The following is a 72,089-nucleotide window of genomic DNA, read 5'->3' on the forward strand; positions in this document are numbered from 1 at the left end:
AAAACTAAAAAGATTATTAAATGCTGACTAGATGATGACGTGGCCAACATGTCAGACTATTTTGCTGAGGTGGCGCTGACATGGCTGGCATAGTGGTGGTTGACTGGGTTACTGACCGAGATGCTGACTAGGCTAGCAACGTAGGCTCGCTCATCCGAGGTGGCGTGACACATACACAAAAACGACAATGTGGCGGTCTGCATGGAACTGCTGACTGGGTCGCATATTCATTAAATCTCACGCATTAAAGTACGATTCAATGGCTTAGATCAAATATACCGGAAGGGTGTGTTTAATCTAATCCTAACCACTCATACCTGATCAGACGAACGTGGCTCACCTTCTCGGCCCCCGACCAGATGGTGAATGGCGGCGACCTCTCGTGCGGCAGCGCATCTCCTTTGTTCGGACAACTCTGATGAGCAGCGGTTCTTGGAGCTCGGACGGCGGCGAATTCGTTTTGATTACACGTTGACATATCGGTGCTTTGGTCTAGCGACGACGGGTTTTCGGCAGCACATAGAGGCTTCCTGGCTGCCTGGCTGGGGTTCTCTCAGCGATGGTGAGGGGAAAAGCTTGGGTTGCTCTGGGGGAACCCCGTTAGGCGCATATATATACCCTCGGTCAAGATAGAGTCCAAATCCACCTCGATTTATGGTTTTGGGTCGCTGGCAATTTTCTCTCTTGGACTCCACATTCAAATCGTGATTTCCAGGGAGATAAGGTGTCCACGCGGTCTTGGTCTCTAATGCGAGCTTCTACTTGGATGGAACCCCATATCCCAGTCAGATATGCGGTGGGACGCCAAGCTCATGTTGGTTTGCGCACACTGCGGGTAGGGAAATCCGGCTGGACGTAGGAGATGACCTCATCGTGTTGACTGTGAGCTCCTGAATCGGATCGATTGGGTGAGCTTGTGTGTTGATTGGTGAGCTTGATTCCACCGGGTACGTGAACACAGCTTCGGCATTTTCATGGAACTTCGAGCTTTCGTTTTTGGTTTGTAGTTTCTTACTTCTGTTATTACTAGGATACCTAGCCCAATGATGAGGAAAGAAGCTGTGTCACAAAAATCATCTGGTAGTCCGTTGATGTGCCAATCCATTATAGATGAGTCTGTTTCCCAAATATGACGATTGGGATGGATAGGAGGGATGTGCAGATTGTCTAGATACAGGTGGCAACCATACTTTGGTGAAAAGGCGAGAGGGAGAGATATATACCTGAAGGGCCACATTTATATCACGAATTTTGTGGGAGCGGGATTATACATAGCTTAGTTACAAGAGAAGAATCTCCTGTTTATAACAGTATGATATAGTAGTTGAGATACTGTTAAGATGTAATATTATCGTTATTTCTCTTAACTCCTGATCTTCTACTTCTTTGACAAATTTGTAACAGATTGTGCCTCTCATTGTTCTGCATTTTCCCTTTGCCATGCTCTATTACTAACGTCATTTTACCATTTCAGGTTAAGCAATGATAGTGGACTTTGTTGACCTGTCCAGTGATGATGATGAGGAGGTGGTTTTCAGAGAACAACATGGTGTTCATGGACAAGGTCATTCAGTTCAGGACCTTCAGGTGAAAGAAAATTTTGTTGACTTGACTACTGAAGAAGAGATTTTTGAAGGAGAGCACGATGCTCATGGACAAGGCGATACTGTTCCTAAACGGGAGTTGGTTGCAGATGATGGACAAGGTGATGCTGCCCAGTGCACAACAACATTTCAGGGGCAAGAACTTATTGCGGATGATGGACAAGGTGATGCTGCCCAGTGCTCAACAACATTACAGAGGCAACAACTTATTGCAGATGATGGACAAGGTGATGCTGCCCATTGCACAACAGCATTACAGAGGCAACAACTTGAAGATGATGGACAAGGTGATGCTGCCCAGTGCACAACAACATTACGGAAGCAGGAATCTATTGTGGATGATGGACAAGGTGATGCTGCTTACTGCACAACAACATTACAGAGGCAGGAATCTAGTGCATTTCATAGGCATGGCAGTGCAGCTCAGTGCAGCACAACAACATTACATAGGCAGGAGTTTCTAGCAAAAGGTGATAGCATGCAAGAGGTTATGCAGTCTGTAAATGCAGCTGAAGCTACCACATCCTTGTCAAGGACACAACGAGGGAGTCACAGGACAGCTGCATTTCTTAATTCCCCTCCTGCACCAACTGCAGCACCGTTTCCCTGGCAATTTTGGAAAGCTGGAGAGTACAGATTAGCTGCTCCAGCTGCTATTGACAGTATGTTTTTAACCTTCCTTTTAAGCCCGTCTGTCTATTTATCATGGCACGAATAAAAATCAAGCAAACATTCCAGTCCTGTTTAGAGTATATTTCTTTCTCCATGCTCTCCTGAGTCTCACCATTGTTGAGAGGGAACCTCACATGCACAACTGTCACATACTCCACCCGAACATTAGTTTCATAAATCTGCGTTCTTAATTATGTATATGTTGATGATAGAATGGGAGTTATATTTCCATACATAAAAAGGTAAATAAAAGAAATCCTTGTTTTACTGTCTATTAGAAAGGAGAATCCTCTAGTTAGAAAAAGTTTTTGTATTTTGTATAAAAGGTATAGTTGCATCCAACCTGCAGTACCGATATAAAGGAAAAAAGAACTACAATAACTGGTTATGTAAGATGACAGTTTACCCAGCAAGGTGGAGTGGTTTTGACAAACCTATTCCCATCTGCATCCACAATTGTTTTCCATTTTCTATGTAGATGGCCAAAACCTCTTACGGATTCATCCCAAGTTTCTTCACTACTTCACATAAATGGGCATTTGGTGGTGAGTCATTCTGACAACACTAAAACTGTCACTTATCTTCTGCTTTCTGCAGTCCTAATTATGAAAATCCGGACAATAGTGTTGAAGTATGAGTGAATTGCACATATTTTCCCATTAGCTTAGGCTTTTGGATGAACTAGTTGATGCATGCAGATCAATAAATAGAATGATGCTAGTAGGCTACTGATTAAATTCCATTCTACAGCTATTGCAGAGCTACTCGATAATGCTGTTCATGAGGTATTGATTTTAAATATATCAACACTAAAACATTGTCATTGGGAGTGTAGTGTTTGGGAATCTCTCTCTTTTTTTTCTTTCATTTTGCCTTTCTTTTCCTTCTATTTTTCACGGGCAAAATGGAGTAGATGCACAATGGGGCAACCTTTGTGAAAATAGATAAAATGAAGCATGCTCCTGATGGCAATTATTCATTGGTGATACAAGGTAATATGCAATTATGGACCATCTACCCTGTTCATAGTGTTTTTGACAGTTTATAATCTTACTGTGCTATATTGAAGACGATGAAGGCGGCATGAGTCCAGAATCTCTTCGACGTTGTATGAGCTTTGGATTCTCCCAAAAATGCACTACTTCATCCATTGGACAATGTAATGATTATTGCATGCTTTTTGCTGGTTATTCCATTGCTAAATATTACATTCACTGACTTGCATAGTCACAAGTACAGATGGAAATGGTTTCAAAACTAGCACGATGAGGCTCGGGGCAGATGTTATTTATTCAGCTGCAGACAAGATGCAGATAATAGGTTTTCCTTATTTATGATTACCTTATTTGCTTATTCATTTTATGACATCATCAGTAGTTTGTTCTGACCTGATAGAAAAAGTAGTATACTCGTCAATAGTCTGCCTTAAAATTATCTGAAGAACTGTGCAGTACAGGTCAAAATTGTTTCATCTGCATATTTTTCCTGTTTATGCCTAAACCCGTGGCCTCTATATATCCACCGAAATATACCCAACCTGGTATGACAGTCCAGGTTGACATTTCTAACCTGTACTGTAGAATCTAGTTAGTTAAGGGAATCTTCACCAACTCTAGTCACTAAATAAATATTATCGTTTTGGCTGTAAGTTTGAGGTTCTTAATTTGGTTGTGCGTCCAAAATTACCAAATTAAAAGTTCTTTTCAAATGACACCTCAGTAGCAAACTAAGGTCAATAGAGATGTTGCTATTATCAAGCCTTCAAACAGATAAGTTGTCTTGTTTTGTTGAACTTCTTTGTCGGTTTGTCCAAACCTATATTCATTTTTTTTCAGTTATTTTTGTTTTATGGAGATAACTCTCTGTATATATTTTAATGTTTTGACTTGATAGGAGACTAACACGAAGTGTTGGATTCCTCTCTTACACATTTCTTATGAGAACCAGGTGCAACGACATATTGGTACCAGCGGTTAGTTCGCTAAACTTTTTATCTTCTATCATTATTGTTTGGGGCAAACATATATTAATGCACATCATTAATAATGTAGTACTACTATCTGTTAGACTTTCTGCTCGTTCACACGAGCATCTCTCTGACTACCCTCTTTTACATCTGCTCATGCATGCACAACGTGTTCACACTCTTTTGTGTGATAGTTTGAGTGCTATATATTTATAAGTTGTAACTCTAAATATTCAATCAACACAGACCGTATGATTCATTCCACTGTCATGGTATCAGATAGGTTCGCTTCTGCGATCTTGCTTCCTCCCCTCTAAACATTCGTTGGCGATATTCGTTCGTCGGTCCTCTTCCCCGTCTCGTTGCTCTCCTGCACGAGACGTCTACTTTCCACTCCGCCATGCTCTCTCTGCACGCTTTCTTGCCTATTCCCTTGTCTTTTTTCCACTCACTGCCATGGTTCTGACCGAGGCTGAGTGCGCTGAAGCTGCACGCCGAGGCCACATGCCACGTTGAGGCTGCGCGCACTGAGGCCGCACGCCTGGAGAAGCAACATCGCCTTGACGCTGAGGCCGCGGCTGCCTGTGCCCTCACGCTCGCCAACTCTATGGCGGCCTTGCACGCATAGGCCGTCGCCGTGCAAAACTTCCGTGTAATGGTCCCCATCGTCCTTGACACCAGCTCCACCAACTATAGCCGCTGGCGCGACCTCTTCCTCAACACCCTTGGCAAGTACGCTCTTGCTGACCACGTCCTCTCCGACGACATTCTGGACGATGAGGAGGCGTCTCATGGACTGTACAGTGAACTCGTGGATCTGCGCACGGTTTCTCCTGAACTTCTAGAGATCATAATGGTCCTCAACGCCATTGCTAGAGAGGTGTGGCTTCATCTTGAGCAGCAGTTTCTTAGCAACTAGGAGACATGCGCTCTCATCCTTGACGCCAATTTCTGAAACTTTGTCCAAGGGGATCTCTCTGTGACGGACTACTTCCGCCCACTAAAAGCAATGACCAACGCTCTCGCTGATTTGGGTGAATCGATCACCGACCAAACACTCATGCTCTCCGTTCTTCGCGGCTTAAATGAGAGGTTCTCTCATCTGGCATCGATCCTCAAGCGCTAGTGGCCCTTTCCCACCTTCATCGATGTGCGCTCGGATCTTCTTCTCGAAGAAATCACCATGCAGAGCAAGCCTGGCACGCCTTTTACAACTTTCATTGCCGGCACCGGTTCCGGCTCCAAGCTCGGCCAACCTGGAGCCAACCGCTAGGGCTCCTCGTTTGGCCACAGCATAGGCGGCGGTCCACCTGGAAACCCCGGCGCCCAGTCCAACTCCAGCGGTAGCAGCCAGTACAGCTCCGGCTGTGGTGATTCAAATTCTCGTCGTAACCGCCGGCGTGATCGACGTCACGACAATGGGGTCGGCAGCTCCAATTTCGCCCCTCAAAACTCCCGTTTGGGAGGCTCTCCTCCTAGAGGCTCAGCCTAGTCCTGACCTTCTGTGTATAATCCATGGACCGGAAGCATCCAGATGTGGCCCGGTCCGGTGCCGCCCTCCGCTGGTCTGCTTGGGCCCCGCCTGCGAGGCCAAGCTGGGCCGTATCCGCCCACCAGATAGCAACAGGCTTTCTTCACCGGCTTCCCCAACAGTCGACGTCATTCCCAGGCCCTCTTCAGCAACAATCGACCAGACCCATGGTGTCTGCCCCCAACACTGGCGCCTATGGCTTCTGGGACCAGCATGAGCTTGCCAACTCGTTCAATACTATGGCCATCACCCCACCTCCAAGCGGTGCATGATACATGGATTCGGGAGCATCCACGCACTTGTCTTCCACCAATGGTAATCTTCAAGTTTCCTCCCTACCCACCCCCTCTACTCCAACCAACATCATCGTTGGCAACGAGTCTTGTCGAAGATTAATTCCTGACAATGTGTCCATAAATAGACTAGGTACCTTTGAGTGCAGGGATTAATCACGAGACAGGACAATCGATGTATACAGGTTCGGACCTCCGATTGGAGCAATACCCTACGTCCTGTGGGGGTGTTGCTATCGTATATTGATGATCTCGAGTACAAGCAATGGGGCTAAATCTATTACAGAGAGTATATCAGGTCTGATCTAACCTAAAGCTAATGTCACCGAGTACCTTCTCTGCTAGGGTCTTGATGCTTGACTCGAGTTCTCTCTTCCTATCTTTTCCTTGTGTGTTCTCGTGTCCTCAGCCTTTTCGCCTTATATAGAGGTGAGATACCAACTCCTATCCAGCCGTGGTCGATAGGGGGTTGTCTTCCTTGATGTCCAAGTAGATAGATCTATTTTGAGTACTAATCGTATCGAGTTTGGTAACTAATCAAAACCTTCTTGATATGTACTTCCGTGATTTCGAGTGTATCAGGTACCGCCGATTCAGTTTCGTGATATCTAAAACTTCTTAATATGTGTTGTACATACCCTGTTCATATATGACATATTTCTTATGCGTATATACCTCATAGTTAGATATTCGATAGTAGCCCCCTAACTCTACTCAAGAGGAGAGGTTTCCATAAGCGCCCACTCGAGTACCGCCAAGTTTAAGCTTGGTCGAGTAAAGAGGATCAGTCTCATGGTCAAAGGAATCGAGCATAGGCAGGTCCTTCCTCGAGTATCGAGTGGAAGCTCAGTTGGGTCGAGCGCCCTACGGCTAATCGCACTCGAGACTTGAAGGAAAAGATTAAAGAACTCAACCGATCGACACCCGACTCTGAGTAGAGTTAAAAAACCTTTCAAAATTTGAAACGACGGGTGTAGGCGCATTTAATGCGGGCAGAAGGGCATGCAGAGATTTGCACGTCATCATCATATCGCTTTTCACACCAGTCGAAGCATGGTAAAAATGGGCGTTGTTGTCGAAGAGACGGTAAATCTTTGACTATTTACCTGTATGACCCAGACTTGTAGTGGCCGTTCCTCGTCATATCCACCAGCCTTCTTGCCCAATCTTTTCCGCCCTAGCACGCACTATCGCTAGAAAGGACTTCTAGATCCATGAATCCCAACTCTTCCTCTGAGATCCCAACTTCCTCCTAACCAGAGAAGTAATCGAACGCAGCAGCTGCTGGCACCTCGCCCGATCAGTACGATGAGGTGAGGTTTATGATCGAGGCCTGGACACCCTCGACAATGCAAGAATCTAAGCTGGCGGAACTTGAAGCGAAAGGAGTGGTGCCGCCGCGCAGCCTGGTTGAATGGAGGACATCATCTGGTGAGAGATTCCCTTCCTGAAAGATTGAGCACAAATTTGTAGTTTTCGAGTCCTTCTTCCGCTGTGGTTTCAACATTCCTCCATCCAAGTTTGTTCTCAATGTACTCGATCGATATCAAATTGAACTTCACCATTTGAACCCCAACTCCATCACCATGTTGAGTGTTTTTGTTTATCTTCGTGAGGCCTTCCTTGGTATCGAGCCAAGTTTGAACCTTTTTTAGTACTTCTATAAACTGAAAAGAATTACTAAGAACAAATGTGTATGGGGTGTGGTTTCCAATTGAGGAGTGGAATGAGGAATTCCTACATCTTGGTCCCCCTAACCTCTTCTTGGTCGAAAGATTGGAAAAAACTTTGGTTTTACGTCTCCAATCCTGACCAGATTGGTTTTCCATAAGTGTATAGAGGTCTTTTTCCCGTCCAAAATCCTTCTTGGACACAAGATTACTAAGAGTCTGACCACACCACCTATTTTGCCAACAAGATTGGCATGTTGAGGCAATTTGGTCTAACCGGGTGGCATGTGGTTAGAGACTTTATTAGTAAGAGATTACGTCCCTTGAAGGCGCGAACACGCCTGGCTTGGGAATACAGTGGGGATGAGGATGCTTCCAGGGATGCCGTTGGATGTAAGGAATTAACATTTTGTTCCTTCTTGTTTCGCTATGAACTTAGAGCTTTATCGAGTAAACCTTTCTTCTCTTTTTCAGCTCTGCCTGCTTAGGATATCACCGCCCGCTTAAACAAGCTTTTCTCCTCCGGCACACCAGAGTGTGATATTTCGCCTTACTCCCTTGAGAATCCTCGACCAGATGTAAGGGTAGTAGTTGAAAGGTAGGACCGGTTATCGTCCATTTGATCTGACTTGTTTGTATGACCGTAGGCTCAAGTCTTCCGCCAAGAACACATCCTTTCGAGTGAGGTCTTTGATCTCGACGGCACCTCTTCCGCTGATGCTGTCGACAAGGGGAAGGGATCAACCAATGAGGAGGCCTAGGGGTCTCTTCGATTGAAGAGATTATCCTCGTCTTCTCAACTACTATCTGATCCGAGCCCTCTCAAGCGCAAGTGAAGGAGTCCTCGGGTATACTGATTGAAGTTCTTATTATCTTCATATTTTCTTTTAAATTATTAAGTAGATACCTGAATGCATTCGGTTTGGATAAGTGGCCTCTTGTTAAGGAACGGCGAGTGTACCAACTCAATCGCCTCCTCGAGCAATCACCGCTCTCGATGACCTGGTCGAAAAGGTAACTCTTATCGAGCCATCGATTTCCTTTTGGTCATTCTATTGATGGCGAGTTGCATGGATAGCTCTCTTTTTTAGGGACGTTTGGCATGTCCTCGCAACTGCCAACTTGAGGGACCATCATGCCTAATGACTCGACTAGAGAGGAAATTTCAGTTGAATTATCGCTCTTTAGTTGGTCATACTTTCACTCAATAATGCTTTCTTATTATTTGGTTCTTTGCAGGCCACTGATGACTTCGCTTTGCCCGGTCCATATGTAACTCCTCCATCGGCTTTGCCTACCGGACCAAGAACAAAGAAGGTGACCTCAAAAAGGCAAAAGCCAAGCATCATTTCACATTTTCTGATTTCAAAGAGGTTTGTCTTGGATTTTGATCTCGACTGGTCAATTAGCAATCCTTTCTTTTCCTCGTCTCTTATTCTATCTATTGCAGACTATTGACTGAGGCGCAGACCAAGGCTGCCAGCGCCTTGACCAATCATCTGGGGCTGCCTTCTCTGGTTGACTTGGCCTAGGCTCCAATCAGAGATCCTGCCTTGAGTGCACCCGAAGAAGACCCGCAACTCAGGGGAAGTGAAACTTCAATACCAATTCCGACTGATGATCCATGGGCAGCGATAAAAGCTCTTCTCCAGGCTACAAGCGCTCAGGTAGCTACCGCCGAGGCCAACCACCATAAAAAGCTCGAAGCCAAGAGGGAGAAAATTGAACGTAAGTCTGTTCTTCATCACAAGTGCATGATTTGATTATTGGGTGACTAGCAAAGAATTATTGTTCGGTTTACCTTTTTTAGGCCTTGAGTCCTCCTGGAACAACAAGGAAAAGCTTCTTGCTGACGCAATGAAGAAGAATAACAACGATGTGAAGTTTCAGGAGAGACTCAAGCATCAAGTGAATAATGCTCGAGCTTAAAAGAAGGCGATGATGGCTGAAAGGGATGATGTTGTTCTGGCCCTTCAAGAGCTGAAAGAGCAGACCCTTGACCTTATGTCACAAGCAGCCTCTGCAAGTGCTGCCACATTGCTAGGTATTCTTAAGAGCTATACCCCACGCTCGATACCTCATTGGCAACAGTCGGGCTCAATTGTACTAGCGAGGAAGCCGCAAAACTAGTCGAAAGCGTCCAGCCAGTAGTTCCAGCATTTGTTGAGTCTTTGAGGCTTAGTTTGCCTATTGATGATAGTGGGGAGAGTCCCTCAAACTGATGGTCCAGCCTGTTCTGGCACTTTGTAAGATATATTTTATGATCTGAGAATGCCCGCAACGATGCTATACATTGCCAGCCTATTATGCTTTTGTTTGCTATTTCCTTGTCGATGAAATAGGATTAGCATAAGTAGATGCAAAAACTGATAGATACATGTTGTCATCATTCTAAAGACCATACAGTTATGCATCTATCAATCTAAAATTTAACTAGATAAGCTATTAGATACACGACCCTCGAGTACTCAAGAAGACTGTAATAGTAAGAAAAAAGACTAATATAGAGCTTAAAGCATATCGGATTTTCTGTGAACTTTTATCAACTTGCGCATTCAATCAGCACATAAACATGAACTTGATAGAGAGCACACGCGAGGTAGACTAGGACTTCAGAACCCTTTTGGCCGTTAGGCATGAGATTTCTGACAATCTCTGTGCCGTTATGCTTCCTGAGGTATAATCGTCCGTCATCGACCCAACATATGTCTCAGTTGGTTCTATTCAATGTGATCGACATAGAGATAAAATTTTGCAAAAAAACATGGTATTATGATGTAGTCCCCGCCTCTATAGTCGAGGAAGAAATTACTCGATCGGAGAGTAAAAAAGGACATACCTGTACCGTTGGTAGATAATGTAGTCGAACAAAGAGTAAAGTTCCAACTTCGAAGGTATGCGATGTAGCCCCCGACTCTCTGTTTGATGTAGCAATCAAGACAGAAAGTAGAGCATGTGCATCGACACACCATCCTCGACTAAATACTCAAGAGTGCAAGCCCCCGAGCACTATTGTTTTAACTGCGATGTGAATATCGAGAGAGCTCGAACCGCCGGGTAGGTGGGCATTGAAAACCCACTCCCGTTTGTGCTCGTTTTCACCACAATCTTGATTTGACGGGTCATAATGACCGTCCATCCCTCTTTGCAGAGAGAAGACAAGCCATAAAGACGTCTTGACTTCGCCGAACGCGCTACGCACTGGAGGCGACGCCACTATTTCAGATCCTAACGACTATGTTTATACAGTATGACCCATTCCCCTGCTATAAATAGAGGGGACTCGAAGCCGTCTATCTTTCATATCGCCCGCCCCCTTTGTTTCTTTGCCCATTGCCTTCTAGGATTTGTAGAGCTTGAAGCCATGGCCTCCACTCCATCTCCTCCTCGTGAACTAATCCCAGAAGTACTTTCCCCTAGGTCTCTCGCCATGGTCCCTCCTGAAATCATCATCGTTTCCTCCGATGACGAGGACTCGAGTGGTAGGCCTAAGAAAAAGAGGGAAGAAGCGCCCACCGCAGATAATCGCCGTCCCCCCATTCAGTGCGTTCGTCATTACAAGGCCTACGCTTCAAGCCACATGGCGCAGTGCTCTACACGGGGGAGGATCGAGGATGGTGGTGATCCTGACCGGATCATCGACCAAGCTGCCATCGAGGTCTTCGGTGGTGGAGCCTTCAGGTCATCACCGGCTAGGGAGGTGCGGTCGTCTTCTCCGTCGACAACCGCCAGATCGCCCTCGCACTAGGCAGAAGACCACTCGGCATCACCGGCATCGATCATCAGCTCCAGTAGGGCCTTCACCTCAGCCACTTTTCCTGGCCCTTATGCTAGTTGGCGGCCGATTCCTGGGGTGATTAGCTGCCACCCGAGGGAGGAGTATAAAAGGTTCCTCAACTCGTTCAAGGGTGAATAAGGTTTTTTTTATAGATCTAAGCTGATCATTTCTGTCAATTTTGCACTAGCCACACGGATTAGCGTGAACGAGAAAAACTATGTAATCGAGTAGCCAACTGAATCGAATGTAATTGACTTACCTGTAACCTATCTTTTCTATGAATAAAACTTTCAAAGTTGGTCGATGTTCCACGAGTGCTCGAGTATCTCGCCGTTTGGAGTAGATAGCCGTACCGACCCAAGTCGAGTGACCTAGACTACTATGTAGGGTCCTTCCCACTTTGGCTATAACTTGTGGCGCTGGGCCTGTTTCTACACCTTTCGTAGGATGAGGTCCCCAACAGCGAGTTGCGTGGGTTGAATTTTCTATCTTTGATATCTATGCAACGCCTACTGATACTTAGCCTCTCGAATAAACGCCCGATCTCGGTACTCCTAGAGTAAATTTATGTCATCCGCTCGCAAGTGCTCCTGCCCTTCTTCAAAGTAACTTTCCACTCGAGGTGATCTGAACTGTAACTCAGTCGGGAGCACCGCTTCTGCTCCATAAACCAAGAAGAAAGGAGTTTCACCGATGGCCCTATTAGTTGACGTCCGAACGGGTCATAGTACCGAGGGAAGCTCTTTTACCCAACGTTTCGAGTAAGCCTTTAGCCTGTCGAAGACACAAGTTTTGATACCCTGCAAAACTATACCATTAGCACGCTCAACTTGACCATTACTCTGCGGGTGAGCTACTGAGGCGAACAAGTCTTAATGCCGAATTCTTCGCAGAACACAATAAATGTTCCGCTTCTGAACTGGCTACCGTTATCCGTAATTATCCGATGCGGAATGCCGATTCGAGTAATTATGCTCCTCATGAATTTCTTGGTCGCTTCTGTGGTTATTTTTCCTACGGGTTCAGCCTCTATCCACTTGGTGAACATGTCGATAGCCATGAATAGGAACTTGTAACCACCTTGGGCCCTTGGGAACGGTCCTTGGATATCCAAGCCCCATACGGAGAAAGGCCAAGAAAGAGGGATTGTTTGCAGAGCTTGGGCTGGTCGAGTGGTCTGCCTTTAAAAAAATTGGCAGCTTTTGCACTTTTTAACCAGCTCGGAAGCATTTTGGAGAGCAGTCAGCCAATAGAATCCCTGGTGGAAAATTTTTCTGACCAAGTGTGAGGACCCGACCAAATAGTATTGAACTAATCATTAGGTGGATCATTAACATAATCACAACCTCGACGATTAATCAAAATACCGCTCTGGCAGTCCCGGCACGTGTTCTGTGCCCAATGATCGGAACACATGCCTTCCAACATATTCATCACAACACAGTTGAATAAAGAGCAGGTAATTATCATTTATATTACAAGTATTTAAACATGCAGTTGTTTCCACAATTTACATCAAAAGGAAACAACAACTACGCAACGGAAGAAAACTATACAACAAAAGGATATGGAGCCACATGCCCTTAGGCTCCATACCAAAACACTGAGTTCAGAGTAGAGTGTGCTACTCCTGACTGCCACCCTGATTGGCAGGTACAAAGTAGCTAAACACCGCCTCTTCCTCACCGACCTATGAACCTGTAACAACTTAAGGGCAGCACCCTGAGTACGAAGGTACTCGCAAGTCTTACACAGTATGGGTATATATATTCCCGACTCCAAGGATCATGCATTAAGCTGGTAGCAAGAATTAAACATGGTTAAGTTAATTAAGTGGTAAGCATCCTAGACATAGGTGTGAGCAACTAACTTAACCAACTTATATGAATCTACCCTGCCATAACCAACAACTGAGCATATGTAAAAATAACAACAAGTATATCAATGTGAACAAGTGCCAACTCGAACCACCAATCACCAACCACCATACCCAGACCAAAATCACATGCCCAACCATCAACCTCATGCCATCATCCACAAACCACAATGAGAACTCTACGACCGGTGCAGATAAGCAATAGACATGCTCATAATCGAGAGCGCGACAGTTCGAACTATTTTTACACCTTGCAGGGGGATACTCCTGGACCCACACGATACGAGGACTATATGGCTTGTGCCACCCGCTAAAGTGCACACAAGGGGGTACTCGTGACAACCTTTCCCAACCAGCCCAAACCGTGTGCAACATGCAACGCTCGGCGTGGCGGTACCAGAACTACTCCCAGAGCACTACCAGTACTGCTTACAAGCCTGCCCGCTCACACCGTCGTTGTTCAGGCCTCACAAAGCCACAGCTGCGAAGGTATTTGGCTCGTCTTACCATTATATTAGCATATGGTGAGTAAGGTAAGTGCTAAAGCCGACTACACCGACGATCGGTGCTTAACGGTGCAAGCAGTCTACGGTGCCCTGTTTTCCTTTACCATCCTACCCAGGGGAACTCCACATCTGGGCAGGCTAAACACCCTCCTAGCACCACTCATACTTCGCCTCATACTCACCACTCATACGACCATCTCAACCTCAACAAGTGTATGTAACCATAAGGAGGTCCTATGCTCGTGAACAACGGGATACGCAGTCGTTCGACTTCTACTGAATGACCTAAGCATGGCTAAGCATGTAAGTCGAACTCGTATCTAGACATTGACAACACCTCAAGGCTACAAGGAATGTAAATACACAAGTATTCAGTGTAGAAGAATGCAATCGGCATAGGTTCATAAATTTTAGACTTGTCCAATTACACAAGAGGGATTAATATGCTTAGTTGTTTGCTTTGATGCACTGGCTCATAAAGGTGGGGTGCGTCGGGATCGCCCTCGGCCTCCAGAATTGACTAATCGGCGGTCACTATAAGACATACACGCGTGCAATGCAATGCAATGAGTATGAATAAAGTGCAAATATATTCCAAAATATGCATATAATGTATGAAAACATTTTTCGTAGATAGAACAAGTCATAAGGAAACTAGAAAAATTGGAATCATCAATTTTGGACTTATGATGAATTAACGGTGAATTAATGAATCTTTAACCTAATTAATTAATCTCAGACATTTACTTCATTATTTCATGGATGTCCATATTTTTAATAGGTAGATTAGGTTATTATGAAACCAACAAAATTTGTTTCATAATTTTTGGAGCTACAGAGAATTTATTATGAATTTTACAAGTTTCAGCAAGCAGTAACTGTGCTGTCTGGGTATACAGCGGTCAGACTGCAGATATACTGGTGGTCAGACCGCTGGAAACATGGTCAGACCGCCCCCATGTAGAGGGTTTTGGCCCCTGGCAGTCTGACCGACCTTGGGGTGGCGGTCAGAGCGCTGAGAGTCACCGAGGGCACTTTGAGAGCTCATCGGCGACGATTTCGACGACATTTGGAGTGGGGACTTGGACCTAGAGCATCACATTGACTTCCTCTACCATGTAGGACAACATGTATACGCCAAAATTGACCAAAACTCAGCTATTGCTTTTAATTCATCAAGAACTCATGAACTTCAACCTTAACTCCAAATTCTTGGATTTCGACCAACCAATTTGTGCATCCATGCCATGGGAGCCTAGGAGACTCACCCAAGATGTTTTGCCGAGCTTGAGGACCGTTGGTTGAAAAAGGAAATGGAGGAAATCGCTCGGGAGACGAAGAAATCTGGTGTTCTTCACGTTTCGACCCTAAACACCAAAAGACATCAAATCTGGCCCAAATCCTTCGGAAAAGAGCAAACAAATTGGAGGGATGAGAAGCTTATGAGCTAAAGATCATAATGGTACCACATGCTCACCTTGATTCAGCTCCTAGAGTGCGGATTTGAGGGAGAAAGGGAGAGAGTGCTTGAGAGAGGAGAGAGGGGGCAGCTCCCTGAGGTGTGGCCGGTTGGGAGAGGAGAGAGGAGCACGTGGGGGAGTGAGGGGGCAGGTGGGGCTACTGCCCAAGTGGAGGGAGAGATGGTGGGGCAGGCCGGTGGGCCCCCGTACAAGAGAGAGAAGTTCGTTTGACTGCGAATTCAATTCTTTTCTCTCCCGAATTTCTTTCTCTCATCCAATTGATTTCAAACAAAGTGCTCTAGTGCGGCAAAATAATTTACCTCAAAATTAATTATGACACTAATGATGCATGCTTAAGCTTAATCACACGATTATGGAATTTGGGACGTGACACCAAGGGGCGAGAAGACGCATGATTACCACAGATGCATCCATAGATATCAAGCAATATTTTATTACCCTCTTCCTGAGTGATGCACTTCATCAAGATTCTGTTATTGTTATTCCCCTTTTGGTAGAGCTTCCCGTCTACCAAAACATAGAGCTTGGATTTACAAGCAATTTTCTCTGCAAACGCATCATCATCAGGGATGTCTCGACCCTCGAGATAGACTTGGTACAGAGTCATCTAAGTCGGGTTGCGTTTGAGTAGTACATCATCCGTGTCTGTGGGTTCTATCTCGCTGACCTGACTAGACTGCTAGTCGGGTTGGGCAGCATCCATTCTCCGAACTGTCGGGACAGATGGTTTAAAGCGTTTCTCAACTAAGACCCATATGGGTCTCGGTGCTTGAGAAGAAGTGAGTATAGCAAGTTCATTCGCACCAGAGTTATCACTCCTTCTGATGTGCGTCACTTCTAGAGCTTCAAACTTTTGCTTGAGCTTTCGCACCTTGAGTAAGTAAGCCGTCATATTGTCGTCCAAGCACTGGTACTCCTTTTGAACTTGGTTTACGACTAGCTGTGAGTCCCCTTTCATAAGAAGTCGTTTAATCCCAAGTGATGCAGCTATGTGGAGCCCATTTACCAGTCCTTCATATTCTACAACATTATTAGAGGCTTTAAATTCTAACTAAACAACATACCTGAGTTCGTCACCCGTTGGAGATTTGAGCACAATGCTAGCCCCGAGCCCTGGAGCGTGAGCGATCCATCGAAAAAGAGCATCCAGTGATCTTTGACCATATTTGTCAATTTTTCCTCAATGCTTGTCCATTCGGTGATGAAATATGCTAACACTCCGGATTTCATGCTTGTGTGCGTAGCTTATGTCGAACTCATTTAGATCTACCTCCCATTACGTGATTCGTCCAGTAGCTTCCCGATTGTGTATTACATCCTTCAGCGGATACGTCGTTAAGGCCGTGATCCTATGCGCTTGGATGTAGTGCCGTAATTTTCGGGAAGACATCAAGACTGCATATATCAGCTTTTGTACTTGCGGGTATTGTAGCTTAGCATCATGTAGAACCTCACTCACATAATAAACAGGTTTTTGGACATTGGTCTTTTTCTCGGGGCATTCCCATTCGACCGCCAGTACCGTGCTTACGACTTGCGGGGTAGCTGCAATATACAAAAGAGCTCCTTCTCGTTAGGTGGTGTAAGAATCAATGGGGAAGATAAGTACATTTTTAAGTCCTGGAAGGAGCGTTCCGCTTCCTCTGTCCACTCGAATCGGTCTTGTTTCTTCAACAACCTGAAGAAAGGCATTCGCTGCTCGCCCATCCTAGAGATGATTCAACTAAGAGCAGCGATGCAACCTGTCAGTTTTTGAATCTCCTTCAGTGTTCGAGGTGACCGCATCTGGTCGAGAGCCTCAATTTTGCGCGGGTTTGCCTCAATGCCTCGACTTAACACCAGGAAGCTGAGAAGCTTGCCGGACAGCACACTGAACGTGCACTTTTCGGGGTTGAGCATCATGGATACTTCCTAAGGTTGTCGAATGTTTCTATGAGATTGTTAACCAATGCGTTTCTTGTTTCCGACTTGACTACAACATCATCGATGTATGCTTCTACATTGCGCCTGATTTGGGGTTGTAGACAGTTTTGAATACACCTTTGATATGTAGCACCAACGTTTTTTAAACCGAAAGGCATCTTTACATAACAAAATACACCAAAGGGAGTAGTAAATGTTGTTTTCTCCGCATCCTGTAATCCCTTGCTAATTTGGTGATACCCTGAATAGACATCTAGAAAACATAGCAATTCGCAGCCTGCAGTAGAGTCGACGATCTGGTCGATGTGCGGGAGAGGAAAAGGATCCTTAGGGCAAGCTTTGTTGAGGTCGGTGAAGTCGACGCACATTCTCCATCTGCCATTGGCCTTCTTGACGAGGATGGGGTTCGCGAGCCACGTAGGATGATGCACATCTCGAATGAAGCCCACCTTTAGGAGTTTATCGACCTCCTCCTGGATGGCCCGCTTCCTATCTTCCACAAATCTTTGCCGCATCTGCACCACAGGTTTCGCGCCGGGTTTAACAGCTAGTCGATGCTCGATCACCTCCCTGGGGACCCTGGGCATATCGGACGGTTGCCATGCGAACACATCTTGGTTTGCCTGGAGGAAGGTGACGAGCTCGAATTCCTGGTTGGGGTCAAGATTGGCCCTGATCTTAACCCTCTTAGATGGTTCAGACAGGTCGAGGGGCACTGCCTTGACGCAACCACCGGTCTTCTTATCGTTGACGCCATCATTGATCATGCCTTTGGCGTCGTCGGACTCAGAGGTGCTAGCAAGACTTAGAGCCTGGAGTTTTTGGCCTAGACGACATCTTGGTGCCTTTGACGCTTAGAATTCACGTCCTTGGGGATGATAGCCACTCGACCGAAGTGTTCGACCATATCTAGGCTTTCCTTGTCGCATTTGACCACTACGTGCTGACCCCCTTTAACTATAATGGCCCCTATAGACCCGGGATCTTGAGCATTTGGTAACCATAGTGAACCACCGCCATGAACTTGCCTAGAATCACATTGTACGTCGTCTCAAAGTCCGCGACATCAAAGGTCAACTTTTCCGTGCGAAAATTGTCGGGCGTGCCAAATGTGACCAGTAGCTCGATCCAGCCGAGAGGCATGGTCGATGAGTTGGGAGTTATGCCGTGGGAAAGGCTCGACTCCTATTTTAAGCTCTGATCTCTGAATTCCCATCTTGTCCAAGGTTTTGGAGAAAATAAGATTGAGTGAACTACCATCATCGACCAGAGTTCTGGAAACTTTGACGTTGAGTTTGGTCGGCTCAACCACAACTGGGTATCGGCCAGGATGTGGTATTGCGACCGGATGATTGGTTGACCAAAGGTGACTGACTGTTTTGACCACCTGGGATACCGAGTGGGCCCAGTTAGGGCCAAGTTGAGTTCTCGCTCAACCGCCTTTTACTGCCTTTTGGACTTGTATGTGGCGGATCCTCTGAAGATGTGCGCCAAGCTATGGTCTGCCTCATGGAATTGGGGCTCACTGCCCTCAACATTTGACTTAGCCTGCTTATTGTCACGCTCAGCGTTCGCCTTGATCTTTTCATCAAGCTTTTTCTTGAACACATAGCACTCATCGAAGTCATGCTAGTTGCTCCGATGGATGGGACACCACTTCCCACCACCTCAACTGAGGCCTTTGTTGTCCCTGGTGTTGCGCAATTTGCTCTTGTCGAATGCATCTATAGTCATATCGGGTCCCTTGCGCTTGTCACCGGGTTTGGTTTTCTTGCCTCCACTCTTCGAGGACTCGGGTTTGCCCTTGCTAGATTGAAGGTTTTTAGCACGCACCTGTGCCTCTGCTCATTTTGCGCACTTGTCGGCTAACTCAAAAAGCTCTTTGACCATACGGATCTTCCGGGTAGCCATCTTTCTACGTAAATTTGTGTCCTGAACACCTCGTTTGAAGGCGATGATTACTGACTCGTCGGAGATGTCTGGAATCATGTTACGCTTGTCGCTGAACCAGCCGATAAAATCTCAAAGAGATTCACTATCACCTTGGTGTAGCTGGTGGAGATCATTCTCTGTTCCTGGTCGCTCGAATGTGCCTTGGAAATTGGCTATGAACTGAGCCTTGAGTTCCGCCCATGAACTAATTGAGTTGGGCGGCAAGTTTAGCAACCAGGACCATGCGGGTCCATCGAGAGCAGTTAATAGGTAATTGGCCATTACTTGATTGTCACCACCGGCTGCTCGAATAACAATGGAGTTGATCTGCAACCAATCGTTGGGATTGATTTTCCCGTCATATTTTTGGATCAGGCCCAGTTTGAACTCCTTGGGCCATCGAATCGACCAAAGTTTGTGTACAAAAGCCTCGCAAACTCCGTCGAACTCATCAGGAGGAGGTGGTGGGGGACTTTCACGCCTGCCTCTTCGAGCAGGGGAGTCATGTCGACCATCCGGTCTCGTAGATCTACGGTCATAGTAACGGCGATCATCTTCATGACATTCTTCAAGGTGGTTTTTGATCACTGTACGTAGATCATACCGATTACAAGGAATACGATTTCTCAAGTTTTCTTGATTTCCGCGCCTATGTATGGGGTAGTTACAGTTTGGCCTATATTGTTGTGTTCGGACTCGACCACCTGAGCTTCCCGTCTGAGATTCCCCTACTCGAGAGCGTTCCCGCCTATGGCTCCTCGAGCCGGGACCGTACCGACTAGGGGGCCTGGAATTGCTGGGATTATTTGCTCAAGCAAACTTGAATCTAAGCTGCATCAAGTAGGGTCTTGACTTGATTGACTATTGGGGTTAGCGGATTCACCGGATCTAACTCTAGAACGGATCGAAGGATCAGATGCACTCCCCGTATGTTAGCATCCGGAGTATTGAACACATCATTACCAAGGCTCGGTGGTGGTCGAGTCGATGAGGCTTCATGATGACTGTTCAGAGGGAGCTTCTCCCTCAATCCGTGAGTCATCACAGGCAGAGGCGTACCCACCAAAAGTCACCGGAAGAGGCTAGGAAGCATCTGTTCTCCCGTGGTCCACCGGTGAAGGGTCGTGTTGGGTGGACGCAAGGCTCCAGCTGCGGATGTTTCTAGTGGTAACTCGGCGCCGGTACCATTGGGAGCTACAGCTATCGCCGGATCTTTGGAAATTTCCGTGCCGTGGTCGACTATGGCCTCTGGATCTATTGCCATTGGTTCAGTTGATGGGGAGGGGGTCATTGCTTCTAGCCATATACACGAATCGATCTGTTCGGCTACTCTGGCTAGTGTTAGAATCACCGTCGCCACCCTCATCGCTGTCGGTGTCTATGCAGTGGAGAACATTAGGCTCTGCAGGATCCCAGTCGAGATGTCCTACCTCACGGTATGCATCCACTAGTCTGGATTCAAGGGTACCGGTAAGGACCAGTCCACCTTGGCTGTCCCAACAGAAAACCATGGTTCCAAAGATGATCTCCGCCGAGAGGGGACTCGAAGCTGTCCACCGTCGACCTGAAGTGGTCATAGAAGCCGTCATCGAAGAATCCGACGTAAACGTGAGCCCAAGACATGATTAATCCTGTAGAGCAGAAGAAGGCCCCTACTTGGCACGCCAACTATCGAAGATTAATTTTTGACAATGTGTCCATAAATAGACTGGGTACCTTCGAGTGCAGGGATTAATCACGAGACGGGACAATCGATGTATACAGGTTCGAGCCTCCGATTGGAGTAATACCCTACGTCCTGTGGGGGTGTTGTTACCGTATATTGATAATCTCGAGTACAAGCAATGGGGCTAAATCTATTACAGAGAGTATATCAGATCTGATCTAACCTAAAGCTAAGGTTGCCGAGTACATTCTCTGCTAGGGTGTTGATTCTTGCCTCGAGTTCTCTCTTCCTATCTTTTCCTTGTGTGTTCTCGTGTCCTCAGCCTGTTCGCTTTATATAGGGGTGATATACCGACTCCTATCCAGCCGTGGTCGATAGGGAGTTGTCTTTCTTGACGTCCAAGTAGATAGATTTGTTTTGAGTACTAACCGTATCGAGTTAGGTAACTAATTGAAACCTTCCTGATATGTACTTTCGTGATTCCGGGTGTATCAGGTACCTCTGGTTCAGTTCCGTGATACCTAAAACTTATTAATACGTGTTGTATATACCCTGTTCATATATAATATATTCCTTATGCGCATATAGCCCATAGTTAGATATTCAACAGGTTTCTCCTTCCCGTCACGTCTATTGGTTCTACTTCTTTTTCTACCTTTCAACATCCTCTTCAGTTACCACACGTTCTTGTCTCTCCGCATATTATTAAAAATCTCATTTTTGTCATCAATTCACTACTGAAAACAATTGTTTTGTTGAATTTGACCCCTATTATCTCTCTGTGAAGGATCTACAAACCAAGAACGTGATCATCAGGTGTAATAGCTCGGGCTAGCTCTACCCCCTATTTGCATCGTTGCCTCCTTCGCACGCACTCCTCGCCAGCACTCCTTCCTCTACTGTCTGGCATCGGCATTTGGGTCATCTTGGTCATGAGGCCCTCTCCAAGCTCGCCCCCGTTGCAGGCATCTCATGTACTAAATCAAAATCCCTTTGTCATGCATATCGACTTGGTCGCCATGTGCGTCTTCCATTTCCTAGCTCCAACTCTAGAGCCGTCCGAAATTTTGATTTAATACATTGTGATCTTTGGACTTCTCCTATTGCTAGTATCTTCGGTTATAAGAATTACTTAGTCATTCTTGACGATTGATCTCATTTTCTTTAGACATTTCCTCTGCGACTAAAATCTGACACTTTCTGTACTTTGTCACACTTTTTCTCCTATGTCTATGCAATTTGGCTGCACCATTAAGAGTTTCCAATGTGACAACGGCCGGGACTTTGATAACTCCTCCACTCGTTCCTTCTTCCTCACTACTGGTGTCCTACTGCGTCTCTCATATGCCCCTACACCTCCCCACAAAATGGTAAGGCTGAGCGTATTATTCGTTCTATCAAAAATATTGTTCGCTCCCTTCTCTTTCAAGCTAGCATGCCTCCCTCCTATTGGGTAGAAGCACTAAACACCACCACCTATCTCATCAATCGCCATCCCACAAAGACACTTCATTTTTCTACACCCTATTTCGCTTTACATGGTGTCCAGCCCACATACTCTCATTTACGTGTCTTCGGGTACAAGTGTTACCCCAACCTCTCCGCCACTACACCCCATAAACTATCACCTCGGTCCACCCTCTGTGTTTTTCTCGGCTATCCCTCGGATCACAAAGGATACAGATGTCTCAACCTTTCTTCCAATCGCATCATCATCTCACATCATGTCGTGTTTGATGACTCATCTTTTCCCTTCTCCAAGGTGTCTTCCCCACCTTCATCCGACTTTGATTTCTTGATCGAGCTCAACACTATTTTGCCTCCCTTCTATACTAATCGTGCAGGTGCACTTGGAGGTCCCTCCCACTGTGCTACTGCCCCTGCTGGTTTCCCACCATAGGCTATCGCCAGCAACACCGACGCTACACCAGGGGGCGCTTCTACTACTGTATCAGGTGAGACGAGCCTTTCTCCTGCTACCCTGTTGGCCTCTGGCCACAGGTTGTTGTCAGCAGGTCACGGTCTGGCCGCCCACCTGGTTCCCCCCTTGGCTGGCCAAACTCACATTCCTCCAGCCCATCTAGTGAACGCTTGCACCAGCCCAGCTCGGGTTGGGCAGATCGCTGCCACACCCTAGGATGTCAGCCCAGCTGGTGGCGCTGATCCACCCCTGGCGCCTATGTCGAACGAGCTATAGGTGTCCGTGCTTAGGCGCCAGGTCCCGCAGCCCCTCTTTCTGGTTCGGCTGCCCCTGTGACTCAGGTTGCTGCCAGTCAAACCTGTAAGGAAGTTGCTATCTCCATTCCACCAGCGGCCAAACAGCACCAGATGGTCACTCGCGGCAAGATCGAGTTTCTTTTCCCAGTTAATCACATGAACCTTCATGCCTCCACCCTCTCACTAATTCCTAAGACGTACCGTGGCACTCTGTCGGATTCTAATTGGTGCACTGCTATGACTGAAGAATTTGAGGCTCTCCAGGCAAACAACACTTGGGATCTCATTCCTCGACCTCCAGACACGAATATTGTCACTGGCAAATGGGTCTTTCGTCACAAGTTTCGGCCGGATGGTTCTCTTGATCGCTACAAGGCTCGTTCTGTTCTCCGTGGTTTCACCCAACATCCCGGCATTGACTTTTATGAAACTTTCAGTCTTGTCGTCAAGCCCGCTACAGTCTGCACAGTTCTCACATTGGCTCTCTCCTGTGCCTGGCCAATTCATCAGCTCGACGTGAAGAATGCCTTCCTACATGGAACACTTTCTGAGACAGTCTACTATGCGCAGCCCTCTGGTTTTGTTGACCCTGCTCGGTCTGATGATGTGTGTCGATTGAACAAGTCACTCTATGGACTCAACCAGACACCTCGAGCATGGTATAGTCGATTTGCCTCCCACCTCCTGTCTCTTGGTTTTGTGGAGGCCAAGTCTGACACATCCTTATTCATTTTCGGCGTGGTTCAGATACTATCTACCTGCTCCTATATGTCCACGATATTATCTTGACAGCTTCATCTCTGAGTCTTCTTCGTCACACTATTGAGGCTCTTCAGCAGGAATTTGCGATGAAGGACCTTGAACCTCTTCATCATTTTTTAGGGATTACGGTTAATCATTGTGATGGTGCTCTTTTTCTCTCACAGCGACAGTATATCCTAGATATCTTGGAGCGGGCAGGGACGCTAGCATGTAAGCCATGCAACACCCCAGTCGACACACATGGCAAGCTCTCTAGTGATGGTGCTCCCGTGGATGACCCGACTCACTACCGCAGTCTGGTAGGTGCTTTGCAATATTTGACCTTTACTCGTCCGGATATTGCTTATGCCATAACAGGTCTGCTTATTCATGCATGACCCTCGTGAACCTCATCTAAATTTGGTGAAACGCATTCTGAGATACCTTCAGGGGACTCTTGATTATGGTCTTGCTCTTCACCGCACCTCCACCACTGTTTTGACTATCTACACCGATGCTGATTAAGCTGGTGCCCTCACACTCGGAAGTCCACCTCTAGCTATGCGGTCTTCCTTGAAGACAATCTTATCTCTTGGTCGTCCAAATGGCAGAATACAGTATCCCGATCCAGTGCTGAGGCTGAGTATGGCGTTGTCGCCAATGGTGTTGCAGACGCTTGTTGGCTGCGCCAGTTGCTCATTGAGGCTTGTTGGCTGCGCCAATTGCTCATGGAACTCCACAGTCTACTTCAGCGTGCCACTGTTGTTTATTGTGACAACGTCAACGCCGTCTATCTCTCCAGCAACTCGGTCCAGCATTAGCGTACCAAGCATGTGGAGATTGGCCTGCACTTTGTTCGCGAACGCGTCGGCCTCGATGATGTCTGTGTTATGCATGTCCCGACGTCTTCTCAGTGTGCCGACATCTTCACCAAAGGGTTGCCCACTTGGGTCTTCCAAGAGTTTTGCTCCAGTCTCAACGTTTGGTAAGCTCCCGTCTCAACTGCAGGGGAGTGTTAGACTTCCTATCCGTTCACACGAGCATCTGTTTGACTTCCCTCTTTTACATCTTTCCATGCATGCATAATGCATGGCGTGTTCATGTGCTTTTGCGTGATAGCTTGAGTGCTATATATTTATAAGTTGTAACCCTGAATATTCAATCAACAAAGATCGTGTGATTCATTCCACTACCACTATCTCCATGTGCAAGTCTGGCCATGTTTTTGTTCCAGAATATGGATAATACTTAACTAGTTTACTTAATTCCAATGTAATATCTTTTCTATTAGGAATACAGCTTTATTATTCAGCGATGCAATTAGCTTGTGTAGGGCTTTAACTGTGCTGCACTATTACCTACTCGACAACTGCCGCTTATTGTTCTTTCCCTTCATAGGTTGATTATGAATTTGATGCCTTGTCTTCTTTCAAGAGGATAATGAACTGCGGCGAAAAACATTTTTTGTCCAATCTGTCCACTCTTTTGAAGTGGTCTCCATTTTCTACGGAAGATGAGTTATTGAATCAAGTAATTTGCATATTCTATATTTATCTGTTTAACTGCTTTACAGTAGTTCTTCCCTGACTTCCCATGTAAATATATGTTGAAGTTTTAAAATAAATCAATTGGCTAGCAGTATATTCGAAAACAACGATATTCTAAAAGATGCAACATTCTCATATACATTGTTATCTTCTCCTTATTTTATCAATTCTTGTCGTCTTGTCGCCAGGAGGTATTAGGATTTAGGGACAAGAAATGGTCGTAGTTGTTTAGTACATCACTGTTGGTCAAAAAAGTAGTTCCAAGTGTTGTACAACTGGTCCTAGTTGTTTAGTGCTATTTTCTGTTTTACCATGAAAAAAGAAAGCAGGTTAGTTTTGAGAGAAGTTTTTTTTTTGTATACTGTGATATTACCAAGTTGTATTATTATCTTTTCCCAAAAATGCTCATAAAAGATATATTGGATGTATTGTATCTCATGTTGGCATACTTAGTAATTGCCGCAGAAGCAGTACTAAAACAGAGCTTTTAATTGCTGTTAATGAAATTAGCGTGCTATTTCAAGGTAATTTAAGATTTAAGGTGAGAGGTTGGGTATTGAATATCCGATAGTTATCTCTGCAGATAATTTGCATAACTTAAAGTTTTGGAATAAATTACATGCCTATAGAGGAATATCTTTCAAAATGTTCATGCTGCTTAACTACTTTATACCCATAAAATTGAATTTTAAATGTGAATATCTAGACTTGTTTTCGACTGCACTGCACTAAAGTTTGCTATTTTGTTTTTAGTGTAGCTAGCTACTTACTCTAATGCACGTCCTCACAGTTCAGCGATATGGAGTGCCATGGCACGAAAATAATTGTATTTAACTTGTGGTTCAACGATTCATGGGAAATGGAGCTTGATTTTATAAGATGAAGAGGTGAAGATTTGATTCTCTCTTTCCTTATCTTTCTCCTAGTTCTAAGTTTCCTGCTTGTTTTTTAATGAAAGTTTTGTGCTTCTGTTTAGCTTGTATTTTGTGCAATACACTGTAAAGCATGCCTTATTTCTGCTTATTGTTCTTACTTCTCACTTCTTGATATTTAAGTTAGTTATGATATGGTTTAGATAACTGGTGGCAGCGTGCTCACCCTCTCAACTCAGCAGGACTTGTTCCAGCCAAGAGGGAGGTTCTGAGTAGCTGTATTAGATGAAATTTAGGGTCCGAGGATCAGGGTGGCAAATCTGGAGGGGCTCTGAACAGCCTGCGAAACGAGGACTCTGTTTGTTTCTTTCTTGCTTGCCCAACGCCCTTATAGCCATAGGCGCCTTCAAAATGAAGTAACAAATCATCACTTAACAGATATATCTAATCAGACCAAATCATATCTTAACTTAATTAACTTACCCAATGACTAAATTCCGAGCGTGCATGCCCACGTCGCTCGGCATGCACGCTCGGATCGCCGTTCGTTCTCCATCTGAGCGTGCATGTGCGACTCATACGGCGACTGAGATATGGGCGTCTGAGATACGCGCGTCTGTCTCGCCCCCGTATACCGGACCCACGCGTCAGCGAAGCTTTAGCCGCGGAACCGTCGAGGTGAGTCCTTTTTCAAACATCGGGAACCGTGCTAGTTCATTTCGTCGCTCTCGTCTTCTATCTCCAAGTTCGTCGCTCTCGCAACAAAAAACACCAAGCTGCATGGCTCTCGCTTTCTGATTCGTGCGTTTTTGTTGATCCAGTGCAAATCGGTAGCGCGGCGGGGGAGGAGGGTTGCACAGGAGGTGAGTTTTCCCCCAAATCCGTTTGAATGTGCTGTGTTTTTTCTTCTCTCGCGCGATTTAGGGTTTTCTGATTCGCGTTTTTTGTTGATCTAGTGCAAATCAGTAGCGTGGCGGGGAGGAGGGTTGCACAGAAGGTGAGTCCCCCCCCCCCCCCCCAATCCGTCTGAATGTGCTGTGTTTTTCGCTTCTCGCACATATTTTAACTGTTCGGGAATACGTATGATCCAGTGCAAATCGCTTGTACCCGCTCGTGGATTCCTCTGAGTGTGCACATATTTGATTCTCTCGCATGTGATTTTTTCTCCCCAATCTTATGACCTAGGGTTTCCTGATTCGTGATTTTGCATAGATCCATTGCAAATTAGTTGTGCAAGGGGGCGGGGGGGGGGGGGGGGGGGTTGAGGATTGCACAGCAAGGTCAGGTTCTCCCCAAAATTCATTCTACATTTTCTCTTCTGTCACATATAATTTTTGCTCGGGGAACCTGTCTGATCCAGTGCAAATCGTTGATAGCCTCGCATGCATGCCTCTGAATGTGCATATTCGATTCTCTGAATGCAATTTTTCTCCCCAAATTAGTCTAACGTAAGGGGTGGGGTTTCCGATTCTAGGTGCTAAACTAAACTGCATAGAAATGCTTGGAAAGTGTGCACAAAATTGCCTAAAACACAACATAGTTATAGCCTGATCCATTCACTCTTCATACAAGGGCTTTATGTTCACTTTTTTTCGTCTTTATGTTCACTTTTTTTTGTGCATACATATATACAAGGTTTTTTAAGGTCAACAAACATTGGATGAGTATTTTTTTTCATCTTTCATTCTTTTTTTTTCAATGCTTGTTTTGTAGTTAGCCATGTCCTAGGGCACAATCTGTTCACAGTTGCTATTGATATGAGTGGATTTACATTCATACATATATACAAGGTTTTTTTTTCTTTATGTCATTTATGTATTATCGTCGAATAGTTAAAAAACTTTGTTATGTATTTACTGGGTCATCACATATATATAATCTGTGTGATTCCTTTTTTATTCGACATCTCCCCTGATGCTATGTTTTATCATTGTTTTTTTAACACTTACTGCGAGGACAATTTGTTTATGTATTATAAGCATTTTAATGCTTTTTAGTGTGTAGACTAAATTGCTTATGGTATGATAAGCAAATTACTTTTTTATTAGCAAATTTGTTTAAGCAGGTAAGTAACATTCCACATGCATACACGCTGATCTTCTTTTTTAATTATTCATCCTTTTTCTTCTTCCATTGTTTTTCACACAGCTTCTCTGATCTCCATGTGTCTATTTTTGTTTGTAATTTTTTCATAGGTAATGACAAGGCAAAAAACAAAAACGGATGTGGCTTCTACATCACGTAGCAACCATCGTTGGCAGTGTGGGGTGCGTATAACAAAAGTCATTTTATTTTTTTGTTTTACTTCAGTAGGCCCATGGTCTCTATAATTTTGCGCTATGTGATCTGATTTTTTTTCATCTAGTTTTTGGTGTGATGGTGTCACACTCCATTTGTAAAGATTCACTTTTAGAGTAGTTCTATGATAAGCGTTGATGCTGATTAAGTACTGGTTCAAATAGGAAAAACCTGAATTTCTATCTGAACAATAACTTGCTTTTCTGCTTTTGGAGGGAATACAACATGGAAATCATACCTATTTCGACTGCTATAAGTAATGATTTTTTAAGGGGAGTATTGTGTTGCAGTGTTTTTTTAGTTTTTTTATAGCGTGGCTTTTTGTATAGCTTTTTTTAAAAAAAATGATGCCATGCCCCATACTCAGGGTGCCAGGAACAGAGCTTCACCATCAAGATTGGTTAAGCTGTACAAATGCATGTCAGATGCACAGCGTGACATGATTACAAAAGTTGGTTTTGGAGGGTTGCTTAGTATAGGGACAAGTACACTACCATCTGACCTTACCAAGTGGGTGATAAGGAATTTCAATGTTGAATCCAGTGAGATTGTGATCCCGGGGAGGGGGAGGATCAGTGTCACAGCTGAATCAGTTCATAGGATTCTTGGCTTGCCAAAGAAGGGAGACAAGGTGTTGTATGACTTCAATGTAAAAGCCATCAACTTTATACATGAGAAATATGATACTGAGAATGCACCGAAGATTGGTTCAATAGTGAAGAGACTGAAAGCTAACAAGAATGCTGATGAAGATTACCTAAGGACATGGCTTATGTTGGCTGTTTCATCATTTCTGTGCCCAACCACCTGCCTTGGCATCAGTCCAAAATGTTATCCTGCACTGGTCAACTTATCCAAGGTTAATATGTTGAATTGGTGTCAGTTTGTTGTAGACTCGTTGAGACAATCTGCATATCAAATGCACAAAAGGAACTCTGTGAAGGGTTGCTTATTTTTCCTTGTGGTAAGCCTGTCCTGCAGTTTCTTTTTCTTTTTCTTTTTTCATCTTTGAACTCCACAAGATAATTTCTTTTCTGTCAGTTTGTGATTTTTTAATTCCTTTTTATATGTACAGCTCCTGTATCTAGACTCTTTGGTCACTGACGGATATGAAATTCCTGATTGCATTCCAAGAATTGGGGTATGGAAGAGGACAATCATCGATAAAGTCATCAAGCTTGACAAAAACAGAAATGGGTCATTTGGAAGCTTCACAGTACGTGAACTTTATTCTCAAATCTTTTTTTTAATTTAGATTAATATGTACAAGTTTTTATCCTACAAGAGGGTTCATAAAATCTCACTTTTCTTTCGTGTTGTTTTGTCTCTTTTTTTTCAACTTAAAAGTTCATGCCACTCAGTTGTCCAGGAGTCACTTCTGGGACATATGGATGATATTGAAAGCTTTGTTTCATCTAAGGTCACTCCAGGCTTATCAACTGAGGTTTGTCCCATATCCTTGTTATGCACCTTATTAATTGAAAGCATTTCACTTTTGTCCTCTCAAGCACTTTAATGTTAAATCTCAAACTACACCTACTCGTTTACAACAGCCATGAATATGGCACTAGAAGTATTGGATCAAAGCTACATATCCGATGATAGGTAAAATCATAATGAAATTTTTTTGTCTCAATACTCCAATATGCATCCAGCAATTTTGTAGTAACTGTAAAAGCAATTTACCAGGTGTATAAAAGCAATTTACCTTGATTGGAGCTCAACCTATACTTTTTTTTTTCTATTTACCAGGTGTAAAAAGCAATTTGTTAGTAACTTTAAGCAATTTTAATGTGTTCGAAAAGCATTTACTAACTTTGGAGAAGCATTTTCTGGTGGTGTTGCTACAAAGTTAAGTTTCAACTTTTGCTATTTGTTGGAATCGACATTTGTTTCAAACCTTATCCTGTATTAGGGTGTAACAATCATGTCGAAGTTTTATGGCATTATGTCATAGTGAATGAATGTCACATGAAAGTATACTCATTCTGTCACTTTTTACTTTTTTGTACCTGATAATCATCAAGTCATTTCTACACATTTTTAGTGCAACATATCTTTCAATTTAGTCAGCCCTTCACTCATGCCTTGTGTTGAACTGATTGTTTAAGCAATTTTGTTAGTAACTTTAAGCAATTTTAATGTGTTTGAAAAATATTTTAATAACTTGGAGAAGCTTTTTTACATGAATTCAATGCAAAAAAAGAGGAAGCTCTCTAAAGCTGTCAACAAAGTATGCATTGGCATCACATAAATGATGGGCATCTTTTTAGGAGTGGTATCTGAAATCATGGGGGAACACCAACCTTCTGTGTACCATGATCAACCAAGTCAAAGGAAATCCAAGTGGAGGAGGATGAGCAAAAAACATGAAGACGATGATGAACATGAAGACGACTACGATGAAGATGAAGACTATGAGGACGAAGACTATGAGGATGAAGATGAAGACTCCAGCGAAGATGAGGATGAGGAGGAAGGTTCAGAGAGTGGAAATGAAGCATGTGCAGGTCATGAGGGGGAGGACTTGGGCAAATATGATGATGAGTTGAGTGAGAAGGAGTGCAACAACGAGTCCAGTGCGCATGCAGAATCAGAAGAGCAGAATCTGAGAGGTCATGACAAGGAAGAACAAGAACAAGATAGGAATGATGGTGAAATACATATCGAGGAAGACATGGAGGAAAAGGAAACACCTCTGGTTAGGCGAACAAGGAAGGACAGAGGCATGGAGCAAGGACAATATGAACTAGATAGGGAGCAGGGAACATCAGGAACAACTGCTGTTCATGAAGAAGAAGGAGTTGAAGAATTGGCTAACAACAAAGTCATAGAGCAACTATTACCAGAGCATCTAAAAGATGTGCAGCATGGATAAGTAGCAACACTAAGAAGAGAGTTGCTCAGCAAGATGACTGTAGTGAGAAGCTTCAGAAGAAATTGAAGAGGGAGAGGTTAAGGCTACCTGTCCCAGCAGATAGTGTGAAGAAGGAAAGCTTCATTTTAAACAAGAGCAAATCAACAGATGATGTCCTAGAGACAAAAGATGTTACACCACCTATTGCTAGGAACAATTCTTGGAATTTCCTGGCACCAGAATGTAACATCATGAAGTTCATTGACATTGAATCTGATGGGATTGAGGATGAACAAAAAAATTTAGAGCAAACAAAGGTTGAAGAAGGCCTAAGGAACCTCACTGTACTTGATACAATAGCCAAGAAAGACACATCACCACAATTTGAATGCAGTAACAAGGAGGACTCGGATGATTCATTTGCAAACATACTTGAGGAATTGCTACAGAAAATGGAACAAGATGTAAGAAGGCACATAAAAGAAAAGAACGCTGCAAATAAACCTGAGGAATTGTTACACAAAATGGAAGAAGATGCAAGAAGGCACATAGAAGAAAAGAAGATGCATGAAGCTGCATCAATTATGCAAAGCATTGCAGTAGTTCAAACTGATGAAATTGGAGAAAAAACCCCAGCAGCAATCAATCTTGAACCTGCTACTGCTCCAAGTACATCTGGTACAACAGCCCCCAGAAGGCTTCTGAAGATCCCAGCTACAATGAGGTCTCCATTTATTGACTACGATAATAAGAACAACTTTAAATGCAACAAGGTTGTTTGCATGGTGTACAACGCGGTGTGCAGAGCCACTGGAAGGACTACAAGGTCAAGCCAAAGTTCCAATGAGACAGAGTATGTATTTCTCTATTGCTTATTCATCACCATTCTTTTTTTCATGTCCTGTTCTTTTTTATCAGCTGCTCAGCATGAATAGTTGCAATTTTGTATAAGCCTTTCTTCTTTTTTTTTTAGCATAAAAAGTAATTTACCAAACACAGAGAAAAAAAAAACATGGTTAAACAAGTTATGATTAAACAAGTAATTAATTATGATTAAGCAAGTTTGTGATTATATTTTAAGCAAATTACTTATCATTGTTATGCAAGTTAGTGATTAATTTTTACTAAGTTACTTATCTATATTAGGTGTATAAAAGCAATTATTTTAGAAACTGTAAGCAATTGTAAGGCTTCGAAAAAGCAATTTTAGTAACTTGGAGAAGCATTTCTGTTGTCTATCTACAAGCTAATGCATGCATTTTGGACAAGCAAGTTTTTCATACTTGTACAGCAAATTCTATACAAGTCGAAGCAACTTTTTGGAAATTTCAATCAATAAGAAAAATGACAGTAAACTGAAAGCAAGTTGTTCCATGCTCATAAGCAAATCCATACAACTGATAAGTATTTTTTTCCATGTTCTTGAGCATCTGACCTTACCAAGTGGGTCTTTTTTTTTGACTAAGTTAAGCCTTTCTTCTTTTGTTCTAATGTTCATGCAGTGATATTATAATCAATGTATGGGACTTTTGGGTCACCTTAAATCATCTCTCAAAGTCAGTCAAACCAGGGGGGAAGTTAATCAACACTGTAGCTGAAATTAGGATTCATCTGTTGAACGAACCTGATAATACAAGCCCTGCTAAACGTGTACTGCCACTAAGGGTTGCTGTGAGTATTCTTTTTTTTTGCCTCTATACATACCCAGGAAAAGACACAACATGGGTTTCTAAATGTTTATAAATTCCCCCCTGTATTCTTTTCTATGTGCATCATCGACTCCTGAGGGGCGAAATGGATCATGGGGATATCAAGAGGGCATTCATGAGAGGCTTGATCCATCTTGACAAATCTAAATTGGTAACATTCTTTCTTACTTTTTTTCATTCTTTTTCTTTTTTCCCTCACATTTTTGGCATTTCTTAGACACAATATGTTTTTCTCCATTTTTTTCCAGGTAATGTTCCCTGTACTTCAAATGTGGGAGGTCTATGGTCTCCATGAAGAAGTTGGGCACTACTTTCTATTGTCCTTGAACTTATGGGAACAACGGTTTGAGGTATTTTCTAAAGTCATTATGTTCATTATCAATAAGGTCTTCTATTCATATTCAACACAAGTAACTTGTATCATTTTTGTGCTTTTGAGGTACTTGACTCAATGAAGTCCCTACATGATAACAAGCTGAAAAGTTGCTACAGTACTTTGCAACCTGCAATCAAGCATCTGTGGATCACATATTATACGCAATTGAAGAAGAAGATAGATAGCTATCGACTAATAGACATCGAGGTTCCGTTGCAGAGCAATATGTAAGTTATCATAATGTTTTTTGCAACTTTGTTTGATGTTTTCATTGGCAATGTGTAAAGATTTTTTTTTCACAGATATGACTGCGGTTTTCATATACTTATGCATTGTGAACACTGGGACAGTCGTAAGCTACCCACATTCAAGGAAAAAGATATGCCAAACATACGCAAACTACTGACATACAAATGGCTAAGTCACCCTGAAAACATGACGCGCTGTAAGACAAAGCTCAACATCATTTAGGTAACATCTATCTTCTTTTTTTCCTACCCGCTGCTGAAATGTAGTTGACTCTGAAAATATATATTACCTGTTCATAAAGCAAAATTGAAAATACATTTTACCTATATGCTATTTACCTATGTATCCAGCGAACTAGATGACTCTTGAGCTTGCTATATGTACTCATTTTAGTGGATTGATCTGAGTGATTGAGTGTTCTGGATTGTTGTGTTAACACAACAGTTCAATAAAAAAGAAGTAATATAATCCTCTAATAAAAGCACTTTAATAGTCTGTAGAAAACACTTTTAGTAGACTGCAGAAAGCAGTTTCACTACTCTGCAAAAAGCTGATTAACACAAACTTTTTTAAGCAAAGTCCACTGCATACATTCCTCCTGCCATAAACCTAAACAAAAGTAGTTTACTAGTCTGAAAAAACAAATAAACACGACCTTTTTAATCAAAAAAAGTAACATAATCCTTTCATAAAAGCACTTTATTAGACTACAGAAAGCAGTTTACTACTCTAACTAAGCAGATTAACACAAACTTTTAAGAAAACTCCACTGCATACATTCCTCCTGCCATAAACCTAAAACGAAGCATACTAATGTCATGTGAATAGCTGCATCTCTTTGCTTGGGATTCTTTTAGTTATTTTTTCCAGGACATTTTGCAGCATTGTGATTCTCAGAGTGACAAATGCTGCATTTGTTCTTTCTCTTTGGTTGCACATTCTTCCCGTTAGACAACCTTTTTGACTTCTTCCTCCCTTTAGTTACTGATCTTGGCGGATTCCTTACTAATCTTGAACTATCAGGATATGAAGCATCTTGAAAATCTGCAGGAGCAGGCACATTTGGGTTAGGAGTAGACATAGTAGCTGTAGTGCCATGACCAGGAGGTGAAGTTGTCGTAGCTGCATTAGAAAGAGGCTGAGATACATTTGCAACAGCAAAGTCATTGCTAGGAACAATAGTTGTCTTCTTCCTCTTACTCTTCCTCTTCTTTAGATTTGCAAGTTCAGATTGCATCATTTTGATGTGCTTAGTAATAATAGAATGAGCATCATCTGAATTTGAACCTTCACGTGCAAATTTTGCAAGTGCAGAAGCAAGGTTGCTGAATCTCAGTGTTTTCTTGTTCTGCAAAGACATACCACTAGCCGCAATATCAACAGAAATGTTTGCATCAGCAGACATATCTGTGTCAACAGGAATTGCTTGTTGTGTCCATCTTTTCAATATGTATCTTTCAGGCAGCGTCTTCACACCAAATCTGATCAAAATCTTCATGATGTGGTAGCAAATTATCCCGTCCCTATCAAACTTGCTGCACTCACAATAGTAACTTGTTTCTTCTTCAATTGCTGTCACAATATATGACCTAGTCCCATAGTCTTCAACAAATTTGTCATTTGGTACTAGCTTGTATTGGTAGGGCACTTCATGCTCTTGCACATCATATTCTGCAGTATTTTCAAATTCCTTTGAGAATTTATAGAAAATACCTTTTGTGTACATAGTTGAAGCATATTTTTCAATAGGGTACTTTGACCATGTGTGTCGTTCATTATCATCAGTCCTAAAGTCCTGACCATCCTGAGCAACAAGGCACTTTCTCTGAATTTTCTCATACTATTTCACAAATAACAGTATTGATAAGTTTGAATTCACATATCTCTTCAGCACTGCATTAAACCCTTCACTTTTCTGAGTTGATTGGAGGAAAGGATAGAAACAATGCATATAGTACGCTTGAACAAAACTCTTTCTGATGCTATACAAATGCTGAAAATGATGTATGTCCCCCAGGCCATGCTTATTAATTATAGCATCCCATTTCGCCACAAATTCTTCATATGTTACACTGTAGTTAATACAGTCTGTAAACTCATCCTTCAATTCTTGATTAGATGAAATGTATGGACCAATTGTTCCAGAAGCTTTATCCATTATGTGCCACCGGCAGTTTCGATGATTTGTATTAGGGAAGACAAGCTCAATTGCCCACCTCATAGCCCCATCCTGATCTGTTATTATATTAAGGGGAGCCTTGCCTTTCATCGCTTCAAGGAATGCTTTGAAAAGCCAAACAAAGCTATATGTCTTCTCATCCCTTAGGAATGCGCATCCTAGCTGGAACGATTGAGCATGTCTATTTATTCCAATGAAGGGGGCAAAGGGCATGTCATACATATTAGTCATGTATGTCGTATCGAATGAAACACAGTCACCATATGCCTCATACGCCTTCCTTGCTGAACCATCCACCCAGAATAGGTTCTGAATCTTATAATCATTGTCCAACTTGAACTTGTAGAAGAAATCAGGGTCATCTTGCACTTTCAACTCTTCAAAGTAGTCTAGTGTTTCTTGCATGTCTTTGTACTTTTCAGTGTTACGAAGTGTGGACCGGAAGTTACTGACATCTTTGCCTACGTATGGTACTAGTTCAATGGAGCCATAGAACTCAGCCATTAGCTGCATAATGCGCCCTGTGGTCATGTTACAGCCATGCAGCATAGTGATGAAAGTCTTTTCTTCCTTAGATATGCCTTTGTGTGATCTAAGCCATTTTGTTAGTGAGGTCTTCGTAATGAGTGGATGATTGTGCTCAGCTATGAAATAAATTACATGCCACCTAGCACCAATTAGCTTCACAGTCATCCTCGCTTTGCATTGCGTATACTTCATTTTCGCCCTTTTCCTTTTCTTGCCACCATGTCCCCCCCCCCACCCTGTTTAATGGCTCGCTCATGCGGTAGATCAACATCATCTTGTTCAGAATCTTCTTCATCTGAATCATCTGTAGGCTCCTCAGTATTTTCATCAGTTTTGCTTTTCTTCCCTTTCCCTTCTTTGTTGCAGACAAACTGGATTCTTTCCAGCACTTTTGTAATTCCTGATCTGCGCGAGGTATTTGTCCTTATTGAGAAACCAATTCTCTTAGTATATGCATTGTAGTATCCCCTTGCTTCTACTACACTGCCAAATGTCATACCAGTATAGGGGACTTGCGGCGTAGACCACACCTCACCCTCTTCATGCAGAACTTGTCCAGTAATATCTGAAACAACAATATCCCCTACAGCAACCAGTGTGTTATCGGCATTTTCTTGCTGAACATCTTGTAAATGTGTTTCTTCCAAAGAGAGTCTAACATCAGAAATGCTTGGGGAGTCTTGCTGGATAGGGGGAGGCTGAGTGCAATTTTTTGGATTGCTCTCAATTGCATCTTCAGTATGTCTTGAGATGAAATCATAGTCAAAGTCAGGTGGCAGCTGGTTTAGATCCATCTCTTTGAAACCTACATAAATACACAAATGTTTCTTCAGTAGTGCATATCTTCATAAGCAAGAAAATCATGCATGGTTTTGCTTTTTTTTTACATAGTACAATCATGCATGCTGAATCAGGTTTTGTGTTTTGCAGCACAAGTAAATTGTATCATTGGAGAATTCATATACATACATCTGGAACCAGATCAGGAAGCAAATCTAGGGTATGTCCTTTTTTTGAAGTACAATTTATGTTCTTTTTTCTACGGTCATTAACCATCTGAGAAGCAAATATGCACAAACTATATTGTGTTCATTCAGTGAAGCAAAACATGCAGAAAAAACCTGACAGGGTTGAACAAATTTTAGAAGATGTAACTTTTTAAGATAGATACAAGCTTCTTTAAGTAGATATAAGCTATTTTGGTGACCTGTAAAGGTAGATCTAATGTCTTCAGTAACATTTAACCAGTTCAGAGAAGCAAAATAGCCAGATTCTATTGAGCATAAACTTTCTTCCTCTGTCTGTTTAATTTGTTTTGTAATTTACATCAAATAGGAACAGGGATAGCTCATTCTCATATGCAGTTTTTCCCCAATTTTGCAGGTCTGTGTAGTCAGTTGCATCAGGTATAATAAGAAGGTACCAACAGGATGACAAAAGCAAGTTTGTGTGCTCTTTTTTTCCTTGTGCAGGCAAGTTATGATACAATTTCAATCACACAGGCTAAATGTTGTTTCCAGGAGGCAAACATGTAGATTTAAGGTAGAGGAAATCCATGCAAACTTTTTAGTGTCACATGAATCCCCTGTCGGTTGAGACAAAAACGATGTAAAGCTGACAGGTCCCAGTTGCCTCCGATCAATTTCGGGGGGCCCAGCAGTTGCCAGGCATCTCCACGCACAAACGCGCTCTCGCGCCGGAGGGAATAAAGGCCTGGGCCATACGCGCGCTCCGCGCGCGGAAAAAGAAAGCTTCTTTTTTGGGTGTGCGAACAGGATACTAATAGCATGCATGGCCGTGCATTAGTTGCGTCCATTAACTTAATACATATCTCTAAGAAGCTAACTTATCACCTAAGCAAACTAGTTTGTCGGCGCTGAACTACTGGGCTGTGGTGCTACAATAGACACGTGCTACGGTACCAGGCCTACACTGTAATACCGAATAATTGAGAGAGAAAAAAAATAAGATTTTACAAAATAGTTGACTTTTTGATCTGTTGCTCGTATGGACGATTGGAGACCGTGGTTGCGTTCATCTCGTCGAGACGAACCTATTTTGCTATTCATATGTCCGTTCCGAGCACTTTGTGACCTGTAGCAAGCCCAATACATTTCGACCGTTGGTTGTTAAAAAAAAGGATAAATACCGGATGGATCGGCCCTCAACCCGATCCATCCAGACGCCTCTCGCGCTCATCTCTCTCTCTCTCTCTCTCTCTCTCTCTCTCTCCGTCACCGTACGTTGCTGCGCCGAGCTCGCCGCACGTCCGTCGCGCGAGCCAGCCTGCGCGTCGCCACCGCAGCGCCGCTGCTGCTCGCCATCGCGCCGTCGTGCGCCTGTGCGCCGCGCCGCGTGCTGTCATGCAGCCGTGCGCCTGCGCGCCGCCGTGCGCCTACGAGCCGTCGCCACCGCGCTGCCGCATAGTCATAGCCGTGCTCTGTGCCGGCCGCTGTGAGAAGCAAGCATGAGCTAGAAGCAAGGAAGAAGAAGCCAGGAAGGAAGAAAGGAAAAGAGAAAGAAGGAAAGAAAAGAAAAGAAAGAGAAAAGAAAAGAAAAGAAAAAGGAGAAAAATGGAAAAAGGAAAAGGAGAAAAAAAAGAAGGAATGGGAAATTTTTCGATTTCGCTGGATTTGTCGTCAATCCTTCGAAGGTGACTCCTACATAATCCCTAGGCAATTGAGATTCAATTGAATCAGCCGATTTCCATCGGATGCGTGATCGATAATCCGAATTGCTTTCGATAGCCGTCGCTAAAGCGAAGATGTGGCATTCAAATTTAGATATCCATTCCTTTTGATCAAATAAGGTTTAACCAGTAAAAGAATTCTAATTCAACTCTGGAGTAGAGATGTCACATGAATTTATGCTTTAGGAGTTTCTGTTCGGCGTGTTTTGAAATAATATCATGTATGCGACGTTTTCAGGCATAGGATTGACGCTTCACATTATATGTGTTTTATATGTGCTTTAGTACTAAAATGTGTTTGTGCAGGTGGTAGTGCTTCCGGGCGTATCTAATCGAATTCCTTCGTCGCCTTCGGTAAAAGGCAAGTAACGTGGGAGTGTAATTCAATGCTATGTTTATATTTATGTCTTACTTCTTTCGCAAATAAAATTGAAATATCTGATATTTTCCAATTTATTCATACGATGAATGATGTCGCATTTGACGAATTAAATCAATGTCATTTCATTGATTTTGATTATATCGTTGATGTCATGAACTAGTAGTGGTGATACTCATGAAAAAGAATCATCAAAAGAAAAATAAGAATTGACGTCAATTCACATACATACATTTGCATTTATGCATTTCGTATGGTGATAAAGGCCAATCATTGCCTTCGTGCGTGATTCGTACCGGTACATGGAGTTGCATGAGAGGTTCGGCATTGTCCAGCGCAAAGCTCTCAAATAGAGTTGCATCATGGCATTCGTACATTTACTATAATATTTGAAGAATACCGAATCCGAAAGGGGTTAGTGACATGATATATGGGAGACCGTATTGGAGATTGTTGTTGTGTTTCCGTTGACAGGTGAATCAAGATTGTTATGGCTTAAAACTCATATGTTTTGGCTTTTCGTGGTGAGAAAAATGATTGTATCTGAAATACTCTTTAATCCAGTGAGATATGTTTATAGTCATAGCCGTTACTTGCTGAGCTTGTTTCACCCCGTTAACTCACTTTTTTTCCAGGTACGCTTAGGTTGTTGACGTCCATTTTTTGGGGATGGACTTGGTAGTTGCACGCACTACCTTATCACAATACCGATAATCTAAACTTATGATTGAAAACCATATTTTTGGCAGTATGTCGTTCATGCTGTAATAAGCTTTGTACTTGAAGAAGTAATCATGTATATGGTGTAGATAGATATATGTTGTGGTTACGTTATTTATATCATATATTGTCTGCCTGTGAATTGTGTGGTCAGTTATACAGCAATTATAGAGGAAATACTGCCAAAATTTTCCATATTCGAATAAAATATGTTTAATTGTAAAGTAGAGTGTTACATACACCATAACATGTAAGTTAATTACTTCATTCCTTACCCTGTTGCACACGTTTTATGCAAGGTTTGGAGATATTTTGCACATTGAAGTTCTAATATTTGGCTCTGTGCAACTTTAGGAACCTATGGTGCACTTTACTTCAATATAAATTATTTATCTTTTTCTGTGGTGGGAAGATAACTAAACTGGGTTTGCGATTTTACATACATAACCATGTATTTTCCAAATGTATCCTGTGGGGAATATCCCATTTTTCTGTTGTATTTCTACCACCTGTTGGCCTACAAAAGGACTTCATTGTTGCTAATAATTAGTTAAGAAAATGGCTTGATGTGTTTAGGACCACCAGGTATTTTGATGAACCCCTTTAGACTGGCGAAATTACAGATCACCGGGTCCTATATCTTGTTCTCATACATGATGTGGATTGACTATAGTTTTCTCATGCATTCTCTTTTACTAAGTCAGATGCACAAATGTTTCGCTGAAGGAAAACTTTGCTGAGTGATGTTGTAGGATATTATGATCTCAGGAGCACCTGCGATAACAGCAGGATGTAATACAGCAAAGAGGTTGAAGCAGACGCATGTAACTTACATATCGTTTCGTTCCGATGTCTTACTAGCTATCACATTGGCAGTTTATGCATCTATATTATACCTACATCTACCAGAAAACATTCGAATCATCTTGTGTGGACGAGCTGTTGAACCTCATCATATTGTCAATGATCTCATATACCGGGAATGTATCAGATATCGACCACAAGTTGAAGAAATCACGGAGGTTTGTTTTAGCCGACTTAATTTAGTTCTGAACTGAGATGTTGATCTATTATTGAGATATTATGCACTGTTTTCCTACTTAAAATGGTAATTTCATTGGAAGACTCATAATAGTTTGCAACAATATCCTTTTTGAGCAAAGATCATTTGCTGTCATTGAAATCGCACTGGAACCATGTTTTCACTTGTCTAAGTATGAAGATTGTTTAGATTATTGGAAAGCGTGCAAGTGCACTAATGGTTATGCGTTCATTTAGTCAGGTTGATGTCATTACTACAGTTGGCTTCTTAAGAGGTGCTCCACGACTCGATATATATGGATTTAATGTCTACAATAAGAACCGTCTTATACTGGTAACTTTCTAATAATACTTCACGGTCTATTGCTTTTAACTTTGTCATGTTTCTCTGTACCAAAATTTGTCTGTGTTCTTTTGTTAGTTGTTTTAGGAACCAAGAACATTTGCATGATGATGTATGACTAATGCCTGTTATGAATTGGTAAAGTTTATACAGTAACACTCCAAAGAACGTGGACTAATCATTAAATCACGGGTGTGCGAGTGTGTTGCGTGTATAGTGGTGTGCGTGCGTGCCACTCCAAAGGTGGGAATGAGTCTTGAAATGCCATTTTCGGGGGTTTGATCCCGTTTTAATGGAAATCTGGACACCGTTTGCCTTGGAGAAAGGCCATATGGTCCCCAGCCACACCAGGCTCAGGTCCGGCTCCGGGCATGGTATTTCAGGACTCAAAACTCACATTTGGAGTGTGATGGTCTGGATCATTCATTGGATTAGTGTTCCAAGAGTCCGCTTTTTTGGGAGTGTCATTGAAGATCGTATGGATTTCCACTTATAGATTTGTAGAGAACTTGTTGGAGTGCCAGATTACAATTAGAAGAAAACCTAGAGGACCATAATTTCAAACTTCTTCCGATGGGGTAAAACATATTTGGGGTTTAGGTTATTCCTCTTTGGTTTAAAGTGCATTAAATTTTGATATATTTTGATGTCACAGTTCACCTTATTATGTTAGTTCTAAGTTCCTCAGCCTATCTGTCCCCTTACCCATGTTGTGGTTTGCCATCATTGGCATTGTCGTGATGCTCAGGTCCAGGGTCATCTAGTCCATGACGATTCACTTCCTATCCCACTTCTATTCTACTATGTATTAAATGCTGATGGGTCAAGTTTTATTAATTAAATTTATTTTTTTCCTCAGCCCTTTTGGCCTGCAGGGTCGTATAGAAATCAGAGAAGAGGCATTGCCGGTAAGAATTCCTAGTATTGTTTTGACTATGTTGCTTTCTCCACATTTTGTCCCGAGGAATTTGGTATTGACTATTGAGTAGAATGATTGAAGTCTTATTGGAATGGAAGAGATGTTTTATATTATGTTAATTTTACCATTTGCTAGGAGTTTTGGAGGCGAACTTCATCAGACCTACACATGATAAGCAAGATTTTGAGAAGACGGGACCTTTCCATAGACTTGAGACACGATTGGAAGACATGGCAATGGAGTATTGGTGGGTGTACTTTGAGTTTGGATCATTCAAATATACAAGCTCACTATAAGTGACTGTTACAGAACTATAAAGTGTGCTTTAGTGAATAAAACACGATCTTGGATATGGATTGAAGCATGATCTATCGTCCCTTTCCCCTTTACCCTTCCCTCATAGCGAGATATAGGCATACCAATCACGTTCAGTGTAGTTAATGCAAAACTCAATGGCCTCTTCTGTACTCCACATTTGGACAATGTAACCTTCTAGGCGACCTCGGTTACGAATATATTTCTTCAAAACCCCCATGAACCTTTCGAAAGGATACATCTGATGCAGAAACACGGGGCTAAGGCTCTTTATGTCACCTACAATGTGAACAATTAGATGGGGCATTATATAAAAAAATGTCAGAGGGAAAATAGTCTCAAACTAACATATAGTATGGACCATATCTTCCTGCAGCTTTGCCAGTTTGTTCGGATCAATGACCTTCTGTGAAATTGCGTTGAAGAACGAACACAACTTTATAATTAGGTCTCAGACCTTATCTGGCAGAATACCTCTAATTGCAACTGAAAGTATCTGCGTTATCATCACGTGATAATCACGAGACTTCATGCCAACTAACTTTTTATCTTTCATGTTTACTAAGCTTCTGATGTTGGAGGAGTAACCAGTCGGAACTTTGACATCACGTAGGCAACCACACAGGCGGATCTTTTCTTCCTTGCTCACAGTGTAGCAAGCTGTGGGAAGTTTCTTTTTACCATTATCTAATTGTATATAATGTAGGTCCTTCTTGAGGTTCATTTCTTCCAAATCCAGCTGTGAATTTAGTGTATCTTTTATTTTGCTGGATATGACTAATAAGGTACAAATCAAGCTATCAAACACAGTCTTCTCCATGTGCATGACGTCGATTGTGTGTCGGACCATAGGATACTTCTAATAAGGCAGCAACCAAAATATTGATAATTTTTTCCACATAGGAGCATGTTACCTAGCCAGATTTTTGTACTGCTTGGACCCTTTCCAAGTACAACTCTAAGTGTCTTTACTATCTTAAATACCTATTCTCCAGTGCGAATCTTCGGAGCTTGACGATGCTCCACTGTCCCATCAAAAGCTCTTTTATTCTTGCGGTATGGGTGATTTGGACAAAGGAACCTATAGTGACCCATGAAGATCATTTTCCGACTGTTGTTAGCCACCGCCCCCCGTTTCCTCCAAGTACTGAACACATCCATTGTACCCTTTTACAGTCTGCCCAGATAGGTTACCAAGAGCGGGCCAATCTGAGATCATTACAAACAGCATTACGCGCAGGGTGAAATTGTCTCGTCTGTACTCATCCCGTACCCGTACGCCATCTTTCCAAATACAAGAAGATCTTCAACCAATGGTTTGAGGTATACATCGATATTGTTGCCTAGTTGATTCAGCCCACTAATCAACAAAGGCATCATAAGGTACTTCCGCTTCATGTACATCCAAGGTGGATGGTTGTAGATACAGAGAGTCACGGGCCAAGTGCTATGAGTACTTCTCGTGTTGCCGAAAGGATTCATCCCATCCGTACTCAACCCGAACCTTATATTCCTCACTTCATCTCTGAATTACTTGTATTTTGAATCGAATCTCCTCGATTGCATGCCATCAGCAGGGTGTCTAAGCATTCCATCTTTCTTGCGCTGTTCGGCGTGCCATCGCGTCAAGTCGGTATTCGCCCTGTTAGCAAACAATCGCTTCAAACGGGGGATTATAGGGAAATACCAAACCACCTTAACGGGGGGTCTTTTCTTCTTTCTCTTCACCCCCACGCCATCGCTCTCGATGTCATCAATGTTGCGCTTGTACCGTGGTGCATTGCAAATGCGACATGCTTCCAAGTATGCATCCTCGCCGTGAAACAACATGCAGTCGTTTCCACATGCATGTGTTTTCTCTACTTTCAATCCCAACGGGCAGACAACCTACTTGGCATGGTACGTATTTTCAGGCAACACATTCCCCCTTGGAAGCAATTCCCTCAAGAATTCTAACAATTCATTGAATCCATTATTGGCCCAACCATTGCTAGCCTTCATTTGCATCAGTGTCAGCACCACATGCAACTTGTTGTGCTCATCTTTACAGTTCGGATAAACTGGTGTTTTAGAGTCCTCTACCATGCGCTAGAACTTTTGATGTTGTCTTTCACTGGTGAAGTCCCCATCCCTATCGCGCAATATTTGCTCTAAGCCATCTTCATTGTTGCCAACAAAAGTGTCCCCTCCATCGTTCTCAATAAAAGTATCTTCAAATACTGACATATCAAAATCTTCGTTAGCTGTCATATCTTTGCTTATATCTTCTTCGATTGTTGGTTGCCCTTCATGCCTAACATCTTCACATTCACCGTGCTCAGTCCAACGGGTATAGCCAGCCTTGAAACCCTTGCGAATCAAGTGTGTACGGATCTGCTCTATATTTGAAAACTACTTCTCATTCTTGCAGTCGACACATAGACAACATATATAGTGATCGGCACACTTCCTTTTTGGCTTCTTGTACACTGCCGTAGCCCTCAGAAAATCCTCAACGCCAGCAAAGAACTCTGGCCCTCGATTCTTGTACATCCATGACCGGTCCATCTACAAATTATTATAATTAAACACATTCAACTTATAATCATTAAACATTTGGAAATCTAGATCAAATTCATTGAATTACCTCGCATCTTGATCGGTCCCTATTTGAGGGCTCATCTCCTTCCGGTACTTGGGCTGGATTGGGGGACCCACCTTCCAAAGGCTGTTGCGTCCGATTGCGACCCGTGAGTGGACGTGACATCCCTACAACACAGTATTCTATCAATTGTGTTAAATTAACTACATCAATTAATGAACAGAGAAAATCCACTGGATTATTATTTAAATTCAAGACTTTAAAAATATACGAAAACCACATATAAAAAATTGGAGCTAGATTTAGGGGCATTTTGCAAAAACCTCCTTGATTTTTTATTCTTTGCAAGGATACCACTCGAATGACAGTTCTAGTGGTTTTTTTATAATTTTTTAATGGCAATAACGGTTCTAGTAGTGAAAAAATTACAATTGTCCATAGATTTTAATGTACGCACCCACATATATTTACATGTGACTATTAATGTATTCCTTAAATCATCTACAATGACAAAATATCGATCTTTCTTTAATTTATATCATAATGGTGCTCTTGCTAATTGAAAAATTCAACACCAAAGAACAACCATCTAAATTCAAATCTAGAGTAATATAGCAACTAAATCCAAATAAGAATTAAATGTAGATCATCTCTATACATCTAACAATGACAAAGTTACAAACTTTTCCTAAATTAGATCTCAATTGCATCTCTAAATCCAAAACCGTAGAACAAGCACCAATCATCAACCCTAGAGCAATCTACAAGTAACTCTTTCTAAAAAATAAATATAGAACATCATATTAACCGTAGAGCACTTGACTCGTCCAAACCTTGATTCCTTCAACAGTAGAGATGGTAAAAATGGCGAACGACGCTGTTCTGGTGGGCTTGCGGCGACTCTAGTCACGCTTGGGGAGAAGGCGGGCTTTATACTGTAGGGCCACATCAGTGTCGGTTAGTATATGGAACTGGCACTGATAGACACTATCAGTGCCGGTTCTTAAGCTCCCACATGTGAACAGCCACTGAGGAGTTGAGAACCGGAACTGATAGACTAGCACATATGTGGTGTTTTGTAGTAGTGGATGCTAAAGGCTGAGTGAGTAAAGCAATCTTAGTTTGTTATTAATTTAAGTTTCTTCCACTTCACATTATGTATTAAATATCTGAATTGACAAAGTAAGCAAACCTTTCTATAGGGATCGGTGACGTTCTAAGAGGTAGGGGTGAATTAGGACACTTAAAATTAATTGGCTTCAAATACTTTACAAGATAAATTTATATCAAATTCTATATAAATGTGCTCTAGTCTTATTTAGTGTGTCTACTCTACCGTTTAAAAGGAATTGTAACATATCTAGGAAGGTAAATTGCAATTATGTAAATACGGAAACGTAAATAAGGTAGAGAGAACAAACTCGGCACAAGAGATTTTTATTCCGTGGTATCGATGGCATAAACGCTACCCCTATTTTACATTGGAGCTCCACCAATGATATGCTCCCGGTCGTCAAGACTCTTCTGGTCACAGCTCTTGAACCACCAAGCCACCAAGGCAAGGTCACAAGTCAGATGAGCCATCAAGCTACCAAGGCGAGGTTTCATCACTAGTCTCTCTTTCGGGCCGCCATCTTCACTTTGGAGCTTGAGTCACCAAGACAAGGCTCTCCGCGTCTCCGTATAAGCTTCTTGTCATCACTCCACACTTAGTCGGAGGGTCAACAAGTTTCAACCACCGAGGCTCAAGGTGCCGGTGAGTTACCAAGACTCCAAGGTGTCAGTGTACCACTTGGTACATGGAAGGATTACTTCTTGATCCACTCTCTAGGCAGCAACACCTAGCAACACTTTTCTCTAGGCCTAATAGCACTAATCACTCACTAATCTATGTGCTAATTGACTTGTATGATCATTTTTAGCACTTTGGTAGCTTGAATGTGTTCAAAAGTGTCTATAACCTTCCCCAGGATAGCAACACACTTGGATGTGTTCACAAGTGTCTATGAGCTTCCCCTGGAGAACTACACCTTCAAATAAACAAATGGAAGGGTATTTATAGCCTCAACCCCGCAGACTAGCTGTTGCTCCAATGGCCCAACTTTTCTATAAATATCGGATGATCCGGTATAAATAAATTGTACTCACCGGACCATTTGGCGTGAAAACCATCCACAAACTAGCCGTTAGAACTCCACTCAAACTCAATCTGAACATCGGATATTCCGATGTGTTCATCAACTCCATCACTGGACCATCGGGCGTGTAGATCTTCCGCTGCCAACCAAGTCATTTCTTCTCTGCACAAAACACTCCGGCATCTAGATCTTCAGGGCACCGGATCATTCAGCATGTAGATCTTCAGTGTTCCAAAGTTGCAACCTCCTTTGGAATAAATGCCCCGGCGTAACCCTCCGGCGTGTAGAACTCAGAGCACCAGACCATCCGGCGTGTACCATCTTTGATCTTCTTCTGGAAATGCTCTGGTGTGCACTATCTTCATGCGTCGGATCTTCCGGTGTGTATAGTTGCCATGAGCTGAAATGCTCCGGCATGTACAAACTACTCTGCGCAACCATCCAGCGTGTGTAATTTCTCTAGGACTTCTCCAATTTAATCATTTTTTGTTCTAGTTTCGGTGACTTCTTCATGTATTGCATCTATGAGACTTACTAAGACATATACTTGACAAGCGTGTTAGTCCCATTGACTATGTTGTCATTAATTACCAAAATCACATACTTGCCTAAAGGTGGTCATGTTCGCTACAATCTCCCTCTTTTTAGTCATTGATAATAACACAACCAAAACAAGTGGCAAGTAGATAATTCCAAATGTAAATGGCGGAAATAATGAATATCAACAATTGCACAATGTCCTACCACTTTGCTTGTATGTATGGTAAGAACAACTAAAGATACCAATTGTTAGGAAACTTGTCCTTGGTCTTACCTACACTTTGTCCTCCTTTTCTCGTGGCTCTCCCGATCTCCATCGTTACTATCTTTCTTGATCGTCCCATACAAGAGCTTCTTCTTCTCCCCCTTTTTTGGCTTTGACATCTCTATTCATCTTGTTTTCTTCCTTGTTCTTCCCTAGACATGCCATCTTCCTTATCATGCTTCTTGCACTTGCTTTGGTCATCAAAATTCTCTCTCTTTGTCAACAATCTCAAAAATATTATAAACACATGTTGAACTCAAGGGAAAACATTAGAGCACTTGAGAGAAAGCTTCTTGAATTTTGATCCAATAAAATGATACTAATTGTAGGAATTCAATTTCCAATATAAGATATCAACTATAGAGATGCAATTTTAAAGGATATGTTGATACCAATTGAAGTTAAACACAATGAATCACAATTCATAAAACTCACATAAGATAGTCTAAACTTTTCCTATAAGGGTGCATACATATGATGAAAAAAAAAACATATGCGCCACTAGACAATATGAAGAGATATGAAGTTTAACCCATATTATACATGAAGGTAGCTTAAATGTACGAATGAATTGACAATGATATCAATTGACGAATAAACATTGTATACCTCCGGGGACCAGTAGATTACTTCATCAGACTATAAAAGATATCACTTACAACATATGTTAGTCTTAAAATCACAATCTATATGATATGTTCCAACTAAATGTGTGCATACAAGTGTCGAATACTTATGAGAGACATGCACTTTTTTTTTACAACAATGAAGATTTATCCTATCGATTGGACTCATAGCACATAAAGGATACCAGTTGTAGAAATATGTCATGTAAAGAACCTATAATTAATAAACCGTGTAGGTTGCTTGTAGGTTAGAGAGAAACACAAGCAATCTACTATATGAAAACCTACACTAGGCATTGCAAAGAAAGGCCTCCAGGTAAAACAAAAAAGGCCTTAACCGAGCACTTAGCTCGGAGCCTAACTCGGAGGCTCTTGATGGTACACCAGAGTCTGGAGTATCCGGATCAACCCGGAGACTCCGGGTTAAAACATATAACCCTTAATCGAGAGCTTGGCATGGAGCCTAACTTGGAGACTTTGGCCTAAACACTAGAATCCGGAGTATCCAAGTCAACCCGAAGATTCCGGGTTCAGACAATACTTGAACCTCCCTAGTGTTCATGGGTGATCGTGTCTCTCAACGTTTTGGTTAACAAAGGTACTTTGAGCACTGAGACACCATCAAGTCCATACACACACATCCCACTTGATAGTACGACATAACTAAACTCAATTTTTTTAAAATAAAATCAATTAAAACCTATTAAGTAACTACATACCGCTTCTCTTTTCTTTTTGAGGGATGCCGATGTCATTTTACTTCTCCAATGGGACTAAATTCTATTCATAAACTCAATAAATTCATTAGTCTCTTAATCGTTTGTCATCAATTATTCAAAACCCACATAGGGGGCCTATATACACTTTCAATCTCTTTCTTTTTAGTGATTGAGGACAACACGATTAAAGCTTACATAAAGCTAGTTGAATTAAAGATTTTGAATTTTAAAGATATATGGTGAGCTCCCTCTACATGTGTGCATTGATTAAAATATGATTTTGAGATCAAATGCACATATTTAAAGGAATTTTGCAAGAGCTCCCACTATATCTTAGCATCCGTGTGGTGTAAAGAGTGTGAGTGTACATAAAATATCGTGATGCATATGGTATGGTATATCACATAATAAAAGAAAGAGAGAAATAAACATTACACCATCGCATAACATAGCATCATACTAACAATTTAAGTTCTTACAAATTTAAAATTCAACAACTAGCACACCACACATAGTTCTTCACATATTAAAATAGGTCTTACACATCCAACAACGAAAGATAAAGAGCTTGAAGTGAACAAAGAGATAGGGTGACTTTGCCAGAACCCGGATACTCCGAGTCAAGCCAGATACTTCGGATTGAGGCAGAAAGAACAGTTTGAAAGGAACCAATACATTTTCTCCCCCTTTGGCATCAAGCACAAGAAAGGAAAGAGGAGCAGAGATAAAGATCTAATCGCTGCCCTCGACATAGTCCTCATCTCCACCACTTCCATCGCTGTTGCCATCATCATCATCATCTTGTGAGATTTTCTCGGCACCTCCCAAGTCCTCTTCATCAGTCTCTTCCTCATCATCATCTTGAGTATGTGATGTTTCCGCACCCTTTGCAGCAACTTGAGCTTGATCATACCATACCCATGGATTTTCAAAAGCTTCAGGCTCGCTTACTTCTTCTTCGGAGGCAATTGAAGAGGAAGGAGGCTTAATCCTCAAATGTACATGGATAGCCTTTTTGCCTTTCCTCAATCTTCCTCAATCTTAAATTCATTTTGTCTTTGTGTTCCTTTATCTTCACAGAATTATAAGTGCAAACATTGAAAATAGCCTTGAGGGCACTCTTGATAAAGGATGATGAGCTATGAGAGGAAGGTGCACGCTTCGGTGTAGTCCTTTGAGTTGCGCTAGGTGCTGTCCTTGTAGGAGAAGGTGGCAAATATGAAGATGATTTTGAGCTAATCACCTTTATTTCCTTGAAGAAATTTTTCTTAGTGACTTTCTCAATCATGTATATGATATATGGCGCGTAGGCACAACTCCTACTATGTGTGAGAAGTAGTGTGAATTTCCTCCCAAAGAAAGTCCACTACACTAAAGGGATCACCCTTATGGACATTCTAGCAAGTCTTCCCTTGAACATTAGTGGCATCACCACTTTTTGAAGCTAAAGTGAGACGGAACAAGGAGTTTAGACACTTGTAGAATGGCCTCAAGCCTTTGGCTGTGTCAAAAGTCACATCACCACAATTTTCATACATGAAGTCCATCTCTTCGGAGGAGAGTTGTTGCTCAATATGAATCTTTGTCTTGCTAGTGTCTTGGATATCGAATCCAAACACTTGAGCAAAAGACCAATATGTAATCTTGTATTTCTCTCCTTTTATCATTCAAAATATTAATTGGTTTTCTTCATGGTCATAGTAAAGAGTCGCATAAAATCGCACTATGACCTCATCACTCCAATCATATTTTAACCCCATGATGTTCTTGATCTTTCTATCCTCACAAGCTGCAAGCACTTCATTTAAGGTAGGATCATCCTTGTTTTCCACGTAGTCCCAATCAATCCATTCCATGTAAGCGATGGGCTTCTTCTTTGAAAGGATCACAATTTTGTTAAAGTCTAAAATCATTCTAAAACCGACGATTCGTCACATTCTTCTCATAAACAAACGAATCTTCATATCTTTCCTTTTTCACCCTGCCGGACCTCTTCATGTAATCAACCTCGGCTTTTGGCATATAAGATACTGGATTATAAGTCCTATGAGGTCGGCGAAGTTTCAATGGAGCCAAGACAACACTCTCCTCTTCTTCTTTTGACTTTTAGAGCTTGAGGCCGCAACCTTTCCCTTGCCTCTCCTCTTGCATGTTGCCATCTTTGTTCTCCTCTATCCCAAGGTAGTGCCACGAGGCACATATGTGGTATGTGCCACCTCACCAATCCTAATGCCACTGGCCTGTGAAGCTGGCATTGCCACTGCCTTTCGGACAACTATGCGGGCACTACCATGATCAACACTGCTGTCACTGCCATTGCCACTGCCTTCTGAAGATGTCTGTTGTGATGGAACTTTACTTTGTGCTTGAGATTGAGGATCAAATTTAGCTTTGGTCCTCCTCCGATAAGCATGACCTTTATCTCGCTCCATCTCAAGAAGTCCTGGTGAACACATGGAATACATGCTTGAGATATGAGAGAGCTTGCACAATAATTGAGAGTAAGAACAAAAACTTGGAAAGACAGCTTCTGGATAGCCCGAACTATTCGGGCTAACCCAGATACTCCAGGTTGCTTGACCCTGAGGCAGAAGTTAAGGGTTTGATAGATTAACCAAAGGAAATTGCAAACCCTTAAGATATAAGATACTAGGAAGGGTAAGAACCATCTTCACCAAAGAGATTCGACTCTAGAGCAAGGCATTAAGAGATCAGGTGAATCGGTCTTGAGATGTACCTTTAGGTTAAACGAAGCACCCGAAGTCAATCCGGAGGGAGGGTTGGAGAATCCGACCAAGAGAGGAGGTCACTTGATGAAAAACTTGGAAATCCCACAGTGGAATCTTGAAATCGCCGGAGGGGAGATCACCATGGTGAGAGCAAGAGAAAGGAGGTGAAAGTGATAGAGTGAAAGGGTAACTCCTCCGGTTGGGGTTAAAGACTGAATAACCCGGAGACTCTGGGTGAACTTGGACTGTCCGGGTTGAGATATAAAACCAAACCAAAGGGGTCTCTCGGATGGTAACTCGAACTTTCCGGGTTGAGTGACAGAATCTGGATACTCTGGGTGGACCCGGAGACTCTGGGTTATGTCAACTCGACAGAGCCCACAGAGTATAGAGGACTTCTAGAATCCGGATACTTCGGGCTAGGCCGGACTCTCTGGGTTCTGGAGATGACAAAAAATTGATTTTGAGCTGAGATTCGACAAGGATTTTTGAGAGATTGGATAGTTGGACATATAAGACATTTTTACAAGTAGAAAAATATGATCATAAGATCAAAGAATCAAATATCTTGGAAAATAACACTAAAAAAATATTTTTTCAAACTTCTAGCTACCAAAGCTATAAGACTATAACAATCAATTGTATGCAACATATTGAAGCACGTTGCGAGAATCTAGGATATTTAACTCACTTCTTAACTCGCAAAACCTTTGCTCGTCTAGTGGTTTCGTGAGGATATCGGCTTGTTATTTTTCAGTTCTCATATGACAAATATCGATATCCCCTTTGGTTGAGTGATCTATCAAGAAATGGTATCAAGAAATGGTATTGGATGTCTATATGTTTGGTTCTTGAGTGTTATACGGGATTATTGGCTATTTTTATGGCACCCTCATTGTCACACAAAAGTGGTACTCTGGTCATGTTATAGCCATAGTCTCTCAAGGTTTGCCTCATACAAAGTAGTTCAGCACAATAAGCGCCTGCGACAACATACTCGGCTTCGGCGATTGATAGTGCTACAAAATTTTATTTCTTTGAGGACAAAGACACTAAGGACCTACCCAAGAATTGGCAAGTCCTAGAGATACTCTTCCTATCCACTTTGCAATCGGCATAATCGGAGTCAGAATAGCTGATAAAGTCAAAGGATGAACCTTTAGGATACCATAAACTAAGGTAAGGAGTATGAACCAAATATCTAAGAACTCTCTTACGGCCACTAAATGACACTCGGTTTGAAATCATACACACATGCACACACTAAGCATAATATCAGGCATAGATGCACAAATATAAAGTAAAGAACCAATCATGGAATGATATACCTTTTGATCCACGACCTTTCCATCTTCATTTAGGTCAAGATGTCTATTAGCTTGCATTGGGGTCTTGATGGGCATGAAATTCTTCATGTCAAACTTCTTAAGCATGTATTTGATGTATTTGGTTTGACATATGAAGGTTCTTTCTTTGAGTTTCTTGATTTGAAATCCTAGAAAGAACTTCAACTTGCTCATCATTGATATCTCAAACCTCTTTGTCATGATCCTACTAAACTCCTCATAAAAAATATTATTAGTAAAAACAAATATAATATCATCGATATATATTTGGCAAACAAATAAATCTTCATCAACATTTTTAGTGAAAGGAGTAGAATCGGCTTTGCCTATTTCAAAGCCTTTTTTTGATAAGAAAATTCCTAAGGCATTCATACCATGCTCTAGGTGCTTGCTTAACCCATAGAGCGCCTTATGGAGTTTATACACATGATAAGGATGCTTGGGATCTTTAAATCCGGGAGATTGTTCCACAAATACCAATTCGAAGATTGGTTCATTAAGAAAAGTGCTCTTCACGTCCATTTGATATAACTTGAAATCATGGTGAGTAGCATAGGCAAGTAATATACGAATTTATTCAAGCCTAGCTACGGGAGCATAAGTCTCACAAAAATTCAAACCTTCTATTTATGTGAAGCCTTGAGCAACCAACTATGCCTTATTTCTAGTCACGATCCTATTCTAATCTTGCTTGTTATGGAAGACCCGTTTGGTGCCGATCACATTTTTATTTGTCCTCCCCACCAAGGACCAGACTTTATTCCTCTTGAAGTTGTTGAGCTCTTCTTGCATGGCCATCACTCAACACGGATCACCAAGTGCATCTTCCACTTTCAATGGTTCCAAAGATGAAACAAAAGAGTAATATTCACAAAAATTTGCAATTCTAAAATGAGTTGTTACCCTCTTTTGTATATCACCAAGAATATTGTCAACCAGGTGATCTCTTTGGATGCTTTGATGAAATCTTGGATGTGGCACTTGGGATTGGGATTGAATGTCTTCTACTTCATCATCATCAAGCAATTTGTTGGAATCATCATGAGTTTGATCTTGATCTTGACTTGATGAAGGTGTCTCCACTTAAGTCGATGAAGATAGATGTATTTGATCATTATTGGTTACTTGTTACTCTTGGGACTCTTGAGGCTTGATTTCACCTATTCCTATTTTTTTGATTGTCTCGCTTAGAATTTATTCATCACCTAAAACACTAGGATCAACGTTCTCCACTTGAGAGCTGTTAGATTCATCAAATGTCACGTCACGTGTAATTTCAACACAACTGGTGGTTTTATTGAAATAACGGTAGGCGTAACGCATTTGATCTATAACCAAGCAAGAAACCTTCATCTACTTTAGGAGCAAACTTTGAACTTTTTACTTTCTTATTTAAAATAAAGTATTTGCTACCAAAGACTCTAAAGTTTAAGATCTTGTGGAGATACAAGCGGTTGATTGCATGGCATGCAGTGTTGACGGCCTATGTCCAAAATTGGTCCGAGACCTTGTACTCATCAAGCATAGTCTTTGCCGACTTTATGAGAGTTCTATTCTTCCTTTCGATAACCCCATTTTTTTGACATGAGTAGGGTGCTGAGAATTAATGTTTGATCCTTTCTTCATCAACAAATTCTTCAACTTGTGTGTTCTTGAATTCTCTTCCGTTATCGCTTCTCACCCTCTTGATCTTCATATCAAATTCATTTTGAGCTCTTCTCAAAAATTTCTTGAATATGGCTTGTGTTTCACTCTTATCATGCAAAAAGAATACCCAAGTGAAGCGAGAATAGTCATCAACAATAACCAAACCATAACTGTTACCGCCAATACTTATATAGGTGATTGGTCTAAATAAATCCATGTGAAGAAGTTTCAATAGTCTTGTGGTCATCATCACATTTTTGGCGGGGTGAGGAGATCCAACTTGCTTGCCCACCTGACATGCGCTACAAATTCTATCTTTCTCAAAAGTCACATTTGTTAGTCCTAGGATGTGCTCCCCCTTTAAAAGTTTAGACAAGTTTCTCATACCAACATGAGCTAGTCGGCGATGCCATAGTCAACCCATGCTAGACTTAGCAATCAAATAAGTCTTAGATCTCACTTCATCCGTTAAAAAATCAATAAGATAAAGTTTACTCTTCAAATGACCAGTGAAAGTTATGGAGGAGTCTTCCCTTCTAGAGACAGTTACGCCCTCATTAGTAAAAAGACAGTTGTAGCTCATTTCACAAAGTTGTGATATGGACAATAAATTGTAGCTAAGAGATTTAACTAACAAGACATTCGAGATAAAATGATCATTGAAAATAGCAATTTTACCAAGCCAATTATCTCTCCTTTTTTATCATCTTCAAATACAATATTTTCATATTGTCTTCCATTTTCTTCTACTGAGGAGAACATGCTCTTCTCCCCGGTCATATGATTAGTGCATCGACTATCAAGCACCTAACTTGATTCACCGGAGGAGTATGTCTACAAAATGAGTTAAGATTTTGATTTAGGTACCTAAATTTGTTTGGGTCCTTTCATGTTAGTCACAAGCATTTTTATTACTCACACATTTCTTTTCACAACCCGGTCCTTTGTGCGGGCACCAACATATAGAGCAACTATTTTATCACGGCGGTTTCTCTTCAAAACATAAGAGGCGTAAAATATAGATTGAGGTGCATGACCCTTGGGTTGCTTGGCTTGTGTTGTGTGAGCATGTGGTTTTCCATTCTCCTTAAACAAGTTTTAGGCACTCCTTGACATTTATCACCGCACACTCACTTTGCTTGCTTGTATGCATATCAAACTCAAGGCCTCTCTTTTGCTTGTTGTCCTTGGCCTCGATGGTTTTGTATAGTTCATCCTTGGATTTGTATGTCTTGATGCTTTCATACTTAACCAAGGCATTTAGTCTCTTATTTTCCTTTGTAATGCTTGCAAAGATTGAACATTAGTAGCATAAGCATTTATATCAACATTATAGCAACGTGAACAACCATTACTAATAGAAGCAATAGAGAGTGAGGTTGTATCATTAGATGTGGGAGTGATATTATTGAGGACATCAAATTGCACTTCAAGAGCTTTATGAGATTCATTCAAATATTTGAAATTATCTTAAAGTGACATTTCTATCCTTGAGACTAGCAATTAAGATATTGTCCAAATCATGATTTTTGGTCAATTTCTCAACTTCTTCCTCTCTTTAGCAAGGAGCTCACCAAGTTCAAGGTTTCTCTTCTTTTCAAGGATGAGCAAGTTCTCTTACTTCTCGAGAATCTCCTCTTGACTTTTTATTATGTCAATTAGCTCTTTTATCTTAGATATGATATTTTTACTAAGAGCTTTAAGTATACTTTCACAACCACTACCACTATCACTATCTAGGAGCTTGGGTTGTTATTTTACCTTTCACCCTTTTGACATGAAATACTTAGGAGTGTTGTCGTCGTCACTCATGTCGCCAAAGAGTGACTTTGTCAGTGTAGAGGAGTGGATGGCGATGGTGGTGACCCCTTCATCATCGAAGTCGGAGTTGAGTCCCACTACTCGCCAATATGGGCTTGACCCGAATATTTCTTTTTATGGATCTTGTATTTGTCCTTCTTGAAAGGTTTATTACTCTTTTCTTTCTTGTCCTTACTTTTCTTGTTAGGACACTTGGTAATGAAGTGCCTAATTTCATCGCACTCATAGCATGCTCTCTTGGATGTTCTTCTCTTGGGTATGTCTCTCTTGTACTTGCTATAACCATCCTTCTTCATGAATTTCTTGAACTTTCTTAAAAAAAATTGTTTCTTTATCATCCGAGCTCTCATATTTACTTGAGCTTGATTCTTCAACTTGCTTGCTTTTGCATGCCTTAAATGCTACCTCTTTATTCTTTGAGGTTGATCTTTGCTTGGCAAGATTTTTGACTTCATTTGCTTCCTCCTTCACGAGCTCATGAGCAAGTATTCTACCAAGCACATCACTTGTTGTGAGCCTCTTGTAATCTATTCTTTCTCGGATGAGAGTGACCAAGGTAGGGTTTCTTAGTGTAAAGGCTCTTAGTAATCTTCGCACCATCCTGTGTTCATCTAGCTCTTCACTTCCAAGCCCTATTATCTTGTTTACTAGCACCATCATACGGTCATACATGGCTTGAGGGGTTTCATCATCCTCCATAACAAATCTTTCTAATTTGCCTTCAAAATAGGTTTCGGGCCCACCCGGATAGTCCGGGTAAAACAGGAAATTGAAAGCTATGAAGTTCTAAGAACGTCTAATAGATTCCAAGTGTTACCATAGGTTCCTAAGGTTGTATGTAAGCCTTTCGACACTTCACCTGCAACTAAAAACACAATCACGTAGATCAGGACAAATCGCCCAAAGTCAACTAAAACAACAATGAAAGTAAATGAGACACGGATTTATTTTTTCGTAGTTTGGATCCAATGATCCTATGTCTCCGTTGAGGTGCTCACAAAGAGCTGGGTCTCTCTCAACCCTTATCCTCATCGAGCGACCACGAAGATCGAGCTCAGGGCTTACTCAACTCTTCGCTTTCCTTGCAGAGGAGAGGATGACCTTCACAAACTTCTCGAGGCGCTCCACAAGCTTGGGTGCTCTCTAGATGACGCCTAACCATCTAGGAGCTTGGAACTCTAAGAGTAAAAAACACGAATTGACAGCTTGATGACAAACTCAAGTGCTCAAAAGATGGATTTATGCTCACAAGCACTTAATCTCACTTTCTCAACTCAATTCTCAAAACCTTGCAAGATTTAATGCACTAGAAAAGTGGGAGGGCTTTAAAGAGGCTATGAATTCTTTTATCTCGAGTTGGTTCAGCAGCATACAAAGAAAGGGGGGTGGGGGTATTTATACCCATAAAAAAACTAGTTGTTACAGTACATTTTGTACTGACCCGGAGTATCTGGGTCAACCCAAAGGCTTTGGGTTAGTGCTTAATGCTCAGCCGAGAGCCATGTCCGGAACCACGACCCGGAGGGTCCGGATGGTCAACAGATCCCGAGACTCTGGGTAAAACAAAAAAAAGCTTTAATTGAGCACTTGGCTCGGAGCCTAACTCGGAGGCTCCGGATGGCACACCAGAGTACAGAGTATTCGGGTCAATCCGGTGACTCCGGGGTAAAACAAATAACCCTTAACCGAGAGCTTGGCACGAAGCCTAACTTGGAGACTCTAGCCTAAATACCAGAATCCGGAGTATCTGGGTCAACCTGGAGACTCCGGGTTCAGACAATACTTGAACCTCTCCAGTGTTCGTGGGTAATCGTGTCTCTAAACGTTTAGGTTAACAAAAGTACTTTGAGCACTGAGACACTATCGAGACCATCTACACGCATCCTTCTTGATAGTACGACATACCTAAATTCAATTTCAAAAGAATAAAATCAATTAAAACTTATTAAGTAATTACGTGCCGCTTCTCTTTTCTTTTTTAGGGATGCCAAGCTTCTCCAATGGAACTAAATCCGGTTCATAAACTCAATAAATTCATTAGTCCCTTAATCGTTTGTCATCAATTATTTAAAACCCACATATGGGGCCTAAATGCACTTTCAGTGAGCTAGATAAATCAATTAAGTCATCACAAGGAGTAGAAGCATCTACATTAGGATTGAAATTAAAGAGAGATAGATTGCTTCAAATGGATCTTAGATTAAAATTCAATGCACTCAAATTTTGCCTTAAGCTCTTTATGCTCCTTGTTTAGCAATTCGAATTATTTATAATTAGAAACAAAGGCACCATAAATATCATTAAGGGCATTGAATTTCTTAAGTTATTTAGACTATTTCTTTAAGACCTTTTGTTGCACATTGATCAAATGAAGAAGTTCTTCTTAAGAGGGTGAATCCTTATCAGATTCATCATCACTTACATCATTTTTCATACCTTTGGTCATAAGACACTTGTGTGATGATGACTTGCGTGATAATGACCTTAAGGAAAAACTTCTTTTGGAGGAGTGGATGGTGAAACTCTCATCACTTGAGTTTGAATTTTCATCTTCACTCATCCATCTTTTCATACATGAAAATGTTTTGCCTCTTTCCCTTATCTCCCTCTTGTTCTTGGACTTCTTCACAAGATAAATCTATTGTGTTGACCAAGTTCTTCATAGAGATTGGATGATGTTCTTCAATATGATAAATGGGCTAGATTTGATGCAAATTGAAGACGATCAAGTGGTGAGAGGAATACTTCAAGCTCTTCTTTTGAAGTACAAGTTGATAGTCTTCATCATCTATGACAACAACATTAAGATGATTCTAAATCTAATGCTCGACAAGATCACCGCCCATGAGATGACCATGAACATGACGTGTTCTCATCTCTTCCTCAGTGACTCTTTAAACATCTAAACATTTAGCTTGTAAATAAGTAAACATTAGAATTTTCTAACGGCAGAAGTGAGTGTCATCAAAAAGTGGAGCACTGTGGGTATCTATCTCTAACCCGGATGTCACAACTTTAGGCAATTAAACCTTATCAAGAGCACAAGGCTCTGATAGCAACTGTAGGGATCATTGACATCCTAAAAGGGAATGAATTAGAACACTTAAAACTAATTAGCTCAAAATACTTCACAAGATAAATCTATATCAAATTCTATCTAAATATGTTCTAGGCTTATCTAATGCGTCTACTATACCGTTCAAAAGGAATTGCAACCTATGTAGGAAGGTAAATTGCAAGTATGTAAATGTGAAAACGTAAATAAGGTACAGTGAGCAAACTCGGCACAAGGAATTTTTATCCCGAGGTATCGATGGCATAATCGTCACCCCTAGTCCACGTTAGAGCTTTATCAAGGATATGTCCAATCGCCAAGACTCTACCGGTCACGGCTCTTGAGCCACCAAGCCACCAAGATAATATCTCATTACTAGCCTCTCTTCCGATCACTTGCCGTCGTCTTCACTTCAGAGCTTGAGTCACCAAGACAAGGGTCTTCGCATTCCCGTACAAGCTTCTTGTCGTCACTCCACATCGAGTCGGAGGATCAACAAACTTGAGCCATCAAGGTCTAACGTACTGGCGAGTCATCAATACTTCAAAGTGACGGCGTACCACTTTGTACACGGGAGGATCACTTCTTGATTTACTCTCTAGGCAGTAACACCTAGCAACACTTTTTTCTAGACCTAATAGCACTAATCACTCACTAATCTATGTGCTAATTACCTTGGATAATCACTTTTAGCACTTTGGTGACTTGGATGTCTTCACAAGTGTGCATGAGCTTTCCTTGGATAGTCACACCTTCAAATGATCGAGTGGATGGGTATTTATAGCCTTAACCCCGCGGACTAACCGTTGCTCCAACGGCTCAATTTTTCTATAAGCGTTGGATGATCTGATGTAAATAGATTATACTCATCGGACCATCTGGCGTGTACACCATCTCCACTCAAACTCAATCTAAACACTGGATATTTCGGTGTGTTCATCAACTTCATCGCTGGACCATCCGCGTGTAGATCTTCCTCTGCCAATCGAGCCATTTCATCTCTACACAAAACACTCCGGTGTGTAGATCTTCAGTGCATCAGACCATTCGGCATGTAGATCTTCAGTCTTCCACAGTTGCAACCTCCTCTGAAATAAATGCTTCGGCGCAATACTCCGACGTGTACAACTCAGAGTGTCGGACCATCCGTCGTGTAGCATCTTCATTCTTTTTCTTCTAGAAATACTCTGGCGTGCACTATCTTCATGCGTTGGATCTTTCGGTGTGTACAGTTGTCATGAGCTGAAATACTCCAGCGTGTATAAACTCCTCTGTGCTGGACTATCTGGCGTGTGCAATTTCTCTGGGACTTCTCCAATTCAATCAATCTTTGTTCAGAGTTCGGTGACTTTTTCATATATTGCATCCATAAGACCTACTAAGATATATACTTAACAAGCATGTTAGACCTATTAACTGTGTTTTCATTAATCATCAAAATCACATATATATCTAAAAAGGATCATGTTCGCTACTATCTTAGTTCATAAGTGGGCTTTATCCTAAAAAATTCTAAGTACAAAAACTATAAGTATGAGACAGGAGATCAGTTGATTTATCATTAAGCAACAAAAAGAAAGCAAATCATAAGAATAAGCACAATTGATTCAATGTTAAAAATCTCAACATGAAACCGTGAGAATTGGCATGTATTTGCAGACTTAGAGTTGCATAGCGCATCTGGTCGTCATTGGGTTCATGCCCAAAATGGGCAAACATCCTACTCAAAGTTCATTCTCATGATTGCTTAACAAGTTTGCGTCTGGCCGATAGATTCCTTTGTGTGGCTCCACTTCTCGCACAATGTTGATTCTAGCGGACCCGGTATCCACAAGGTTCGGTAGTTTGTTATCTTTTGTTTGAGAAATGATGTACTAGGCTCAGCCAAGCTATAAAGCAAACAAGAATTTCACAGGGCTGATCGTTTAGCTGTGTGAGGGGTTTAGACAAGCTTCTTTTTTTAGAGTCGTGGAAATAGTAAAAACAAATAGCAAATATATCATCCTTCATTCTGATTCTGAAATTATTTTTCCCAAACGGAAACTGTTTAATCATTCTGACCAAAAATAACTACTTTGCTTCTAAAGGTGCTCCAAACTTGAGGCAGAAGGGCAGCAGTTGACATCTAAGGTAAATTGCTTTTTAACTGACAGTGCGTAGTATCATGTGGCATAAGTGTATCTACTGGTTAGCAGTGTTATCTGACACTTGTCTAATTTTTTTTTTCCAAATCGGACACTTTAAATCTGAGTTGTATTTTGCGTGTCTAAATTTCCTTTGTCGAACTGGATACTGAATCTGAGTAAAATTCTGACACGCCTGTTCAGTAACACTGCTGGTTAGTTCAAGTATTGTTAATGCAAATTTTTTGTCCCCTCGAAAAAACAAAAAGCATGAGAGTTGCTGAAGAATGAAGCTTGTGCTGCAGCGCTATGGTAAATGATTATTGTCTTCAGCAACCATTCACACAGACAGCACCATCTCTTGCTTTAAACAAATGCTGCTATCATTTCCTCTTGGTACCTGACAGCTGTTGTGCTCTCTCGTCACTTAACAGGCGGATAAATTGAGAAAGGAACTCGATATGTGGCGATGGATGTACCAGGGCCTAACTGAAGAATTGCAATTCTATGATGGCCCTGACGCATTGCACCGTGTTCGCCTTCGCAACAACTCCATCCTCGGATACCATGGTTCTGGCTCCTGACAATGGAAGTCTATACCTGGGCGCAGTTCCACTTGCTGACTTGCGGTATTTACTACGAAATTTTGCGGCGTATATATAAGTTTGAAAAAATTGCAGAAGGCCCTCGTGTCTTTTGCTGACCATAAATCTGGCGTAGCAGAATAGCTCTACAGACCTCCTTAGATTATCGGTGTAACAGGATCACTCTTTATGAAGATGCTTGCTCGTAATAGAAAATTAGAAATTATTCTCTCTCTTTAAGTCTAAACCACATGAAGTAGAGAATTTGGACTGAGATATTTACGTTTTCGCTGCCCCTGGGTTGTGAGATGTTTACACCGAGATATTCACAAATTTGTCCATGATTGTAGGGTGAAAGGCACGTTGCATTTTGCACCTCACAAATCTGGGTTTGGTATATGATTAGAAAAACAGTGCATGATATCGGGCATCTAGCATCTTCGTTAGTGTCTCCTTGTGCAGGCAAAGGGCCCCACGCTCCCTGTACTCCCTGTTCCGTAGTCTTGTCTAGTAATCCATGTCCATCGCTAGGAGCCGTCAAATTGGTGTTGTGTTGCTTTTTGGCCTTTTCTTTTCGTAAGGAAAAACTACAGCCGTCCATGTAAATGGAAAAAAGGGACGATCAGGCAAGCGAAGAAATGTCACTAGAAGCAAGCTACTATCAAGAGGCAAACGCAACACGGGAAAATCCAAGCAAATTGTTGCTGATCCAGTTGTGCTCTTCCACGTCAACTAGCGGCACGAGTGTCAATTTTAACCTGCAAGACGAGCCAAGTAACTAGAGTCAGCTCTCGAATCTACGGGGTGGCCAAATTTTCTAGGCAGTGGCCAAAATTTGACTTGGCACGGGGCAGCGAACCAAATAGACCTTCAGAATGTGTGACTGATCGAGAGTTGCATTTACGTGGAACAGTTAAGCGATGTTTCTGAGCACAAATTGCGTAGGAAATACTTCAAATCAAAACTCACGGGATATTCATGAAAGAAAACCTCGGCGATGTAAACGGATCATAAAACCCGGTCAAGGCTGTATTAGTTCGAGGTTTACGTTTCCGTATCACAGTTTACATGTGCCCATCTTTGCTTTTGCTCGCTTTTCTTTTCTTTTTTTTCCTCCTCGAAAACTAGCTTGCTTTCTTCTCAGAACTGACGAGATAAGCATGTGCTGGCTATGCTTCATTTGCCAGCGACCTGGATTGGTGCTCAGCGTCTCTTTGAGTCAATCCAAAGTGTCTTTCCATTAGTTTTTGTACCGTGCAAACTAGCTAGCCTACACTTGCCTTGTAGCGATATCAGCTTAATACGTATGGAGGTCGCCAAAATGGCACATATATGTCGCATCCATGGTGATCATGTGGGTCATAGCTCATTGAACAGTCTCGAGAGCATTTGCTTCTTCACGGTGTATGAGCCCAAGGCAGTCTACCTAGCTGCAATTCAGGTTGAAAATGATCGGTGCTATTCTAAGAAGAGCTGAATTAGGATATTTAAAATTAATCGGTTCTAAAATTTTTATAAGATAAAAATATATTTTAGATTTATCTAGTGTGTCTACTCTACTGTTTAAAGATTTACAACCTATAGCGAACTCTAGAAAGCTATTGTATAAAGGTAAATATGCAAGGATAGATTGTAAGAATTAAATACGAAAACACAAAGATAGTAGAGAGAACAAATTTGGCGTAAGGGATTTTTATCTCGTAGTATCGATGATATAAACATCACTCATAGTCTATATTGGAGCAGACACCTAGGCTATAGCTCTCGGACGACACTTGGTCATGACCCTTGAGCCACCTAGGACTCAAGTAGGTTGAGTCATCAAGACAATGTCTCACCATAAGTCTTTTTTTCAGTCACTTACCACCGTCTTCACTTAGGAGATTAAGCCACCAAGATAAGGGTCTTCGCGTCCCCGTACAAGAGTCTTATCGTTGCTCCACACCAAGTCAGAGGGTTAACAAGCTTGAGCCAACAAGGCTTAAGGTGTCGATGAGTCACCAAGACTTCAAGGCTTCGGTGTACCTCCTGGTACAAGTTAGGATCACTCCTTGATCCCATCTCTAGACAGTAACACCTAAACACAACTTTCTCTAGACCTATTAGCACTAGTCACTCCCTAATCTTGTACCTAATTGCCTTGGATAATCACTTTTAGCACTTTGGTGGTTTGAATATCTTCTCAAATGTCTATGAGTTTCCCTAAACTCCAACAAACTGCCACACCTTCAAATGGCTGAGTGAGGGGTATTTATAGCATCAACTCCACGAACTAGTCGCTGCCCCAACAACTAAAATTTTTTGTATACGTCGGATGATCTGATGTAAACAGATTGTACTCACCAGACTATCTGGTGTATGCATCCTCCATGAACTCTGTTGGATCCCCAACCAAACTCAATGTGAACATTGGATACTTCGGTGTGTTCGCTAGCTCTATCATCGGACTATATGGCGTGTACATTTCTTCTACCACCAAAAAACAGCACTCCTAGAAAATGCTCCAGCGTAGCCAATCTTCATCGCTGGACCGTCCGACGTGTATAACCACGCCAAATTAGCCATTGAGACCTTCTCTAAAAAAAGCATTCCGGCGCAAACATCCGGCATACACAACACCGAGCGCCAGACCATTCGATGTTTAGCATCTTCAACTTCTTCCTCTGAAATGCTCCGGCATACATCATCTTCATGCGCCGGACTTTTTGGCATGTATAGGTGCCACGAGCTGAAAAACTCTGGCATGTACAACACCTCTATTGCCAGACCATCCGGCGTGTTCATTTTTCTTGAGACTTCTCCAATTCAATCAATCTTTGTTCCGGCTATGGTGGCTTCTTGTAAAATTAGTCACTCTCTCATTGACCAGGATCACCCGCGGTCTGACCGCCAGGTGCCTCTCTCATTCTCTCACTCTCTCATTTGCTCTCTCTCTCTCTCTCTCTCTCTCCACCCAACACTAGAAGGGAGAGGGATTCCTTTGTCATCGCGTTCGAGGGTCGGAGATCGAAGGAGGGGACTCTCACGAGCCTGAAGGACATCCCCAAGCATCTCCCCCTGTTCTCCCTTGCTGGAGACCCGTCGTTCACCTCAAGCTCCACTATCACCCTGGGAGCCGATCCGCAAATCGAAGCCTTCCCGAAGCAAACCGACCCGCTAGAAAGCTTCAATGTACTAAGGTGAGGCTTCGCCTACCATTTTTCTGTTGTTTCTGAGCTCGATTCGACCCCTCCCCCCTGTGTCGTTTAGGCCCAAAACTCAACCTAGCCTAGGTCCAATCCACAAGGCATTTTGAGTTTAGCTCGATGAAGGTAGTCCAAGTCACTTTAGAAACATTTCACTAGTCCTATAGAGCATTTAGGTACCCTCCGTGGTCGAGAGTCTCGCCGGAGCTCTCGTCGGCAACCCCACAAGGGTGCTGCTGGCAAGGCCTAGTGATTTGACCGCCGCTAGGGCTGGTCTGACCACCAGTTGGGACCAGAAGATCCAAAGTGAGGGCTCTATACATGGGTCAGACCGCTACTAGGGCCGTTCTGACCGTCGGAAGGCGATCTGACCACCGGATCAACGTCGGTTCGACTGCCAGCCCCCAAAACTCTCTGCTAGTCACCAGTCTGACTGCCACCCCAGGGCCGATCTAACTGCCAGCCATTGAAGGCTTGGTGCACTTTAAGTTGGCTTATCTGGTGTTTTACACTTCGAAGCCCTAGCCCCTTAGCAGTTTATTGCGAATGTTTTCGAGTCTCGACGCTTCACTGTTACTTGAGCATGCATTTTATGCATCCTTTTTGCATTGTTCATTTATTTATGCATTGCACCCGTGTTTCTTTTAGAGAGTGTCGATCCAACAGTTCAGGCGATCGAGGGTGACACCGAGGCACCCCACTTCTGTGAATTCTGTGCGGATAGCATTAGGCAGCCAACAGAGTAGCAATGCAAGCGTATAACCATATTGAACCCTTGTGTTGAATTGAATGAAGTCAAAATTTGATAAATTATGCTTATGTATGTTTGCATGAGTAACGAGTCGATATCGGGCAAAAATTGGTAGAACCTATGTTGTATTGCATATACTCTACCTTGAATTGTTGATTATCCTCATCTTTGTCACCTTAATAATATTGTTGATGTCTAGCCTAAGAGTTGTTCGACATGCTTAACAATGCATAGGTCCTCGGTAGAAGTTGAGCGACGGTGATGCCGTTGTTCACGAGCTTAGGGCTTACTTAATGTTTCACAGTATTGATTATGTTGTTGAGATGGTTGAGATGTGAGAATGAGATGAGATGTGGGCGGTGTTAGGGGTATCATCTACCTTGGAGTAGGTTCCTGGGGTAGTTCGGGGAGGGAGCCCAGATACCGTAGACCGTCTTGCATTGGTTAAGCACTGATCGTTGGCCGCCCTTGGTTTTAGCACTTACCGTATGCACCACATATTGAGATAATGGTAAGGTAAGCCGAATACCTCTGTAGCTATGATCATTTGGGACTGAACATCAACGGTGTGAGTGAACGGGCTTGTAGAGGTATCTAATTTGCTCTGGGAGTAGTTATGGATACCTCTGCGCCGAGCGATGCATATATCAAATTGTTGGGGCTTATTAGGAAAGGTTGTCATGAGTACCCCTTATATGGAACTGTGTGGTCATGCAAGCCGAATGGTTCTCATATCGTGTGGGTAAAGGAGTATCCCCCTGCATGTGTAAAAATAGTTCGAACTGCCGCGCTCTCGGTCATGAGAATGTCTTCTGTCTATGCGCACCATCATATAGTCATGAGTTGTGGTTTGTGGTTGGATATGTTGGTATTAGGGAAGATGGTTCATGTTATGTACATGTTCATGATGGTTCCAGTTATATTTATGTGCAGTTGACCATTGTAGGGTATAATGGTATTGTTGTTAGTTAAGTTTAGATGCTCACACATATGTCTAGGTTGCTTAAGCATATTAATGTACTTAACCTTGAGGCTTTTTTCTTGTTAACAGCTCAATGCATAATCCTTGGAGTTGAGCTATTTATATGTGCTCTATATAGATTAAGTCTTGCAAATACCTTCATATTCAGCTGCTCTACAGGTTTTGCAGGTGAGGAGGAAGCGGTATTTGGCTACTTCACACCTGCTGAGGGTGGTGGCGGGCATGAGTAGTGCATCCTACTCCGTTGGCGTGCTTTTGTGATGGGGTCTAAGGGCATATGGCTCCATTCTCCTTTTGTTTTTTTATAGCTTTAGCTTCCGCTACGTAGTTTCTTTTGTTGGTTAGGAGTTGAGCAGGTTTTTCCTCCTAACTCTCTTTTACTGTAAATTGTAGTAACTTGGTAGTGCTTAAAAACTTGTAATATAATGTTAATTACTTGCTCTTTCTTAAGTTGTGTTGTGATGCTATATGTTGTAAAGGCATGTATTCCGATCTTGGTTATAAAACACGTGTTGAGACTACCGGGATGATATTGTGGTTAATCATCGAGGTTGTGATTATGAATAATGATCCTCCTAGTGATTAACTAGAATATTATTTGGACAGTTCTCCCATAATTATGCATAGAGGTAGCTTAAATGATCAAATGAATTGACAATGATACTAATAGATAAATAAGCATTGTATACTTTTGGGGACATGTAGATTACTCCATGAGAGTACAAAAGATATCATTTGAAACACATGTTAGTCTCAAATTAATAACACATAGGATATTTTCCCCCTAAATGTGTGCATATAAGTGTCGAATACTTGTGAGAGATATGCACTTATCATTGATAACAATGTAAAATTTATCATATAGATTGGACTCATAGCACATAAAGAATAACAATTGAAGAAATATGTTATGTAAGGAACTTACAATTAATAAACCATGTAGGTTGTTCATAGGTTAGAGAGAAATACAAGCAACCTACCATATGATAAATCAACACTAGGTATTGCAATAGATTGATATATGCAATTGCAATCTTAGACAAGACAACGATATTAGATGCAAAACAAAATACATGAACAAAAATTCTATTGCCATTACCTCTTTTACCTTTGGATGAGGATTTGGGTATTTGATGATCATATATATCTTCATCAATGCGTCCAATCTTATACACTTGGCTTCTTTCCTTGAACATTCACTTCCTCTTATGTGCCAAGTCTCCAAATCCCCAACTACTCAATGACTTTAAGTCTTCTTTGGAACCTCAACCGATTGGGGTCCCTTTATATTGGTGATGACTTCGTTGGGCACCTAAATGGGCTAGTTCCATCTCCGATCCTTTCTCCCAACCATGTGTGCAACTACTTTGTCATCGACCTTCTTCTTGAGCTTATAGTGCTTGCTCTTGATCTTGATCTTATAGTTAGGCTTAGTGTAGGTGTTGGAGGTCTTTTTGGATAGACTCTTCTTCTTCTTCTACTTCTTCTTCTTCTTCTTCTTCTTCTTCTTCTTCTTCTTCTGCTTGATCTCCTTTTTGACTTGTTTGCATTAGAAGGATTTGTGACCTTCTTGATGGCAATTGAAACATGTCACAGTGGAACCTGCGCAAGCTTGTTCACCATATTGCACAGTTATCTTAAGGAGGTTATACATGAGTTGTGCCCTTTAACCTTGCTAAGTCTTTCTTGAGCTTCTCCACTTCTTGCTTGAGCTCATCACATTTTCTTATGCAATGAGTTCATTAGATAGTTCTATAACAATATTCTCAATACATATCTCATTGCAAATGGATGAGCTAGATATATCAATTAAATCATAACAAGAAGTGGAAGCAACTATCTTAGGATTGAAATTAAAGACAAAGGTAGATTGCTTCAAAGGGACCTTAGGTTGAGATTCAATGCCCTCAAATTTTTCCTTAAGCTCTTCATACTCTTTATTTAGCAATTCAAATTTGCTAAATAATTGTTCATAATTAGATACAAAGGTTGCATGAATTTCATTAAGGGTATTGATTTTCTTTAGTTCTTTAGATTGTTTCTTTAAGGCTATTTGTTGCTCATTGATCAACTCAAGGAGTTCTTCTTGTGAGGGTGGATTCTCATCAAATTCATCATCACTTACATCGCTTTCCATACCTTTGGCCATAAGGCACTTGTGTGATAACGACCTTAAGGAAGAGTTTTTCTTGGAGGAGTGGATGGTGAAGCTCTCATCACTTGAGTTTGGATCTTCATCTTCACTCACCTATCTTCCTAATGCTTCGTCTCTTTCCCTTGTCTCCCTTTTGTTATTGGTATTCATCTCCTTCTTGATATGATTAATTATTTTAACCAAGTTTTTCATAGAGATTGGATGATTAATCTTGACGTTGATCCTCTTGAGGTACTTCTTCACTTGTGAGATGAGCTTGGCGACACTGGGATCTATGGTATTTTGCTCATCTTCTTTATCACTCTCTTCATCTTCATCACTATCATTTTTCCTTGAGCTTAACTCTTGCTCTTGCCTTCTCATCTTCATGTATGGACATGGAACTTTCTTGCTTGTGAGGGTAAGGTTCTTGGTATCGGATGAGGATGAGCCTTCAACCTTCATATTTATGGTCATCTCATGGGCGGTGATCTTATTGAGAACTTGTTTCGGAGTCATCTTACTAGTATTGTTATTATCATAGATGATGTAGACTATCAAATTGTACTTTCAAAAAAGAGCTTGAAGTATTCTTCTCTCCACTTTATCATCTCTAATTGGCATCAAACCTAGCTGATTGGTCTCATTGATAAGAATATTCAAAATATAAGTACATGTCATTAGTATTTTCATGGGAAAATTGTTTAATGCTATTTAGTTGAGAGACTAGCACATGATATTTCTCATTACGCACATTGTTTGTGTCTTTATATATTTTAATGAGACTAGCCCAAATATCATGATCATTGGTGATAGAATAAACTTGATTAAATACATCAATGCGTAGAGATGATAAAATGATACTTTTCCCTAAATCATCGAATTGCCTCTTCTTGTTTGTGACACGTTGCTTCATCCCTTTTAGGTGACTCTCATAGAATCTAAACCTTTGCCTTGCAAATAACAAGTTATTAGAATTTTCTAACTGGGGAAGTGGGTGCTGTCAAAACATGGAGCACTACCGGTATCCATCCTAACCCCGGACATCACAACTCACCAGGTGGTGAAGTCTAACCGATCAAAATGAGAACACAACTCAAATGTCACTTGAATTGGCGTATCCTTGTGGAAGGTGTGAGCCCCAACTCTGATACCAATTAAAAAGAATCAGTGACGTCCTAAGAGATGGTGAATTATGACACTTAAAACTTATCGACTCTAAAAACTTTACAAGATAAACATATATCAATTTTTATCTAAATATACTCTAGGTTCATCTAGTGTGTCTACTCTACCATTCAAAGGTTTGCAACCTATAGCTAACATTTGAAAACTATTGTATGAAAGCAAATATGTAAGGATAGATTGCAAAAAGTAAATGCGAAAATGTAAATATGGTAGAGAGAGTAAACTCGGCATAAGATATTTTTTATTCCATGATATCGATGGCATAAACGTCACTCCTAGTACATGTTGAAGTAGACACCTAGGCTATAGCTCCCAAATGGCACCCGGTCACGGCCATTGAGCCACCTATGACTCAAGTAGGTTGAGTCACCAAGGCAAGATCTCATCATATGCCTCTTTTCCAATCACTCACTATCGTCTTCACTTAGGAGATTGAGCCACTAAGGTAAAAATCTCTGCGTCCCCGTACAAGAGTCTTGTTGTTGCTCCACATCAAGTCAGATGGTCAACAAGCTTGAGCCAACAAGGCCTAAGGTGCCGGTGAGTCATCAAGAGTCTAAGACGTCGGTGTACCTCTTGGTACATTCTAGGATCACTCCTTGATCCCCTCTCTTAATAGTAACACCTAAACACAACTCTCTCTAGGCCTATTAGCACTAATTACTCCCTAATCTTGTACTTAATTGCTTTGGATAATCACTTTTAGTACTTTGGTGGCTTGGATCTTCCCAAGTGTCTATGAGCTTCCTTGAACTTCAACACACTGCCACACTTGCAAATAGCCGAGTGGGGGTATTT

The 72,089-nt window shown here is 41.9% G+C and overlaps 1 pseudogene; it reads left to right on the top strand.

Moving 5' to 3' along the window:
- Positions 1-956: 956 nt before the first annotated feature.
- On the top strand, positions 957-42,858 carry LOC133930146 (protein MICRORCHIDIA 6-like; annotated as a pseudogene).
- Positions 42,859-72,089: the final 29,231 nt, after the last annotated feature.

This window comes from Phragmites australis, chromosome 10 (genome assembly GCF_958298935.1).
Source record: "Phragmites australis chromosome 10, lpPhrAust1.1, whole genome shotgun sequence".
NCBI classification, from domain to species: Eukaryota; Viridiplantae; Streptophyta; class Magnoliopsida; order Poales; family Poaceae; genus Phragmites; species Phragmites australis.